Source organism: Microcebus murinus, chromosome 15 (assembly GCF_040939455.1).
Source record: "Microcebus murinus isolate Inina chromosome 15, M.murinus_Inina_mat1.0, whole genome shotgun sequence".
Lineage (NCBI taxonomy): Eukaryota > Metazoa > Chordata > Mammalia > Primates > Cheirogaleidae > Microcebus > Microcebus murinus.
The window spans coordinates 32,216,831-32,288,919 of NC_134118.1; the positions used below are offsets into that span (position 1 = coordinate 32,216,831).

Sequence of the window (72,089 nt, forward strand, 5' to 3'; positions counted from 1 at the left end):
GTGGACGTTGTATTGTGGTGACAAATTTTTAAGCCATCACTCATTCAAGGAATTTAGCTTTATTTTTCTGAAACTAAATTAAACTTCTCTTGATTTCCATGCTACCTGATAGCAGAAAACATCTTTCTGTTCAACAGAGGTTTCAACAGAGACTGTGAGCAATAGATGGCAGTGGCTTCCACGTCCCAAAACGAGGGAAGTGGCCTGCAGCACTGGGGAGCCTGTGGTGGTTGGGACAAAGGATGGTGGCTGTGTCCATTGGACCAGCGTGAGACAATACACTAGGCCCAAGTGAGAAAGCCAGCCTGCTGGTCATCTTAAATGCTGTCCAGGGAATGGCTTGAGGTGCCAAGGAACAGCTGCTAGGTTCCAAGGGACTGAGGGAGCATCAACAGCAGCCAGAGAGATGCTTCGGTAGTAGGATCTTTGAAGTGACAGCAAAAATGCTCATCAGGGGGTCAGCTTCACATACCCACCAAGCCCAAGGAACTGATAAGGCAATTCACAACACTATCAATCGAGAAGCAAGAATGTTTCTGTTGCTACCACTTCTCTTTCTCCACTGCACTGTACCCCTGGAATAGCCAAGCCAGACTCAAAGTGGGGTGAATGGGTGGGTGGGAAGCTCTAGAAAGAAAAAAAAATACTGGGTGGATCTCCTCCCTTCCCTTTTGGTAGATTTTGGCTCTGCTTTCTGAGAGGTGGCAGCTAGCTTCTAGAGAAATTCAGGAAAAATTTTTTAAAGGAATGTAAAGCATTTTGACTATAATATAGAATCAAACATTTTAATTAGTTTATGTGTGTGTATGTGTGTGTGTGTATCTATGGCTGACAATGACAAGAGAACTTTTAAAAAGATCTAAGTATGACTAGAAAAGTCATGGGGCCTGCCTGAAATTTTATCCAACCGAGTTGAAAAGAGCTACCAGGCTGAAGAACAGCTTTGAACAGGCAGGGGAGGGGGATGATTAAAATCATTTTCTGATTACATCCGATGAGCCCTGTTTATCTACTATGATGGTTACACCAATACATTAGCTACATAATGTTCTGGTCCTTAATTCTCCCATGGTAGCTTTGCTGGGGCGCAATGGTGACTCTCTGGGCCTGGAGCCTCTCAGAGGTTCTGTAAGTTATTTAGGGGGATGAAAACAAGCACATTGCCAGATATTTGGAATTGTCATTCCATCGCAAGAAACCGATGGGGTAAGTGCTAGTATTATTCCTCTCTTATAGGTGGGGGAAACTGAAGTGTAGCCAAGATTACCTGCCACAGTGGACCACACCTAAGAGGTGAATGAGGAGAACTCAAAGCCAAGCTTTCTCTCTCTGCAGCCCATTCTCTGACCATCATACTCTGCAGCCTCCACTAATCCCTACTGTGGCTATAAGAGGAGACAATGTATTGATCGGTCTTTTTTCTAATAAAGAGATGTTTCCGAATGGAGGTGGGGGCAATTAAATTTACTAACTCACACAACTCTTACGGACTTCCTAGGTATTTCTCTACTAACAAAGTTGTCTTAAAAACAGCTAGAGGAGGCTTCTGCTAATTATAACCTTGCCTCTGCCAAAGACTTAATTTTAATTTTTAAAGAGCCAAGTCAGTTATTCTTTTGACTATGTGAAAATAGTAGGATGGTTATAAAAAGGAGCTCTGCCATGGTTTCCTTTCGAGAGGCTCAGGTTTACGATCTAGAAAGTGATTGTGCTTATGGAAGTAAGTGCCTTGAGTTTTGGCGCACAAAGAAAATTACTTTGATGTCTGAATTCTCATGAAGTTTAGCCAAAACCTCCAGGTATTTCTAGGGTACTGTCAATCCTGGGATTTCTCCTTCTCTTTCTTTCATGTTGCAGGACTTTTAAAGAGGAAGAAAGGATTGAGCACTGAAATAACAGTCCTATTATACTTTTCGGCATTTTACCACTTGGAAGTTTATTCTGTCCTATATATATTGTAATTCCTTGCTCTTTTTTGGATTGTAAAATGTAGTATTTTTAGGATTATAAATCATACACTAATCTCTTGCTCACTCCTCAGTATCACAACCTTCTTTCCCAGTGGGGAAAAAAAAATCCCTGCCCTTTTCCTGCCTTCTTGCCTTTTGGTTCTATTTGCCACAGAAGCAAATAGAATAAGCCTAAGTGAGACCCCAAGGTCACCAGATCCTGCCTTTGTGCTAGGACATGCAAACTACCTAGGCCAATCACTAACCTGTTTTTAAAAAAACCTCCAATCAGAGAGAATCCACGTCTTCTTTTGGAGAACTGTTGCACAGTGCCAGTGCACACTATAAATGCCTTTCCCTATCTGTGTGCACTCTTATCTCACTGTTCTATTTTTTTCCTCATTTGTATTAACCCGTTCTTACCTTTTTTCCTGAACTTTCAGGCCTTCTCAGAACTGGTGGGAGACAAATGTTACTCTGTAAACTGCCAAGGTGGTAAGGTGAGTAATTCCTGGGAACGTTGGTGCTCTAACCTCAAGCTAGGTGTGACAGACACTCCAGGGGTGATGGCATTCCTGATTTTGCAAAGTTATTTATTCGGCTGCTGCTGCTGCTCCTGCTCCTCCAAGCTAAGCAAACACTCTCAATCCTTTTTAACTTCATGTGACTGACATTTCTAAGTCTGTTTGCAAAGGGGACACTAGAGGGCTCCCAGGGGTTAAAAATAAGTGCAAAGTTATTTGAATGAAAACTGACTCTGCACGGCATTTTTTTTTCAGAATTTAAAATTAAAGTTTATTTTTTTAACTAATTTTTTTTAAAAAAACCTTATATATCTTAAAACTGTGCAGTAGCCAGTTTACAAGTAACCATTTTGCTTTGCAATCAGTAGTTTTCAAGGGAGCTTTTAAAGCTGAACTGAAATGTTTGAAATGTGGAACACTCTAGACCATGAAATATGTTCTACTTACATGCCTCAGCCTTTAAAAGTTCTTTGCATTAGAGTCAGGGATTACATTCTTCCTGGAGCCAAGCATGAGGCCAGCTGTGTAAGTAAGGTTGCTTATGAGTTTCTTCTTTTCTTTTTAATAGTGAAAAAATAGAGCTAGAGAGGCTTTTATTTTCTTTCAGCTGACTTTGGTGGGGGAAAAAAAAGGAATAAAAAGCAGTCGGATTTGTGTTGTTTGTGTGTGTGTGTAACTGAATAAATGTAACTGCTTCTAAGATATATGGACATTTATGGCTTTATATTATACTAACACTTAATGTTAGATAATGGAATATATAAAGAAAAATTTGTACCATTTAATTAAGAGGATATGTTTCTGAATTCAAATGTTAATACTTGGTGCTTCTGCCCAATTAGTTAATGCAGGACTTTTAGAGATAAATATGAGATATTAAAGATTTTTTAAAACCCATCTATTACTCATCTTATTTCTGAATTTTAAAAGGGAAAAGCTCAGTTTTGTCACATTTTAGTGCTTTTGCTTCAGAATCAACTTAAATGACTCTAGTTACAACCTATAAAAATATTCTTGGATTTTTGTGGCTTGTTTTCACTACTTTAAACAGAATATCAATTCTATACATCTATCTTATTTCCATTTTTTAAGTTTGGTTTTATTTCTTAACATTTAGTAGTGGTATTTATGAAAGGAAAGGGTTACTTTTTTCTTTACTCTTGTAGAGGAACTGAAATGGTCTGAGACTGTGACTCAGTTAACTCTGTTTCCATTCATTCCCAGAAACAAGCCACATTTCTCCTTGGGGAGGCTGATAGTTTAAAAGGTTTTATTGTGACGAGCGTCAACATTCCCAACTTCATCACCAACCTTTTCTTTCCACCTCTCCCCACGGAAGACCACTTAGATACCCAAGCAGACGCGGCGGCTGAAGTCAGGAAACCATGCATCATGTCAGCAGGAGCCAACTGCAAACTTTAAACTCTGTTCAACATGTGGATGCGGCAGAGCAATGACCTGTCCAGACAAGCCAGGGCAACTCATAAACTGGTTCATCTGCTCCCTGTGCATCCCGCGGGTGCGGAAACTCTGGAGCAGCCGGCGTCCGAGGACCCGGAGAAACCTCCTGCTGGGCACGGCCTGCGCCATCTACCTGGGCTTCCTGGTGAGCCAGGTGGGGAGGTCCTCTATCCAGCACGGACAGGCAGCTGAAAAGGGGCCACACGGCAGCCGTGACACGGCCGAGGTCCCCTTCCCTGAGATACCTCTGGATGGAACCCTGGCCCCTCCCGAGTCCCAGGGCAATGGGACCACCCTGCAGCCCAATGTGGTGTACATTACCTTACGCTCCAAGCGCAGCAAGCCTGCCAATATCCGTGGCACCGTGAAACCGAAGCGCAGGAAAAAGCATGCAGTGGCCTCTGTCGCCCCAGGACAGGCGGCGTTGGCTGGACCATCCCTTCAGGCGCAGGAAGCTGCAAGGGCGGCTGATGCTGCAGTGCCTGGGTTCGCCCAGGGAGGAAACCTGGGCAAGGTGGGAGAGCGACCCTGGAGGTTGGTGTGGGGTCCAGGAGTGCGCGCTGGGGGCTCAGACTTCCTGCAGCCCCAGGCCAAGGAGAGCAACATTAGGATCTACAGCGAGAGCGCCCCCTCCTGGCTGAGCAAAGATGACATCCGAAAAATGAGGCTCTTGGCGGACAGCGAAGTGGCAGGCCTCGGGCAGGTGTCCTCTAAGAGCGGTGCCCGCCTGCTGGTGCTGGAGGGGGGCGCACCTGGCTCCGCGCCCCGCTGCGGCCCCAGCCCCTGTGGGCTGCTCAAGCAGCCTTTGGACATGAGTGAGGTGTTTGCCTTCCACCTAGACAGGATCCTGGGGCTCAACAGGACCCTGCCGTCTGTGAGCAGAAAATCAGAGTTCATCCAAGGTAACAGATTCACAGGCTTTGTTATTTGCAGCTGTTGGGAATTCGGGTTCATTTTCTCTTTTCCCTTACTCTCTTTTTCTAAATCATTTTCCTCCACCCACGTTTCACATTTGGACAGCAGCAGCAATAGAGTGTCTTTCCATACGCTTGGCATTCTTTATTTTCCCAGCCTGGGAGGATATAAGAGTTCCAGGGAAACGCTGTCCTGGACGTGCAAGAGTAAGCCCATCCTGTGTAATCTTTGCTCTCCGTTTCCCTCGCACTTCCCAGTGGCTTATTAAATCTAATTAAAGCCAACGGCAATTTACATGATGAGGAGAGGAAGTTGGGTGGAGGCGAAGAACTTGCTGACAGGCATACTATTAACTAGTCACTGGGAGAGGAAATAGAATTTCATTCTTTGGAAGTTTTTAAAGTAAGGGGGAAGCAGGCTATCTTTCCTGAGCAGATGGAATCTTTTTGAGAGGCTCAGAGCTAGACTATGTTAGATTCAACCTCTTGTGTTTTGTTTGTTTGTTTGTTTGTTTGTTTTTGATTTTATTGAATTTATTAAAAGCATCAATAAGACATTCAAGCATGTATAATCAAGTTATAGGATAGAGATATTTTTTTTAATTATTTTTTTTATTTTGGCATATTATGGGGGTACAGATTTTAAGGTTTCAATAAATGCCCATTTCCCCCTGTTTGTTTGTTTTTAACAATGCATTTAACCACTTCATTTAGGAAATAAAGGGAATGAGGCAAAGAGAGGTGATTTGTTCAGTATGTATGCTAACTAGCCATAACTATTGCTCACTGAGCCTTATTTCCAAGATTCTCTTCTTGGGTGACAAACCTTTTGACAGATTGTAGGCTATGTGGCCGGTTACTGCAGTTGCAAGAGAAGGGGCTGGTTTGTATTCATGTTCTTGCCATAGAAAAGATAGTCCCTGAATATTAAGGCTGCTCCAGAGTTTCAGCACAAATTACATTGAATCAGTGGCTTGCGTTTGAATGCAGAAAGATCTCAGAAATGACAACTATGAATACAGGCTGGCCCAAGAGGCTAAAACGTACCCCAAAGAGATTATAAACTCAAAAGATACTCCCTTTCTCCCTGTTAACATAAAATTTAGCTTTTCAGTGGGGTTCCCAGGGAGGCTGGAACGGAATGGAGTAAAACCCTTGGTAGTGGCTGAGAACCAAATTGCATTTCCAATGTGCTTAGCATTGTATTAATATTACAATTTAATCTTAGAATGGATACTTCTTGAAGTACCAGTGATTTACTTAGAAAAATTGGACATTCTTTACTTATACTGGTTCATGTCTAGTGCTTCAGATTCATGGGTGTGTTTTGATGTCCCAGGTTCACAAAGTAGTCTACCACTGTTATGCCAATGTGAGGAAGCCTCTCAAACATTCAACCTAATGTTGGTAAAAACTAATTTTTATTGAGTGCTCATTATTTGCTAAGCATCATGTTAATACTAATTATTTCATATAGTTCATATATACATTTGACTCCTAGAATTCTCACAACAATTCTATGAGGTGGATACTATTATTATTTCCATTTATTAAATGAGAAAACTGAGGTTTATTTAGGTCAAGTAATTGGCCTCAACTCCTACAGCTGATAAATGGCCAAGCTGGGTTTTGAACATAGGCACAACGAACTTCAGAACATAACCTCTTGACCACTGGATTCAGGTGAATATCTACTTTATTATCTAAATCGGAACATTCTGGAGTGAAGGAAATCCTGGCAGGCATTGGGACAACAGGCATACCACAAAGCTGTGCTGGGCAGAGCAGGGCATCAGCTCACCCTCTTTATGCTATATTGCCATTCATTTTCTTGTCATAAAGGCCCTGGAGACGAAAAGATGAACTCTTGAATATATCCTGAGGAAGGTTCTCTCATGCGTCCTTTGAGCCCTCCCTGGATGGTCTTGGATGGAAGTTGGGAGAATAAAGTTGTGATGAGGAGCCTAGGCCCTGGAGCTGAACTGCCTGGGTTTGAACTTACCAGCCATATGACCTAGAAATGTTGCAATATCTCTTTATACCTCAGTTTCCTCAGCTGTAAAATGACAAAGCTGCTTACCTCATGAGGTTGTTTTTAGTTAATACATGAGACACACTTAGAACCAATTCTTGGCACAAGGGAAACTTTCAATAAACATCGGCTATTATTATTACTATACCAAGTTCATTGAGTTACTCACATAGACTCCAAGTCTCATATGTTATTTCCTTATGTGACAGGGCTACAACTAAAACCCAAGTCTCTTCACTGTTCAATTTAACCTTTTGTTACCAGGCTTCCTCTTAGATACTTAATTCTGTGCTCTGAATTTCCATCATCTTTGAGAATATAGATTTAATTTGAAGGAGGGGATTATACTCCCAATATGGCCTAGGTATTCCTCTCTCTATTCATATATGAGTGGAGATGGAACAAAACCAAGAAGGTCATACTGGTCTGACTCAATGGGATGAGTTAAATTCCTAAGATTATATCTCAAACAATACCAGGTATTTCTTTGTTCTCTCTTTGATACCTTCTTCAATTTAGTCATTTAGAGTCATGAAGTTGGGCTAGTATCCTTACGGGCCTATGAAATGATTTACATATAGGTATGAACACTGTGCACAATATAATTCTATCCAAACAGATTGTTATAGTGATGCAAAGAGTAGACAAGTTCAGGTAGACCATTCTCTATTTCTCTCTACATCCACCTACTTTTAGTCTTTTCCTCACCTGTGTCTTTCTTCCCCTGATTTCCACAGAAGTGTGTATTTTTCTTCTAGGGTCCTTCTATACTTCTATTGGTCAAGCCTTGGCTTTATTCAAATGTCTGTGTCCACCCAAGGAGGTACAAGGTCTTAAATAGTTACCAAGTACCTTTTTCTGGCTCACTTCATATCATCATATTGTATAATATATATTTGTATTATAATTGTTTGATCATCTGTTCATTTCCACTGGTCTCTAGGTCTGTGAAGGCAGAGATATTTCCCGTCTTCTTTAGTGTTGCATTTCTAGAGCTCATTGGAGAGTCTGGCACGTAGTAGGCGTTCAATATATATTTTGAGTGAATGCATTCTTGCTTTTCTTCCACTAACTCTAAACAATAAATCTATATTGGAAACTTCCAGCTTCTAATACTCAGGACAAGTACTACCATTTTTAGTTCTCAACCCAGGCTGAGCTTTCTCCTGGAGGATCTCATAAAGAGTTCATTGTGGGGCCGGGCGCTGTGGCTCACGCCTGTAATCCTAGCTCTTGGGAGGCCGAGGCGGGCGGATTGCTCAAGGTCAGGAGTTCAAAACCAGCCTGAGCAAGAGTGAGACCCCGTCTCTACTATAAATACAAAGAAATTAATTGGCCAACTGATATATATATAAAAAATTAGCCGGGCATGGTGGCGCATGCCTGTAGTCCCAGCTACCGGGGAGGCTGAGGCAGAAGGATCACTCGAGCCCAGGAGTTTGAGGTTGCTGTGAGCTAGGCTGACGCCACGGCACTCACTCTAGCCTGGGCAACAAAGTGAGACTCTGTCTCAAAAAAAAAAAAAAAAAAAAAAAAAAAAAAAAAATAAAGAGTTCATTGTGGAAGTAATGAAAAATTGTCCTTGGTAGCCTCCTTATAATGCAAATAATAAGATTTATAGGGCTTACTCTTGTGAGGACCATCAACATGGTCTGTTGGCAACATACTCTAGAGTAATTTGATTATGAGTTTTCTGCAGGAGGAACAATAGGATTTAGTATATTTAGGTATATATTTCTCTGATGATCTGGCTTGGTCTAGGAGTAGATCTCTTAATATGAGGGAGAGAAGATAGGCAGAAAATCCTGTAAGCAATCTGCTTTAAATTTTGTTTCTGTTCTCTGAATTTTGATTCATATTTATGAAAATAAATTTAAGTCTAATATCAAGAAGGTAGCTAGTCTGTATTGCAAGTTTAATGTAGATATTTAGATTATCTCAGTTAATTTTTCCAAGAATCCTATGTAGTAGATCTTTTTTTAACCTCCATTTAGAGATGAAAGAGAGGTAAGAAGACTGTTCATGATCATACAATGAGTTAGTTGTCCAGCAACTAACTTGTCTTTTAACTACCAAGTCTTTCTTCTTTTCATCAATTTACTTCCCTCAACAAGTCATTTAAGGGGCCCTAAGGTATACCTTCTTTCTCCATCACCACAGCCTGCTAGTATGTTTAGTTATTTAATATAGTGAAACAAATGACTTACATACTGATGAATACATACAGGCTATGGGAACCCCTTTATCTCAAGGAGACAAAACAACCTTAACTGTAGCTAAGAGTTATCGAATGTTCCTATATACCAGGCACCATTGTAAGTACTGTGCTTGAATTATTTCATTAAATTCTCATAAAAATTCTTTCTACTAGGTGCATCCAGGTGTTACAGAGCCTGGGGTCTCTACAGACATTTAGCAGATCTGGATATTGGGGCCCTGAGTAATTAAGTTCCTTGCTCAAGGCTATACAAATTACCTGAATGTAAAATGAATATATGAGATTCAAAGGGAGATGTAAAAGAGAATCGAATACTGTGATCTGAGTGATTTGCCTGCACCCAGCCTCTCAGATGAAGCTCTCTGTTGATTTGGTCCAAATATAAAGAGTCCCATCTCTAAACCTCATCTTCAGGGTTTTTAAAATTGATAAAGCTAGTGTGAGCGATCCAATCAGCACAGAGCTGCTAGCTCAGCTTAGTGTGGGACAAGTTTCTGGTTGTATAACTTGCTGAGTTCTAGATGATTCTTCTTGAATATAAAACGCTATGGCTGGGCATGGTGACTCATGCCTGCAATCCTAGCACTCTGGGAGGCCGAGGCGGGCAGATTGCTCGAGGTCAGGAGTTCGAAACCAGCCTGAGCAAGAGTGAGACCCCTTCTCTACTATAAATAGAAAGAAATTAATTGGCCAACTAATATATATAGAAAAAAATATTAGCCAGGCATGGTGGCACATGCCTGTAGTCCCAGCTACTTGGGAGGCTGAGGCAGTAGGATCGCTTGAGCCCAGGAATTTGAGGTTGCTGTGAGCTAGGCTAACGCCATGGCACTCACTCTAGCTTGGGCAACAAAGCGAGACTCTGTCTCAAAAAAACCATGAAAAACAAAAACGCTATATGTGAAATTAGTGGATTTAGTGATATTGTACTGTACAACAGACCGTTCCCTAACAGATATTACTCCAGAGATATCCTAGGAAATGAGAAGGGTGTACTTGGGGCGGGGCAGGGCAGGCAGTAGTTAGGTGGGGAGTGCCCGCAGTGTACCGGAATACCAAATCCAGTAGTTATCACTGGAGCAGATTCTCCTCCTATATGTCTTTGCAGGAAGTACAAAAATGAATTGAAATGTGACATCAAAGGGCCATTTCAAAAATCCTTTTTTCTAATGAAATCTTTTTCAGTTGTGAATCTATAAAAAGTCTAGTGTTATGCATCGCACAGTGCCTATACTGTATTTAGTGTCTTTTGTCTATAATACCACTTAATTCTACATAGCAGATGTTACTGTTATTTTAAATTGGGGAATCCTGAAGCTCAGTGAGATTACAGAATTTGCCCTAAGCCACCTAGCTAATGAGCATTGGAACTGGAGTTTGTAACCAATTCTGTCTGACACTAAAGCCTCCTCATGTTGCTTCTGTTAACCCACCCCTCCTTCTCAAATACGACTTGCAGCATTTATGGAATAGTGACAAAAATGTGCCCATTTTAGCACAATGGTTTCTGAATTTACCACTCTACCAATATTTCTATTTAATTTCTTTTTTCAACTTAATTATATAACACTGATAATATCTTTGCTGAAGGGAAGTATTGGTACACTACTCTGAACACTACTACAAAGTTTTTTATGCAAGTCAAAACTCCAGTGATTACTAGATTTTCTTATTTGCCAAGCAATCTTATGTATGTTTAGGTGATTGACCATGTTATTTGCTTTCTGCCAATCCATCCTTGAGAGAGTCTCAAATCATTATAAAAGTCACCAGATACTGTGAGGTGCTAATACATTTAGATAATTTTTTTAAACAAAATATTTTAAATATTTAAATAGGATAAGGCAAAGCAGACTATATCCATGTGAAAATCTAGAGCACAAGAAAAGAAAACCCAGCGCCCTCCATGATCTTTGATTTAGCAGCTTTGCCAAAGTTTCCCTCATCTGAACAGTAGCGTGAATAAATCTCAAGGGACACCATTTTGGTAGCATTTAACCATTGTACAGTTTTTTGTGCCCAGCATGGAAGATGCATTATGTATACTTTATTTTTAGGATGCTGCTTTATTGCCATGGAGCTGTCAGACTGAATTAAGGTAGCCTAGTTCCAGGAATTCTGTGTGTCAAGGCTGCTTAGATGACAAACTGCAGGCACCCCACAAACTTCCATTTAAATTCATTGTAGATCCCAAGTTGCTCACTGTTTTCCGACTTGTATTGCCTCTTCTTGTTATAAAGTAGGAGAAATATATTGCATATTTTTCACTCTCTTTTCAAGTCCATGCAAGCAGCATTGTGAGTTCTGGGTAATGGCGCAGTGGCCAAAGCAGAGGGATGGCAGCTTTGCATTTGTATTGTGTCAGGCTCTCAGGTAAGGACAGAGTTATTTTGCAGGGACTGCAGTAACCCTGAGAATAACCCAGACACCCTTACAACTTGGAAACATCCTGGCTTCCCAATCCTAGAAATCTTTGACGTATCTTCCAACTTTCTTAAAATATTTATTTGGGAGTGCATAATCATGTTTTATTTTATAAAAGTTGGATTGAAAGCATATTGTGCTTTTTATTAGAAAAACCCTAAGGATGTTTCTTTACCAATGAGATTCAGCTGGTCAGCTTAATACATTCATTCATCAACAAACAAAAGTTTACCAAGCCTGGCTCTAAGCAGTGCTCTGTTCCAGCATCCCCTTGTTTGCTCACCACATACCTTCCTAGACAGATGGGGAACCAGGCAACCTGCGCTGCTGTGCTTCTGGAACTTGTCCCTCAGTCCCACCACATGGCTGGGATAAAAGGAACAATGAATGGTTGTCACAGTACTCGCAGCATAAAAGATGCATGTGCCTTAACTCCATGGAATCTATTTCCTTCTATAGGATCACATTTGTCTTTTCTTCTTTTAACAAATATTTATTGGGCACCTGCTATGTGCCAGCCACTCTTCTAGTCACTGGGGCTGAATCAGTCGTTAGACGGTCAGGAATTCCTGCCCTTGTGGAGCTGACACTAGTGGGTCATGTGGGAATTCAGTGGGGGGGGGCAGAATCTGGTTGTCACTGATTTCAGGATTCAATCAGCACCTTCCTGAGCTCAAGGCCATGACCTCTTCACTGGCACTGAATCTGCTGCTGTCTTTGGGTTGGTCTAAGGACCACACACGTGCAGTCTGGCTAGACGGCCCTTTCTACCTCAGTTCATGGGAAAATATTACAGTTTCAGTACAATTCGATTGTAATTAGTGCAATTCCATGGCATTGACTTTTCTCTGCAAGGCACAACCCTAGGTACTAGGGCAAAACAGTGTAGCCTTTAACTCAAAGAGCTTTGTGGTTAAGGGCGTGGACTGGCAATGTAGATAGACTCCCTCAGTTTGAAGCCTGATTCTGCCACTTGCTAACTTCATGAGTTGGGATAAGTTGCTTTGTACCTTGTTTTTTCATTAGTATAATAGGGGTAATGATATTAAAAATAATGATGACAATAGTATTTACTTTAGAGTTATCAAGAAAATGGAGTTGATTTGTATAAAATATTTAGAACAGTGCCTAACACATGATAGCACCTTTAAATGTTACCTTTTATTTTCAATTTCTCACTTGATTTAGTTCTTTGTCTTATGTTCCCTTAGATTTTATTAGTGTGTTTATCTAGATTGATGTTTACTTGAACTAAATAAATGTGCACCTAAAGTGTACATTTAAAGAAAGTCCTTGGAGTCTATAGTGGATAAAAATGATCTCTCTTTGCCGAGCGTGGTGGCTCACGCCTGTAATCCTAGCATTCTGGGAGGCCGAGACGGGTGGATCACTTGAGATCAGGAGTTCGAAACCAGCCTGAGCGAGACCCTGTCTCTACCAAAAATAGAAAGAGATTAATTGACCAACTAAAATATATATATACAAAAAAAAAAAAAATTAGCCGGGCATGGTGGCGCATGCCTGTAGTCCCAGATACTCAAGAGGCTGAGGCAGTAGGATAGCTTGAGCCCAGGAGTTTGAGGTTGCTGTGAGCTAGGCTGATGCCATGGCACTCACTCTAGCCTGGGCAACAAAGTGAAACTCTGTCTCAAAAAAAAAAGAAAAATCTCTCTTATTTGTGCAGTGCTAAACACTTGACATTCATTATCTCATTAAATTTCACAACAGCCCCATACATCAAATATTCTTGTACAGATTTCCTGAGGGAAAAACTGAGGCTCAAAGAATAACATCTGGCCCCTGAAGGCCCACAGGTAGTGTGCAGCAGGGCTGGGGTACAGACCTGGGTGCAGAGGACATCAAAGCCCCCTTCTTCAGAGCTGTGCCAGTGGCCTCCTGCCATCCCTTCACATCATCGTTGGCCTCCAACGATTGCAGCCTGGGGCTTTCCCAGTTAAACATACAACCAGATTGCAACCTGCTTTTCCCATTGCCTCATTGTCTGATTCCTGATGTAGCCACGATGCCTTAACTGTTCTCCTTCTCACGACAGTGATCTGGGGTCAGAGGGAGAGAGCCAGCAGTGTGTTTTGCCATTCCTGTTTTCATCATCTCAGTGTCTCATAGAGTTACGGATACATGGGGATGGATAGTTGAGCAAAAGCTAGACAGAATGACAGCATGGAAAACCTCTTCACATCCCTGGCTCTATCTCTCAAGTTTTTTTTCGATTCCTCCTCAATTCATTTGGTATGAGGGCACTGAAATCACAGTTTACTAGGATGTCATACCAAGCACATTTTTATTCAGGGTCTATCGACCATTCCTTAGAACCTAAGGGCTATCCATGAACATTGGGGAATTCTGAAAAATTTGTTCATTTGTTCATCAAAATTTTTGAGTGCTTATTTTAGTCTAGACACTGCATGAATAGGTAGAGATCCAAAGAAGACTAAGAAATAGTCCCAGTTCGCCAGAGTTCTCTGCTTGGGAGGCAGGAGACAGCTAAGCAAACCTACCTTACAAAAAGGGTATGATAAAAACCTCAATGAAGATATTTTTAGGAGGCCCTGCAGGTGCAGGGAGGGAAAATTAAGCCTAGAATATGTATGTAGGGAGGGTAGGTGGTGAAATTATAAAGATTTTTGGAAGAAGTAATGCCAGAACTGGTTTTTAAAAGTCACTGTGGGTGGACTGAGAGATGGGGTGGGTGTAGAAAGGGTAGAGAGAATAGATGTCTGGAAAATGCGTGAAAGCAGAGTGTGCCCAAGCAAGTACAAATAGTTCTGAGAAACAAGAGATTAGAGTTTGAGGGGCTGCAGTGAGTTTAGCTGTGGTGAGTGGAATATGCTTTATGTCATGTAAGGAGCATGGACTTTATCTTGCAGATAATGCAGAATCACTGAAGGGTTTGAAGAAGGGGAGTGATGTAATGGACTTTGCATTGTCAGAAGGTCACTCTGGTCAGGAATTCATGGCTCCTTTAACTGCTTTAATAAACACTGAAGCACCCAGGACTGGGTCACCCTGATGTGACCAAGACTTTGTCTGCAAAATGTGATTCTTTGTGGAGCCTGGCACAGTGACTACAGCATCACCACCCTTTGAAGTCAAATTTGATTCCTATTTTTGTAAGTGGAACATTGAAACAGGAAGAGTCTGGGAGTTTCCATTTATATAGTGGAAGTCCAAGGCGGACCTAGAAAGCAGAAGTTCCTGCTGATTAGTCAAAGGTTCAGAACAAAGAAGGAAACTTTGTTTTTAAATGAGAACTGCTGATTTAGATTGTTTAAGTAGTTTATGATAGAGAAAGTCGAAAGGCATTCTCCTTTCCTGCTGCCTCCTACCCTCACACTTGGCTAACTCTTGAGGAAATATTTTCCAGGCATTATTTTAACTTAATTCAATTTAAAGAAAACAAGCTATGAAATGAAAAAGAGTTATATAAATAAATGAATTATATTTTTGTTTGAAAGAATGTATTCTAAATCACCCAGAAATCTATTTCCTTTTTTATTATTTCGTCTTATTTTTAATTGATAAGTAATAATAGTATATATTTATGGGGTACAATGTGATGTTTTGATATACCTTTACAATGTGGAATGATTAGATCAGGCAAATGAACAAATCCGTCATATCACATACTTATTATTTTGCGGTGAAAATATTATAAATATACTCTTTTAGCAATTTTGAAATATATAAAATAGATATGATTATTTAGTCACCATTCTGTGTAATAAATAGATCACTAAATCTTATTCCTTTTAACTGAAGCTTTGTGCCCTTTGATCAACCCTTCCCCATCCAACCTCTTCCCCCAGCCTATCGTAGCCATCATTCTACTCTCTACTTCTGAGTTCAACTTTTTTAGATTACACATATAAGTGAGATCGTGTGATATTTGTCTTTTTGTGTCTGGCTTATTTCACTTAGCATAATGTCCAGGTTCATCCATGTTGCTACAAATGACAGGATTTCCCCACTTTTAAAGACTGAATAGTATTCCATTGCGTATATGGACCACATTTTCTTTATCTATTCATCTGATGATGGACACCTAGGTTAATTCCATATCTTAGCTATTGTGAATGGTGCTGCAATGAACACAGGATTGTAGCTATCACTTTGGCATGCTAATTACAATTCTTTTGTAGATATATCCAGAAGTGGGATTACCAGATAGTATGGTAATTCTATTTTTAGTTTTCTGAGGAAACTTTACATTGTTTTCTGTAATGGTTATATTGATTTAGATTCCCACCAGCTGTGCTATGGGTTTCCTTTTCTCCACACCTTTGCCAACACTTGTTATCTTTTGTCTTTTTGATAATAAACTTTCTAACAGGTGTGAGGGGTATCTCATTGTGGTTTTGATTTGCAAATAAATCTATTTCTAAGACAAGTCCCTCTATCCTGCTTCTTCAGCCCCACCCCCTTAAAATCATAAAAACCTTACACAGATTTATTTCTTTTTGCATTAAGGTTTTCTTTGAATGCATTGTTGACAGTTGCAGTGAAGCCCAACAGAATTGCTTTTCTATAACAAAGATGTGCCTCCAGTTTAGACTAGTCTTTGTTTTCTTTAATGGGTTTTGTAGAGTTGTTTTTAATGAAGGGCTCTGAGTTGGACTGTCACTTCCTTTTTGTCTTGTTCACAAGGAGTCTTGGAATGTGGCCCATGCAATAGAAAGAACTTTATTTCAGAGCTCAGGATGTTTTTTCTTATTTTTTCTCAGTGACAAATGCATACAGACATTCACAACTCCACCCTACATGCTTAGCATTCACCTATAGTTCAACAAAACCAGTCAGCCAGTGTTCAAAGTGAAGGGCATTTCATAAATCTAGACAAAGGAGATTGTGTATAGCATTCATTCTTCGTGAATTTTCATGTTCATCTTCTCAGAAGAATGTCTTCTTGTGCTTTTGAATAAAAAATGACTTGGGAGAACATAAAAATTCAGGAGAAATATTCAGATTACAGAAAAAAGCATTACTGGCAAGTCTCATTTTTTTAGGACAGCTATATAACCTTTAATTCACACGAACACCCACGTATCCTTTTAAACCTGTTTTCTCGCCACTCTGACAGAATTTTATCTCTTCACTGTTAAGATTTCTCTAGAGAGTATAGTACTGCATCATTTTTGACAAACCTGAAATGCGATGAGATGAATGCCCCTCATCTCTAAAACACTTCAGGGTAAGTTGCTCTAACCAGTTTCCTGTTTTCAGAGGCTATTTTTCTGTCATCCCTTCAGTTCTATCAAAGTTCATTTAATTCTTTTAAAAGCCATATTTTATAAAAAGTGGAGTTCTCCTCACTGTAGTACTTATTGCTCTGAGATCTGGAATCATACTGACTGTTATTATTATCTGCAAGGGCCACAGGCTCACACGTAGCAAGAAGACCTGGACTTGGAAATGAACCACAGCCATCCAAGACCCAGGCTGGGTATTATTGCTCACCTGCTTTCTTCTTGTTCTCTGGAAATCCCCTTTCTTGAGGTAACCTGATTTCTGCCAGAGCAGGAAAAAAATGTCTTTATGTGATAGTCAGCATTCAAAATATTTAGCTGAGGGGAAATGGATAGACATGGAGAAAAACACAGGATATTCATTGAAAACCATTTTTTTTTAAATCAGCTAAATACTCCCTTAGGCAGTTTAAGAATACCTTGTTCATTACTAGTATAGAAAATATATCATTCTCCCAAAATTTGATGATCTAAAGTAGAAAAATGGTAAATTAAATCCAATATACTCATAAACTAGATTAGAGGCTAACATACAGCTTGCAGGCTAAAAAATGGCCCACAGTGTGTTTTTATTTTGTGACCTAAAAATGGTTTCTACAATTTTAAATGGTTGAAAAAAACAAAAGATTAATGATATTACTATGACACTTGAAAATCATAAGAAATTCAAATGTCAGTGTTCATGGTAAAATGTTATTGAAATAGTTATAACCCATTGTTTATATATTGTCTATGACTACTTTCATGCCACAACAGATTTGAGCAGTTGCATAGTTGAATAGTTGCGATGGAGATCATCTGGCCCTCAAAGCCTGAAATATTTACTCTTTTCCCTTTATAAAGTTTGCTGCACTGGACAAGATTATTGCATCACAATTAAAGTGGAATTATTTAAAATATTTAATTGTAAGAGAAATACTTATAATATTTAGTGGAACATTTATGACAAACTTGATATACAAGAAGATTCCAAATAGCTTCTTTGCATAATTTTTGCCTCTTTCCCCTGCCAGAAACGTAAGCTCCACAAAAGCAAAAACATTGACATTTTTTATGTATTTAGCTTTAGGTTCTGGAACAGTGCTTAGCATATAGTAGATGCTCAAAAAATAATAAAAGTCAGTTAAGACTGATGAAGTATATGATTGTATAATGTATATATATATGATAATAGTCATATCGAACCCTTTCTGGGGCATGTGTATATGTTAAGCAATAAATTGAGAATTTTAAATGCATGATCTCATTTAATCCTAACAAAGATTAGGAAGCTACCTTATTGTCTTCATATTACAGAAGAGGAAAGGAAGGTTTAGAGAGGTTACATAACTTGTCTAGCATTACGAAGCTAAGAAGTAACATGGCCAGAATTCAAGGTCTGCTGGGTTCCAGAGTCTGAGGTCTAACCATAAGCTATATATATATATATATATATTCTTTTTTTTTTTAATTTCTAAAATCAATTTACATATTCAGGTGAGAAACAACAGAATAAGAAAATACTGGAGGTGAATATACAAATAACAGAACCAATTACTGGGATATGAGATTATAAATGATTTTTGTTTTCTTGGCTATATATTTTTATGTTTTTCCACATTTCATAAAATGAGTAGATTTACTTTTAATTACTTTTCCAATAAGAAACAAATGTTTCTAAAAGGGTGGGGAAGGGAACAGCCCAGCAGGTTTCAATTGTTTTTGTAGATCATTTCCTTGTTCCTCTGCAGGCCTTGCATTGCTGGGGTAGCTGCCATCCCTCTGTCCATCTGTGTATTGATTTGTGTTGTTGAAGTTCAGTATTAAATGTCAAGTCTCTTTAAATACTTCCAAGCCCTGAGCATGCAAATGCTATTTGTGTACGAAAAACTTTGGTCCAAAGGCACTGATAGATGGAGCTTCTTGGTGTTTATCTTTAGATGCCTGAAATACACATGTCTTTGAGAGCTGTGTAGTGTTTTCTATTCGTCTTCAATTACACTGATCCAGCCCTGTCTTCCATGCATGATGGATTGCTTTTACCTGAATTTTATTTGTTTTTTTAAATTGATACAGGATTTGGCATATACACGTTTAAAATGATCTTATATCTAAGAAGATAATTAGGTCCCAGCAGCCCGAAGTCATTTAGTAAAGTAAAAAGAAAGAGAGAGATAATGTTACAAATGAAGTTCTTTAGTTATGGCTCATGTTTCTTTTTCTGTTTCTTTTCTCTTCTTAATTGCGTGGCATATTTTCACAATCCAAAGGACTTTTTATATGCCCTGGCCTACATCGCAAGGCTAAAGGGAGAAGGAGTTTTCTTTTGCACAAAACTGGAATGCAAGTGATTAGAATGATTACGTGATTGTTATTAAAATTACTGAGGTTAGTATAACACCAGATTCAAGAGCATTAGAGAAGAGGATGGTTTCCTACCTATATGAAAGGTTGAAGATAAGAATTCTACAAGGCAAGCAAACAAGGTGGCAAAATAAAAAGTGTCCCGTGAACAATGAATAAAGTTACATATTGAGAACATCTGAGGCTATTTAAAAGGGGTTTTAAAAATTCCTATGACATGTCTAAACATTCCAGTCATAATTTCAGAGGCCTCTTGTTGTTCAGGCCTGTTAAGAATGAGTTAAGTGGGCTTTTTCAGATCTTTGTAAGTTAGTCATTTTTTTTTTCAATAGCATCATTCTGATTTTTGAGTTATAAGCAAAGTTTCTCAACACCATCTCTTTGTGACTTTATTTGGCAGAAATGGGGGTTGGGGAGTGACACTATTGGTTTTAAACTTGAAGTGTTGTTTAATGTGACCCTGGTCATGGTCTTCCTTGTTTATGATGACTTCACTGGGGCTCGTCGTTCTCAACACAGTTTAGCAATGAAAGAAATTGCCTTTCTAAACTATCCAGAGTGACACTAAAACAATTCGAATGACAGCTTTTTAAAAAAACCATCTATGCACATGTAGTTGAAGAACTGACATTTGCTTAAGTACACTTTGTAAGGTTATGTGTGAATAAATGATCCGTTATCAAGAGCACTGTTGTGCTTGTACGGTTTCTATTAGAAAAGGGAAAAAAAAACTCTCTTGCTTCTTTTTTCCTTCTTTGGAGATTATAGTGATTGGTGTGAACCATACAATTTCACTTTCAAATTTGTGACTTCTAAAAATTCTTTTTCTTCCTGACATCATAATGTGGCCTCAGAAAATCAGACAGTTGTTATTACAAATAGAGAGCAGCTCCACTCAGACATTGAATAGACAATTATAAATGTCTGGATTCTTTCCCTTTTTGTGGTGGCTGCTTTTAGATGTGGAATAAAACCACATTAACCAGAGGACGTTGTTATTGGTGGTTAGTAGCCTATTTTCGCCACATCTATAAAGTATCTTGTTTAAAAAAACTTTTTTCATTGTCTAACAATAACTTTCTGCTTTAGAAGACTTTTAACAGGAATCATTGAGGTATGAAAGTATTAAAACTTCAGAAGACAAAGGGACCATAAAATATCATCCAATCAAACTCTCACATTTGACAGGTGAGAGTCTCAGGCTGTGAAAGAGTGAATGACCTGTCCAAGGCACACACCTGGTCAACAGCGTGCTGAAAGAGTGTTTGTTTTTCTGATTCCATAGATGGCCGCCCATGTCCCATCATCCTCTGGGATGCATCTTTATCTTCAGCAAGTAATGACACCCATTCTTCTGTTAAGCTCACCTGGGGAACTTACCAGCAGTTGCTAAAACAGAAGTGCTGGCAGAATGGCCGAGTACCCAAACCTGAGTGGGGTTGTACTGAAATACATCACCATGAGTGGTCCAAGATGGCACTCTTTGATTTTTTGTTACAGGTAAGTTTATCACACCAAGTAAGTGGTTATCTAAGACTGACACTGAGTTGTATTAGCCTGACACCAAGGAATTTTCATCATTTGGAGTTTTTATGAAGCCCTAGTTTAAGTTCTATAATGCTATATTTGGTTAAGTACAGTATCCACATTAAAACATTTTATCTTGAACTCCTGGCCTAAAGGAATCCTCCTGTCTCACCCTCCCAAAGTTCTGAGATTACAGGCATGAGCCACTGTGCCCTTCTAACATTTTTATATTCTTTTGGGAAATAATCATAAATGTCTTCCAGCATTTTTATTAGTTTCTAAAGAAGTAATTTGCCAGTCATCCTATAATAGTCATACTGATCATAGTTAGATTTGTTGAGCTATAGGGGATTGTCTTAACCCATTTGGGAGGAGAGAAACTGAGGCTTAGTGAAGTTAAGTATCTACGGCTAAAACCTAGACCTGGGACTCCCTGGGATCTGTTGATGACAAAAGTTTGTCTTTTTTATCATTCCATACTACGTTTTGCCTTGGCCATATAGCTTATAGCCACCATTTCCCTTATTTTCTTTCCAATAATTTATTGCAAACTTTTTTCATTAAGATACAACATTGGATAAAATAAATATTGACAATTTACATAATTGATCTCTGATTTTATATTTTTTATAATTCTTTTCTCCTTTTAATAAAGATCTCATGACTCTTTCTGCTCCCTCATTCTAATTACTGCCTTTCCTTTCCCCTACTTTAGAAAAAGTAGTTTTCTATTGTTGTATTGTTAATTAGTATCTTGGGGAAATTTAGGACTGCCTTAGCACATTTGCAAAACATTCTCTTTTGGTTAATTCCTTTTTGTGTGTGTGTGTGTGTGACTACGAGGAAGAAACTGGAGAGGGCCAAAATATAGGAAGAAAGCCAGTCTGGTACAGAGTGACAGTCTAAGGCACAGGAACTTTGATGAAGGAGGAAGGATCCCTGTGTCAGTGGTGCAGAACCACCAGGGAGGACTGGGCTGGAGAACAGGCTATTTATGAATAGTTTGACCAGGAAGCAGTCCACAGTCACCAAATACTGCCTTCTTTACGAGTGTTGAAGAATCCGGCTATGAGGCTCAAATTGGTTTTAATCATTGTATATGCATTATCTCATTATTCCATTCAACCAACATACTATCTCGGTGAGATAGGTGCCTTTTCTTCATTTTACAGGTAGGAAAACTGAGGCATAGGGAGGTTTTTTTATCAAGAACTATGGTGAGTCTGAGATTTTACTTTACTTGGAAGCTAACAAGTTCGTCTGCCACAGATTGGTAGATGCTAGCAGAAGACGCAAGACTCCCAGGTCAGAGACAAATGACTTTGTTACCCATGATTAGCAGGCAGCACGAGCTTTATGGACCCTTGGCCCTTCAAGTTCCAGTGGGGTGATACAGAGTGGCCCTGGCGAATGCTTCAGATGGTGTGTTTGTGTCACTGCAGAGGAACCCTAGGCTTAGGATACCCCCAATCTTATAAGTGGCTACTAGAAAACCTGCCTGCCATTTGCCTTGGAAGAATACATTATTATCTTTGTCAGGAAATAAATCTATACACCATCTCAGAGGGAGACACTCTGTATTGTCCAAAGCTGTTTTCTAAACTAACATCCTTAAAAATAAGTGCAGAACAAAACCTAATACAAGATGTGCAGAAATGTTATGAAGAATCGTCTCTTGACAATTATCTAACTTGTGCAGTGTTTACACAGTAACACTAGTAAGTTCCTAAATAGAAATACTCACAAGTCTGGCAAACTGTGGATTCCATATTTTTAGTCATTATTGTATAACAACTACCAAATTATCCTTGGGTTAATGAAACAAGTGGGTATGATAAAATTTAATAGTCATAAAGTGGAGAATGAATGAAGGTACCTTGGGTTAAGTAGGTGAAGGTACTCACTATGAGGTCAGGCGTTTGTGAAATGGTTAGCATAGATGCTGAAGTCCCTGAGAATGATGACTAGAGGGATGATGGAAAGGGAATCTATGAACCTTGTAGTGAAATCTATGGGAAAGGAATGATCTGAGGCTTGAAGCTGATGGACATAAGAGCTAGCCTATAATGAATAGGGGCAAACTCTTAAGCTCTCTAATGACATACACATGTTTTAATTCTGGAACTCTCAGCTAAATCCCTTCCTACCCTGCTGTCTTTATTATTCTGCTTTCTATTGAGGAAAGTTCCAAATGTCATTCAATAAAGATATATTTATGCAACAACTGCTGTGTGTTATACTGCTGAAAACAACAACAAGGGTTAGCAAAGTAGTGTAAGATGATTATCCCTACTGTCCTACTTCTAGTTGCTTTTTTTTTTTTTAACTACTTAGGAAAGCACAGTGTATGAAACAGAAGATAGATCCATGTAAAAATGGGTGGCTGAAATACTATAAACACAAGTTCGAATTGTTATGAAGTCAAGAGAGGCAGAGCACCTTGCTATAAAGTGTTCATATGTAAACATATGCCCTAAAGGTTGTATGTTCATATGACTTGAGGACATCCTAAATATACCATCTGAAGCAGAGTTCATTTTGGGAGTAGTGATGCTTCCTGACTCTTGAGAGATATCATGGAACACAGAGGAGGAGAGCAGTTTCCATGAGGATATGTTTTTTACTTTGTAACTTTCTACTGTTCAGTACCCTGACATAGCAAGAAAGAAACTCCAGCTGAGTCACAGTCTCCTTCTGAGCAGCTTTTATCATTATTGTGCACATTGTCTGTAGTCTCGAGGACACATCTGGGCATGTGAAAACACTATTAGGAGTTTTGTTTTTACAAAGATAAGTATTTCAAATCTTTAAAATAATAATATTAATAATTTAACATTCATAGAACACTTGCTTGTGCCAGGCACTATTCTACGCACTTTGATATTAAGCACTAAGATTGAGCTTATTTAATATTTCTAGCAACTCTTAGAAGTAAGCACTATTATTATTCCTGTTTTAGAGATGAGGAAACCAGGGCCTAGAGATATTAAGTACTGGGTCAGGGTCACACAGCTAATTTGCAATAAAGACTGGAGTCAAACTCAGGAGTTCTAGCTTATAAAAGAGCTGAACTTCTAAGCAATGTTGCCTCCTATCCATTATATGGGGGAATGGTAATCCAATTTTCTAAGTCAAACTTTGGAAGTAATCTAGGTATTTCTGTGATATTTACCCCACATCCATATTGAGACCAAATCCTTGATAATTCTTACTTCCATCTTCTTTTAGATATAGCTTGTTGCTCCTGTGTTCATTCAGGCTTTGTCATCTCTCACTTGGGTGACTCCCTCCAGTCTACTCATCAAACTATATGAGCCGAGATCACTTTTGGCTTGGGATAGTGAGCAGCAGACTGCCAATACTTCTGCAGGGACTGGTTCTATTGGTAGGTCAGTTTTTATGGTCTACTCCACTGCTTCCTCTGCCTGGAGTGGGAGGGGTTTCTTCCTTCTTGATAGTTCATAAGGCTGAGGTGTTGCAAGATTTTACAAGGACTTGCTTGGAGCTCCTGATTTTGGCTCTGACAAAGACATAAATCTAAAGGTGAAAAGTTAATCTGATTGTTAGAAGTCAATTTGCTTAGTATTTACAAAAATATATTGAATTACATATACAAGGATATTTTTTTAAGTCAGAAAAATAAATGGTGTTAAGGAATGTATTGGATGAATTTTGTGAACAATCTTAGAAAAGTTATGCCTGAAGCAACCTAAAACCACTTGCTCTAAGATGCCAGAGCAAGGGCGAAGGAATACAGAACCCAGTTGTTAATTTTCTGTACACAGCATTCTTTTTGTTTCAACCAGTTAACAAATCTACATTCACAAAGGCTATGCCATTTTACAGGGTCTGTAAAATGTGATAGAGATACAAGTAATCTTTTATTCTTGAAGTGTGGGGGTTATAAACCACATAGACAAAAATTCACTTCCATTAGGATGACAAAGAAAAGTATTCTACAGAGTGCTTGAGTTTCCAAGATTTGGTCAAATTTCTCTCAAAAGATTATACAAAATAAATATAAAATAATAGGAGTAAATTTAGGATGTAGAAAACTTGCTTTTTGACCCAAGAGACATTATAGTGTAATGAATGGTAGGAGCTGAGACTCTGGAGACAACCTGGTAAATCTGAATCCCACCTCTGCTGCTAGTGATTTTTCAACCTTGAGAAGTTGCTTAAACCTGTCTCTGCTTTGGTTTTGTCATCTGTAAAATAGGAATAATAATAGTGTATAGATAGAGAGCGATTGAGAAAATTAAATATTTTTATATAAAAAAAGCATTTAGAATAATGCCTAGTATATAGTAGGCGCTCAATAAGTATTATTAATTAAACAATTGATCATCCAGAAATAAGAATAGAGGTAAATAAGAATTAAACTATTTTATAATTATTTTATTTATTAAATAATAGGTACTTATGAAATAATTTCTTTTTTTATACTCTTATGGACTTTCATACTTATAGGTCTTAGCCTATTAAGTTTTAATTATTTTTGACTAATCTGTCCTCTTCAATAAACTATAAGTTTCACAAGGTCAAGTCCCTGTCTCATTCAACTTTGTAACCTTTCTATTAGCAGTAGAGTGTCTGGAAATGTCCAGTTATTCAGGGCATTTTGTTTTGATCAAAGAAAACTACGTGGTTACATTAAAACATTGAATCCAAATTGTCAAATTAAAAATGTTAAAAGTGAAGGAAATAAAAGTATAATTGCAATACAGATATACTTAGTTTTGTTAAAGGAAGAGAATTAGAAGTTTAGAAAATCAAAGAATCAAATGAATAGAAAATATTTAATATTTTACTATTTGATCAAATCCTTCATGCACTCTCACATTTTCTAAAAATAACTGTTTATTCAATGAGAAATTAAAGGGTGTTTACATAGAGAGGGGCCAACAAAGGTATGTCTTGGGAGATATCTTCTACCACTGTCAACAAAAAAAGTTACACATATTTCTTTCCACTTGAGTTTAACAGACTTTTTTGAGTTTTTATCTGTTCTGGACACTGAGCAGGTTTAGTGCTGGTGATAAAAGGATGAATGAGACTGTCTCCCTGACCTCAAGAGTTATATTGTCTGGTAGAAGAGACAGGTAAACATTGCAGAATATATCAGGTCAAAACTGAATTAAGTTTAAAATCCTAAAGGAAGAAATAAAGTGCTGTTAATTCTTATTGGAGGTTAGAGAATGTGGACAGAGAATGTAACATATAATCTGGAATGGAGGAGCCTGCAGAAATTAGATGAGTACAAGAGACAGGAAGACAGTTTAAGAGAGAGGGATCTTAGCAGAGGGCTGAAAGAGTGAAAAAGTTCATTGAGTGGGAGAAATGATGGTTACAGAAACTTCCTGTTCCCTGAAGGTGGTTTTCTCTCAGATGGCTGTGAGTAATAAACTTATGGTCACAAATTCAACAAGCGACAGCAATATGAATTGGTGCGCCTTGCCCCTGAGAATTGTCTCTTTTCAAAGCACTCTCCCCTCCTAACGCTTACCTGGTTTCTAAAGAATTGCTTCCTAAATCTAATGAATTAGAGTAAGAGGTGATCATCTTTGCCTTACTCTTGCTTTCGATCCTGTGCAATCCCCCCCACCACCAAATGGTGTGATAAAAGTAAAAGTAAAAATTACGATCAACTAGCATTTAAACAAGAGGGAACTTATTATTATTCACAAAAATATATTTGTTTCTGCAGGAACATTCTATGTGCTTGGCAAAGAAAGATTTCAAGTTTGGCCCCCTTGATACATTACAAGGGTCACCCTAGTGTCCCCTCCTTGTTCCCCTACTGCTCGATGCTATAGGGTCTTGCCTTCAGCTTTCAGAGGCCAGTGAGGGAAAAAAAACTCACAGGCAGGTGCTCTGACAGGAAAAGGCAGAGTGCTGCAGGGTCCCAGACATTGGGATTTCAAATAGTTGGGGTTGGTTTTATTATTTTGCAGAATAAGAATACTGCCAATCTAAATTCCCTCTAGCCATGGTAAGTCCAAGCAGGCAAATGAAATCGTTTCTTATTTATTTGCTAGTGAACAATGAGGGATGTTGTAGTTGGATACTGTCTTGGCTTCAAGTAGCAAAGAAAATCTGGGATTACTTTTGGAAATATTGGTTAGCATGCCGAATTGGCTGGGATTTAGGGAGGAGATTGCCAAGGTCCGGAGGCTTTAGAGAACAATATATTTCTGCTTTTTACTGTTTGTGGAGGCATCTTCCCAATTTCTTTTTATGGAGAGAAACAGAGTGGTTTACTTGGTTACAAGGAATCACTTACTAAGGTAACGGATATAAGGAGTGTGTCATTTTAGGCGTTAAAAATGTCAAACTCCAAACATTGCAGGTATGGACACCTTAGGCACTGAAGTGTATTGTGGTTTTAATAGAACCTTAATTGTACAAAACTAAGTTTGCCCTTTGTCATAAATGAAATTCCAGAATCTAACTCTGAACTAGATTCTACTATGCATATTTTCATAGTTTATCATTAGAAGAAATTATTTTAGTATTGATCATGCTACTTAAGGTAATTAATGATGCTACTTAATAACATAATGATATTATCTTACTTAAAGAAGCTTCAGAAGATTTTCCAAATTTTCTTGCAGCACTACAATTTTATTCCTCTGAATAGTGCTTGCAATAAGTGAGCAAATTAGCCAGAAAACTTGATATTTATTTGGCACCTACTATGTGTTTATTGCATTATATGTTTAGGTGTGTAGAGCCAGAAGAAGTGACGTAAAAGAAGTACATATACAGATCTACTTATGATATAAGGAACACAGAGATTTTTGCACAGAAATGGATGTATATGAATGACTAAGCCATGCCAAGAAAGAATTTTTATCAAAGAAATATTTGAGTTATTTTAACATTAGTCCCAAGGAGATTTGACTTATATTTTATTTTATTCAGTTATTTCATTATGCTAGGTTTAATTTATGACACTTTAGTTTTAAATAAGTGGTCACATTTGATGAGAGAGCACAAAGGATATCATTTCTATGTGTGTGTAGCTAAATAATAATTTACTTTAAATAGCAAGTGTTACTTCATCATCTCAAACTTGATGTCTAGAAGCAAATTTGTTACCTCATCCCCTAATGATTTGCTCTCTTGACTTACTATTTTTATTCATGACATTACTATTTTTAAAATCTGCCAGGTTTGAAATTTTTGTGACATCTTTTAATCTTCCTTTGCTTAGTGCCTCATATCCAAGTAGCAGCAAACTTTGACAGTTCCTCAGAATTACTCCCTTCACTTTCTCCTTTTCGTTCCTATTACTGTTACCTTAATCAGACTTTTGTCAATATAGGTCAAGATGCCATAAGAGACTCCTAATTGATCTCTGGGTCTTTAGTCTTCCCAAACTGCCAATTAATGTGACAATCATTGCTGAATTTATCTTTCCTATTTCCCTTTTAATCATTTGCCTCCTGAAAAAAAAAATCTCTGAAGATATCCACTTGATTGGAAAATAAATTTTAAATGCTTTAGTGCATTAAAAATTATTATGAAAATATTAAACATGTACAAAAGTAGACAGGCTATTATAATGAACCCCCATGTATTTTTTCACTCAATTTCTATAATTATCAGCTCAAACAAGACCAGTCTTGTTTCATATCCATTCCTACCTACTTCCCATGCCCACATTAATTTGAGGCAAACCAGTGCCATCATATTATTTCATCTGTAAATATTTCAGGGGTTGGGTGTGGTGGCTCACGCCTGTAATCCTAGCACTAAGGCCAAAGAGGGAGGATCGCTCAAGATCAGGTGTTCCAGACCAGCCTTAGCAAGAGCGAGACCTTGTCTCTACAAAACATAGAAAGAAATTAGCTAGGCAACTAAAAATATATAGAAAAAATTAGCCGGGCATGGTGGCACATGCCTGTAGTCCCAGCTACTCAGGAGGCTGAGGCAGCAGGATTGCTTGAGCCCAGGAGTTTGAGGTGGCTGTGAGCTAGGCTGATGCCACAGCACTCTAGAGCAACAGAGCGAGATTCTGTCTCAAGAAAAAAAAGAGAAAATATTTCAGTGTGTGTCACTAGAAAATAAAACACATAAGCACATGACTATTATACCCAAATGAAAATTTAGTGATAATCCCAGTCAAATATACAGTCATGGTCAAATTTTTAACTGTTTCATAAATGCTATTTGTATATTCCAGTTTATTTATTTGACTCAGGATTCAAATAACACCTACACCTTGCGATTGATTAATGTGTCTTTCAATCTATAAACTCTCTATGGGTTTCCTATGGGTTTTCTTTCTCTTTCAATTTACTTGTTGAAGAAACCAGATCATTTATAGAGTTTACACTCTGGATTTTGCTAGTTGCACTTCTGTTGTGCCATTTTTTTCTTTTGTTGTCTATATTCCATATACATTGGTGTTGAATTTAGAAACTTGGTCATATTTAGATTTTATTTATTTTGTGAAGACTTCTTTATAGATAGTGGTATCTTCTTTTATCAGGAGACATGTAATATCTGGTTTAGCCCTACTTTTTGTGATATTAGCATCTATTGATGGTCACATTGGTCCATCTACTCACTAGGCATTGAAAAATGATGATATTTGAATTCTATCATTATTTCTTCATTTATCAGTTGGAATATTTCTTTAAAGAGAAATTTCTCCTAATCTCCTCTTTGCTTATCCAGTGGTACAGTTTATCCAGAAAAAAATCAGCATTACTTTTAGGAAACACCATAATCTGAACTTCTTTTCCATTTTTATCTGTTATAATTTCCTCATACTGTGTGTGTGGTGTGTGTGTGTGTGTGTGTGTTGTAGTTGGGTCTATCTGCTGTCAATTGAACATGACTCATGCTCTCATTCATGGTCTAATCATCACTGCAACACTGCTCCCACTCTTCCCCATCTACTAGGTAGCCTGCCCATCCTCAAAGTTTAGCTCAAATACCCTCTCTGCAAAACCTTCTGGGATTAACTTAACCAGACTAAGCTTCCTCTATTTCTGAACATCTAATATAATTTTTTTAAAAGCTCTTAGTGTGTTAAATTCATAGAGAAACAACATAGAATAGTTTTTCTGTAAAACAGATTTGGGGTCAAAATCCCAGCTTGTTTAATACTGGAGAATTCAGAATCTCTCTAAGCTTTCATTTCTTTATTCTTTTAATGGGCGAATGATTTTACTTTGCTTGCATATTTGCTGTGAGAAAAACATGAAATAATGCACGTGCAGTATTTATCATAGGACCTGGGAGATATCAAGTACTCAATAGATCAGCACAATCATCATCTAGAACCACCCTATTTATAAGAATTTAAATTTATTATAAGTATTTATAGGTATACATAGCTATAATTTCCTGAATCCCTAAATACTGCAAGCCGTTAGAGGTAGGGACCATGTAGGACTTTCTTTGAATTTTCTACAATATGGAGCTGCTCATAATAGCAGTTGTTGCTATAAGAAACCACAAGATCATGTAAGGCCAGTTTCCATGGACCTGCCATTCAGTCAGATTGGGACAGGGTTTGTCATTTGTAATTAAGTAAGAGGAACTGCAGAGATACCTTCTGATGTGTTTGTTCACTGTAAGATTCTAAGCCCACAGAATTTGGGAAGCTAGTTAAAATTTCATTCTCAGATTCAGTTTCTCAAGGTCTCTAATACTTTCACTGAGTCATTAAAAAAATCCCAAAGCTCAAAGACTAACATAACAAATATCACATTTCTGTCTTCTAGACTTATCCTGTCAATATTTTTTTGGGCATATTTGCTTTTGGTCTTTAGAGATATAAAAATAATTTGATGGTCTCTTTGACCATTCCTCATGTCCCCTTCTTGCACTTTCTAGCCAGAGGTAATCACTATTATGAAATTAATATGCATCCTTCCAGACTTTTAAAAAATAATTTTGCATATATATATATATATATGCCTATTCATCATAAGTGGATATCTGTGTTTTTTAAAACTTTCCAATGTAAGTGAAATTGACCATCTGCATTTTTTTCTGCAAATTACTACCCCTGTATTTTAATAATTAGAGAGGAGCAAGATCTAGCTAAGCTGTAGTTTTGTGATGCCAGAAATAGAAACAGGGTGTGGTGGGAGGTGAATATTAGGGAGAATCTATTCCCAAGAACATATAGCTATAAGGCAGAAGCCAAGAAATTTTCCCTATTTGGAACAAGAATCTTAATGTGACAGATGCCATGGAGCCTTTATTTATTGCTTGTGGACATTTCAACATCATATAAAAAGCATAGGCATTTTATTTAAATAGATTGCTTTATAAACCATTTGTTCTATTTTTTTTTTTTCATGTTAGCATAGCTTGAACCACATATTCAATTCCTCTTTCGCTATTCAAGGGACACATCCCTTTTGCACTTGGCAACTCTGTTAGATTTCACCCTTCCAAAGAGAGTCTGATCCAGGAAGTCTGTAAAATCTTCCTCTGCAGAAGCTGACCTGCCAGATTCTGCCTTCCCCCTGAGAAGCTAGGCCTTCCCAAAACCTCAGGGAGGTTAGGAAACCAACAGAATTACATGGGCCTATACTTCAAAAAGCAAATAGTTTCCCTTTTTATGGTCCTTAAATGAAACATATTTCTGGTGCTAAAAATTCTCTACAAGAATATGACAGGATGAGAAAGTACATATAAGAGCAATGGCCTATGAATCAAAAGGGTTTTGGGCTTTGACATCATTTCTCTAGTGGAGACTTGACTTTTAGAGACCACGTCCTCTCACTTCACAGAATTTGAGCTGTTTATTTGATTTTTCATGAAAGCAACTTTAAAGAAAAAGAGTGGTCTAGCCACACTGACCCATTTTCATTATAGAGGCATAGCTTACCAGCTGCCTGGCCTCTACCACTAGAATGTACTTCTCTGGATACTGGCCACTTCTTTTTCAGAGAAGAAAAGGAAAGTGCCTATCTCTCAAAGTCTATCTCTCCTGTTAAAGAGCACACAGATTCCTCAGACGTCTGCCTCCAACTTGAAAGCCTTTACAACTTTGTATATTCTTTCCATCTGGTATCTAGCATCCATTCTCAGAGATTACCAGCATGAATTGCTCTAAAGCCTCATCTGTATAAAATGTAGAGTAGGAAATTTGTTGACATAGGTCTTTGATTTTGTGTCAGTCTGGAACAAAGGGGGAAATGTCTGATTAAATATATTATATTCATAACTTCATATTGCTAAGTGACAACCAATGGAGAATTTCTGGGTGAATTCTAATTTTATTATTAATCAAAAGGGTAGTATATATTATTTAATTATATGTCTCTTTTGCTTATTTCCACACTTGCTGGGAATTTTTTAGGCTGTGTTGAAATTAATCAGTGTATAGTTAGTATGCTTCAATCATAAGGTTAGTTATACTCATAGTTGGGCTGGAGAGATCAGGGACTTAAGGAAACCCACTTAATTGCATTGGAGAGTGAAAGATTGTTTAACACATTGCTTGAACTAGCTTGTGGCATTGGTTTCCTCACTACCCTGTGCCATTGAACCATAGACAATCTGAAACCAACCTGGACTGGTATATTCTAGGAAAATAGGAGGTCTAAAATTTTTGTGTAACTATGCCAAGATGAAAATATAAAAATTTTAGAAATAAAATGAACATGATAGTGTTTCCATAGAAATACCTGAGTGGGCAGGCATATATACATCAGGTTTTCTCTCTCTTTCTCCCTCCCTCTCTCTCTCTCTCTCTATATATATATATATATATATATATATATATGTATTTTTATGTAATTATTTTAAAAATTTGTGGTTCATTGTTATTGGCTAATGAACAGGTAGAGTCATAGAGGATACAGGGTTAAGTGAGAGCTGATTGAACCAGTGCAAAAATGGGGTAAGGATTCTGTTGGTCTCATGCTCTTCCAAACCATAACCATGTTGTTGTTTATGGACACATGTAACTAAGAGATATATGGAGCTTTGAAGAATTATTACTGTGGTATGGTCTAACTGAATGGGATGGCTTGGGGTGCTGGTTTTTGTAATGGGTTTGTCCCTGTGCTTTCAGGGAATCCATGAGGTCAAAACTATTTTCATAATATTATTAAATTATTGCTTTTGTCACTGTTTTACATGCAGTAGTGGGTGAATATGTTGCTACCATAGCATGAATCAAGGCAGATACCAAACTGCACCGGTAGTTGTTATAGTCTTCACTGCCCCTGTAGTCATATGGAATAAATGCCAGATTCACTTTAAAAGGTCCTTGATGGAACAATAAAAACTATTAGTTTTCTTTAATCTCAACCTGTAAGTACACATCTTTTTAATATCCTGTGTGGCAAATGAGAACGTATAAAACAACATCTACTGCATCCCATGGTGCAATGCTTGTCTTGAGGAAAACCACTTACGCAGTTGTTTGAATTGTGAGCTGCTATTTTTATTGAACACCATTTTAACTTGAAAGAACAATTCTACTTCTTTCATTTTCTTTGGAAAATATAACAATCTCCTTCAAACTATGTTATTTATGTTAACATAGGTTATTTTTAAATGAATATAATGTGTATCTTTTAAAAAGTTCTCAGCTTTAAATTTGATATAGAGAATAACTTTCATACATGAATACTCCCTGGGTGTCCTCACTAATTTTTAAGAGTGTCAGAGGGTCTTGAAATCAGAAGTTTGAATGCTACTGTTTTGCGTTCACTTTTCTGAAATAAACCTTTCCTTTGTATACTAGTAGTAACTTCAAAGCTATTACATTTGTGTGATTCTAAGATTCTGTGATTTTAAGATTTTGAGATTTTTTACAAGACAGTTGGTAGAGAAAAACAGGCCTTTTAATAGTTAGCTACCTGCATTATGTTTCAGTGGGTGTGCTGAGTGGAACCAGTATTCATTCTTTCATTTTTTTCTCAACACACGTTTATTAAGTACTGGTACTAGACAAAGTATGATGCTGGTTGCTATAGAAGATACACAGTGAGTCATACTTAGAGGCATTGGGTTGTAACCGCTATGAAAGCAAGAACCTTGTCTTTTCTATCATGGGCAGCATTGTAGTAAGTCAGGGTGAAGTCTTTTCAAATCCACATCAGTCACTCGTTTTATCTCCTGAGGCAGGTTACTATACTCTCTGAATTTTTTTTTTTTCCATTAGTAATATGGGGGGAAAATGGATACCTACCATTTTGAATTGTTTTGATGATTAGAAACTTTATAATACAAAGTGCTTTAACAGTATTCTGGAATTTTTTAGCTAGGTTATACAAAGGACTTTATTTTATAGCTATTTACTAACCCAAGGAGCATAGAAACAAATACATCTTAGAATAGGAAATTCTGTATGTACAAGTAAAAAGAATTTTTGGAAAAAAATGTAATTCATGAAAGAAAATTTTTTTTTAATGACCAGAAAATAATCAGTCCATCAAAATTAATTTCTTTTTTTAAAAGAGAACTGATTTCTATAAAAATAGTGTGTTTAAATAGCTATTTGGATTTGTTACATTAGGTTCTGTTAACCATGCCAGAATTTTGTTTTAATACAGTCATTTAATTTATCTTTACTTATTTTTGCCAATTTTCTTTTAACAATATCTGTATTATAGGTATAAATAAAATTGATAGAAAATCTATATAAATAATAAAAATTAACATGCCATTTAAATAAAGGACAGTTTTCAGTGACAATATTCCTTTAGATATAATGAACACAGTTTTTAGCTTATTTGTAATTCTATTAAATGATTTTAGTTCTAATAGTGTTTCGCTTCACTGAAGAAAAGCCCTTTAAAATTTTTATTATAATAAGATTATTTTATTCCAATTTTAAATTTGTTGCTTACTATGAATTCATTCTATTATACTAATTAGAAGTTCATAAAATGCAAAAATTATTGTTTTTCTTAGTCTGGCTACTCTTTTTTAAATCTTTACAGGAAGGTGGGTGTGCCTTTGGCAGATACTATTTTCATGCATCTCTGCTTGTGCAAATTATAGAACATAAATTGTCTTTCTCTAAAAATAGATCATCACTTGCTTAGTGACTCTCTCCAGAGTCTTTCGTGCCATAGTGATGTTTGGCTTTGGATACTTATTCAGAGGTGCAGTATATGAATTTTAAACACTGCATCTATAGCATCTATAGAAGTAGATTCAAATATATTATACCATTAAAATATTTTTATTTATACCAAAGAAATAGTACTAAGTAATTTTACTTCTGATTTAGTAATAGGGAAAAAACTAGAGGTTCTTCCCTGAATTGGTATATATTGATAGTTATTTTTTTTTAACATGTGGAATTCTAAAGTAGAGGTGGAATACAGCGATGATTGCTGTTTATGCAGGCAGAGCCTAGGGCCATTGTTCGATGTACATATTGCAGACTATTTTGAACATTTCTCATTGTTCATAAGCTGTTCCGCTAGTCATGTTTGCCTGCTCACTAATTTAACAAGCACCTGTTATCATGACTGCACAGAGCAAAAACAAAATCTATTATTTTATGAGGTGAGAGTTCCCAAGTGATACAGGTGCAGGTGGGGAGAACATTGTGGGATTTTGCTTTGCATAGCTCCCAAACTAAGAGTCTGCGTTAACAAGTACCGTGGGAACTATGGGATTTGTGCTGCTCTTCTCCACGATCTTGTGACCTTTACACACCATTAGACCACTCGCATCCAACTCCAGTTCCATTTACAACGTGCACCCATACACTGGTTTACATCAAGACACATTCATGGGGAAGGATTTTTCAGTGTAGAGTATTATCTGATAAATACGCAAGCCTGCATGTTTTTGTAGCTCGCCATGTCTGGGGTGGTGCTGATAATGCTAGTAATTCTTACTGTCTTCTGCCTTTTTGAAATAATTAAGATAATTGTTGAAAACGGGACTTTTTTTCTGCATGCATTTTCTAAAAACAAATGAGACATCCAATGAAGTAACTTGGGTTGAAAGGAATCTTCCTGGAAACTGCTAATTGTGGAAAAGAATTTCCCTTTGTTATTTTTGTCACATTTGTTTATGGTATATTTGTCCAATGCCTATTACATGCATGGCAGTGTGGTGGACTCTGTACAAGATAGGAGGATTCATGATCCTGGCTTAATGAAATTAGACACACACAAAGAAGCTAAGTAAAAGCAAATGATAAACACAGGCAGTTCCATTGTTTGCCTCATCCCATTTATTTTTTTGGTTTTTGCACTTTATTCATCGTATGATACTTAAAAAAATACATGTCTTGATATGCTACCATCATTTTGTTTATTGGACTCTTCCCAATACAAGGCAGTGCTTTGGAGGAGCTTTGTAAATAGCCAAATATTAATACAAAGTGAATACTGATTTTCAGCAGAGTTCATTAAAAAATAAACATTTATTGAGTGCCAATTATGTGCTAGGCATTGGGTGAATTACATTTTATTGCATATTTAAACTTTCTAAAAGTGTAGTTTTTTTCTAAAGGTGCAGTTTTTAAGTGGTAAAAGAATAGTTTGAAAAGAGATGGTTAGAATCTTAAGACACTGACTCACCAAACTGGAAATAGATACACCTACATACACACCTGTGCATAAACAGTCACACAGACCCCTAAAGAGGTTTAGGAAGATAGAAGTGGAAAAATATAGAGGCTTATCTAATTTAACTAATAGAATTGAATGAGAACAACATTTGGATAATGGGAATTTTCTATCTATGTTAGGAAGAACGTCCTCATTTTATTAGACAATCTCTTCACCTTCCAAGTACATTGCCTTGTTTTCCTTCAGTTTTTGTTCTTTTAATGTTTCCACCTGATGCCCTACTCCTTTGTCTTCTACCTTTCTTCCAGCTCTACATGAGATCATGATGTATATCAGATAACATATCAGAGTTTTTAGCTTTTCCTATAGGCACAATACTCTTACTCACTGTTTTCTCTGACTACCTGCCTTCACGGTCCCCTTACTCTAGGCAAAGTGACTCATAGTGTGCTACTCAAAGTGTGACTTGAGGGCTCATGCCACTTCCTATCATTCCATGATGAGACAAATACAACATTACAAATAATCATTTAGAAGATTCGATAGCAATTTGGTAGAGTAATCTTGTCTGCTGAATCTAACAAAATATTTGTCTGGAATTGCTTATTTTTAAAATTTCATTTCTTTAATAATAATCATTTATTTATTTTTTAGAAAACAATAACCCACATGGAGAAGCACTGGTCAAATATACTCTATGTTTCTCTAAAGATGTCTTTGGATTTCTTACCTTCATGCCTTTGCCTGTTTTCCAGCTAATCCTGCCTCGCTCTTAAAACCCAGCTGTAATACCCTCTCCTTCATGAGTTTTTCCCTGAACTCCTACACTGAATTTCTTTCTATTTCTGATGCAACCCTTAAAATTAATATTCATTGAATGCACTGTCATTTAACATTCTATGCAAACACACTTGCTGTTTTGCAGTATGGCCTTGGAGATGAAACCTGAGAAAGATAATCAGGGTGGAGAAGAGCATGGATCTTAAAGTAATAGATACGTGAGTTAGAATCCCGAGTTCTGTCATTGATGACCTGAAGGACCCTGGAGAAGCGAATTAGTCCCATTGTGCCTCAGTTTCCTCATTTGTCAAATGGGACTGTTGGGAGCACCTATCTCTTAAGATTACTGTGAAGATTATTAATTGAAATAATATTTCAATAAACATTTCATATTAAATGAAATAATACACATGAAGTATGAAGCATACAGTTCCTAACACATACTAACTCAACATATGACTGCTGTTAGTGTTTTTCAGTATTAGTATTACAACATTGTATTATTTATATATATTTATATATAACTTATATATCGATATATCATATATATAAATAAAACATGTTTTTATTGCCTTTGTTCAGGCATTGCCTGAAATTAGTTGTTTAATCACATAATTTGATGAAAAAGGACATATGAAGAAACTAACACAATTGCTTGTTAGACCCATTTTGAAGACATAGCTGGAGCGGGTGGTGTGCATGCGGTGGACAATTATTGGGATTCTGCATAATTCTAATGGGTCTTGGAGAGCTAGGACATTAGAGCAGAGTCACCCTTGTTTGGGCACAGTGTAGCCCAAGTCACTCAAAAGATATTTTTTTCCTATGGGCAAAACTAACAGTACCAAAGGAAAATGGAATTAAAAAAAACCCAAAACTTCAGAATAGTACTCCATGGTAATTCATGAGTGGATTAATAAAATGTGGTATATGTATACCATGCAGTACTATTCAGCTTTAAGAAATAATGGTGATATAGCACCTCTTGTATTTTCCTGGCTACAGCTGGAACCCATTCTACTAAGTGAAGTATTTCAAGAATGGAAAAACAAGCACCAATGTACTCACCAGCAAATTGGTATTAATGGATCAATGCCATTTATCGGGTGTTGGGCAGGCGGGAGGGGGGAGGAGGGGATGGGCATATACAAACACAATGAGTGAGATGTGCAACGTTTGGGAGATGGTCACACTTGAAGCTCTGACTTGAGGGAGGAGGGGGGCATGGGCAATATACATAACCTTAACACTTATACCCCCATAATATGCTGAAATAAAAAAAATAATAAAAATTGTTATCATGGAGGAAGGCAGTCTTTGAGATGCTAGTCTCACTACCCTCTTCATTTGCCAGCAAATTAATAAATATCTTTCCTTTTCCTCAAAAAAAATATATATCATGAAAGTTTTTCAGGACAAAAAAAAAAAAAACTTCAGAAGAAGGAAATATATCTAAAAATACCTCACTGACCAAAAAAAAATTGGCTGCTACACCTGGGTTTTTCTGAAGTATAATTTTAGTTAGGTAAACATAGAAAAGATGTATTTTCCTAAAGGAGGAAAGAGTGATTTTATGGAAAATGGGGGTTGGCAGTAATCTTAAGATGCAGAAGACCAGTTTTCCAAAAGATTTTCCTTGTTTTAAAGAATGACAAGATGTGAACTTGAACAAGCTGCAATAATGATGAGCATTCACAATTGCTTCACTGACAAAATTTATCCCCAATATAGCCTTCTTTGTAGGATGATTACCTAAACATATAGACGTGTAGATGTGAACTGCAGTGCTTAATCACGCAATAGTTAAATGAAGTGATTGTTTTAATGTGTGCACTAAACAAGCGTATTAAACTATATTATGGATTCATAGCTATGAAGGATATACTTTATTAGGCTTTAAAAATAGATAAGCTGTCTTAAAAGTAAGCAGAAATATGTTCAATACACAACTAAATTAACTGCCAAACAAAATGGCACTGAACTTAAGGGCGTGGGTTATGGTTTTGTGGTCAAATTATTTTTGGTATATTGAATGTGAATTCAAAAGGAGGGCTATAAACAAAACTCTAAGAAGAGCTAGAGAGCATGAATTAAGAGGTACACAAGCCCTTGCTAGACAAGGGCAATAATATAAAGACATAATTTACTATAGTTGGAAGATAAGGAAAATAAGATAAAACCCAGGTTATTTAGGTTACTTGAGACCTTACAAGCTGATTTTTCATCGGTAGGTACACACACACACACACACACACACACACACACACACACATATACCCAACATGTGTTAATATGCCAACCAAATACATGCAGAGATCTGAATAAAATGAATAGTAAAATTTTCTAAAGAGAGGTTGAGCTGAACACACGCACCCATTTTCAATAATAATGTTTGGTAGACTTGAATGGCACAACAGTCTGTCAGGGAAGTGGTAAAATAATCAGACTACTGAGTGACTCAAAATTAGATCACATGAAGTGTTTTAAAAATACACCGTAGGAAATAATTTAATGTTGGTAAGGCAATAAAAAGATGACCTAAATCGATCTTTTCCACCTCTAACTTTTAATGCTTTCATGTAGTTTAAAAATAGAAAAATATAATATTTACAGAAGCACTGAAAGGACCTAAACTCTAATGAACTTGTTATTTAAAATTCATATATTTTATATTCATGGCTTTGCTGTAGAAACAATACAAATGTAGCTATATGCCTTAATCCTGTCCCTACTACTATGAATCAACAATGAAGGAAGAACTTAGAGGGTCAGGAGCAGTATTTAAGAAATGGTTGGTAGATTTGTCCTTAAGGATTAAATTCTAAACACATATGTCCAATATAATAGATCTCGATGTTGTAGTCAAAATTAAACAAGATTTAGTTTTTCCCATATGTAAATGTTCATATATCTGGATATAAAGATATGATGATGGTGGAAAAATGGTGGTATAGAGATTATTTGACGATTATTAGCTAATGTATATAAAAAGGGAGATTAGATGAGAAGGAACTTTTAGAAAAGTTATTTTTCATATTTTTTCTGACCTTAAATAATTGGCAATCAGAAGCAGTCTCTTTTATATCACTTGATTTTTCTTATATTCAAAGGCAGAGAAGGTACTGTATAAAATGAATGACATTGTTTGAGGAGAAAGGGCTCAATACATTTTTCTAATAGTTTCTAATTTATGTTTTTTTCATTTCATATGCTCTTCCAATTTATGGAGGTTTGCTTGGGTTACCCTTGCTCACCTTTGGGAAAACTTCCATGCTTACATCAAACACATGCACATTGACAAGCAGTGGTAACCCACTGGTCCTTGGAGTCAGCTTATGTGGCCTTTAGGATAAACCATGGGTTTGAATTATGGCTGCAGGCACCAAGTGCCTGGAAGTAGTCCTGACAGAGCCCTCCTTAGCTGCTGATTGTTTCTAGACCAACAGCGTGATCTCTGAGCTGTGCAAATACTTGGATGTGTATTCACCATGCCTGCCCCAAGTGACCGGCTTTACAAAAACGTCATAGAAAACTGGCTTATGCTAACTTCTCTTAAAGTCCTTGATCTCAAAGTGTGCAATTGGAGACAGAGTTCACTGACATGCAGCAAACGGGGAGGAAGGCCATTTGCCCAGTTCTTGAAGTTTGCTGTGGTTTAGTAAGGCAAAATTAAACGGCCACTTCATTTTCCTTTGGAAGTTGTGATGATAGGAAGGTGCTGGCTGTGGGTAACATTTGCCTTGGTGCCCAGCTCGCTGATAGGATGTAGAAGATGTTCAATAAACACTTGTTGGATGAATGAATGATTGTTTCAAAGTAGGTGAAATTTTGGCACTGCTTTTCTGCGTCTCTTGCTGAGCAACTGGCCTCCTAACGTAGAAGCTCCATGGGAACAGAAAAAACACAGGAGAAGAAGAAAAAGAATAAAATTCTGTCTGGCCATCTTTTGAAATGTGTGCGTATATACATCTTTGACTAGCCTTAAAACAGTCAACATGATGTATTGGGGGAAAAATCATGAAATTTTGGAGACAAACAGATCTATGTCTAAATCCTAACTTGCTATTTACTAATATTCTGCCAACGGTAGGTTACTTAAGCTCTCTGAGGCTCACTTTTTCTTCATTTAAAATGGATAAATTACCCTTTGCCTTGGAAGCTTGTTTTGAGATAAATCACCTCATATACTGTGTATGTGTGGCTCAACATGAGTAATAACAGTTTCCCTTTTTTTAGTATCTCATAGTTGCTTGGGTCAGGGATGGAAAGTGTACAAATATTTTCATTAATCTTTCTACCAACTGTGCAAGGTAAAGAGTATCATTCCCATTACCCAGGTAATTAAACTGCCAGTCAATGATGTAAAGGAATCTACACAAGGTCACAGAGCTAACAAGTGTGAAAGCAAAGATTTGACTTAAATTTATCTAATTCCTGAGCCCAGGCTTTATTTTACACTGATTAATAAATACTATTTCTTTCCTTGCCCAAAAGAAATAAAATTCTATAATTCTCTTTTTTTCTAATTAATCTTGTTACCATCTTTTATGGGGTTATATGCCTAATCCCCATAATAAACCCCAATAGGCTCATTTTGTTCATTTTACTCTCTTATTCAGAATCTAGTTGTGGCCTTCATATAGGTAGTGTTTTTAGTTTTCATTACTGAATCTCACATCTTTTCAATAGATTTATTCTATGCTATTTCAGTTTAGATTACAGTAACACTTAAATCCAGATAGGTTAGGGGATGCAATAAACTTTTAGTGCCAATGAAGTAACTCAGATTTTCCATAACCAACCCGAGGGGGAAAACAAGATATAGCCTCTGGCTATGTGAAAGTACAACGGTGTCTCTTCTGTCATGAATGGAGCCAGAGGTTCTGTTGGCCATGTGTCTATGTGTGATGTCAGTGGGAACTTTGAATATTAAGGGTGGAGATGCCTAACTTGGATGATCTGACTTTGGAGCTATTAGCAGAAGCTGGAAATGCTTATAACCATGGCTGAGTCAGAAGGATGTGAACCTTGGACTTATTCTGACAGTTGCCTTTAATTAAATGAGCCTGGCCCTCTTAGATTCTGGCAATTCAGCTATTCAGAAAGCACTCGTCTTTGGAAATCTTCTAACTTTTCAAAGTTTTGTTTTTACTCAGCATCTTGAGCTTTTTTTTTCTTTGCAATTTTCAGATTTATAATCGTTTAGATACAAATTGCTGTGGATTCAGACCTCGAAAGGAAGATGCCTGTGTACAGAATGGATTGAGGCCAAAATGCAATGACCAAGATTCTGCAGCTCTGGCACACATTGTCCAGCGAAAGCATGACCCAAGGCATTTGGTCTTTATAGACAATAAAGGTTTCTTTGACAGAAGTGAAGATAATTTAAACTTCAAGTTGTTAGAAGGCATCAAAGAGTAAGTTTTATGATGTAATAACATCTGCAGGACATCAAATTTATATTAGATAAGTAGTAAGATTCTGAGGAAACTCACACTCTACATCTGATTGCTTTAACCCTTGAAAGTAATTGGGAATGTGGAATCTGGGCATGGAGACCCAGAGAAGGGAAACAAACCCAAGTGGAACCAAGCCAGAGTGCAGCCATGGCATCTCCATTACCAGCCCATACCACCTACAAAGCACATTCATTATGCCTCAAATTCATTATGAAAATTCATGTGGGTTAGGTTGGAAGAACTCAGGGATCTCTGGAATGGGAACTGGCAGAGCAGGGATATGCAGGTGGCAGAGGTTCCATTATTAGGCACAGGATAGGACATGGGGGGTCTAATAGATGTGCAAATATTGACATGTCAGGATGTCCAAATTCATAATGAACTGGATTGACTTTTATGAATGCAGTAGAAAATGAGAGCCAATCTGGTGAGCAGGGCACGGGATCAAAGGACAGCAGGCTGTTTAATTCAGGAAGGAGAATTTTCAAGCATTGGAAATACTTGCAGTAGACATAGATTATGGGGAAAAGTATCTAACACCTGAAAGGGAGGCTAGTTAGGGAGGAAGAAGTATTTCTATATTTAGGGTTGACCAACAGTTCAAGGTAGATCTTAAAAATTTAGGGACATCTGGCAGAGCTCAGAAAGGATGCGGAGTAGACAGAGGACCAGTGTGGAACTAAAGAAGGAGTTTGGCACTGCAGAAGTTAGACCACAATGGTTGCTCATGGCACTACTGATCTTACATCTATTTGGAAATAAAGGAAATTAAGATGTTTAGTAATGGCAGAGACCCAGCTATAAAGCGTGCGCTATTCAACCCTAGCTATGGGACTTGTGGCTAGATTTCAAACTTTGCCTCATAGTGAGTGGAGCCATACTCCATATACTTTCTACTTTAGTCAGAAACCAGACTGATGAAGAAACTGGTGTAGATTGAAGACTTAGGGTGCATTAGTAAAATAGTTAACCAGCTGTGCAAAGCTAAGTGACTGCTAGGAAGCACATGAGCAAGTCTAAAACTGAAGTTAGAACCCAGATCTTCCAAATCCAAGTCCAATATATTTTTTCTATAATAACTTGTGGTGTTCATGCTCTGTTACTATTACTCTTGTTAATAATATTCTGGAGCATATTTCATTCTTTTGAAACACCATGACTTAGGTAATGAGGATTTTATTTACTTTAACATTAAAAGCAATATTGTTCCTATGGGAGTTTCGTAAGTCCATTTTCATGAGTTTTTGCCATGTTCTCCCTGTTGATACCTATTCCTCATGTATCTTTTTGGATTTAAGGCAGAATATGTAGCAGATTCTCTCTTTTAAATGTCTAAGGAAATTTTATGTATAGGAACATTTACATTCCTGAGACATCACTTACTGAGTTGATATTATGGGATCTCTTTAAATCCCTAAATTCCTACTTAGAGTAAAGAATGCCTGGAGAATATAGTCCATCCATTTCATACATTCATATAAATATGAACATTCATTTAATCTTTCAAAGAAGGTTTAACTTCAAATGCATTATAAGGAGTAATAGGTTTGAAGTTAAATCTTCTTTGAATGTATAATTCACACATTGAAAAGCAAAAATGAAGACTTTGCTAATCCAAGATTTATGCATTGAATATTCCTATTAATCATCATAATGCACAGACAGGTAATACTTTTGCTTTCCTTTATGTAAAGGATTAGTCACTCAAGAGATCTATGGTTTTCAGTTTCATCTCATATATTCTGCCACAGCTAAATTAGTTGAAGGGCTGTTGAATTTACAAATCATGGATTGTTAATACTCCATAGAGCAAAAATGCTACTTAATACGATAGCCATTAAATTATATAGTAATGTCTTCAGGGAACTTAGAGCATCTTATAATCATTCTTTAATTCCACACTTACTCAGAGTCGTTATGCACGTCCAGTTCTGTGGCCACTGGTCTTTCCACAGCATCAGAGCTGCTGGAGCACCTGGCCCCTCACATTCTCCTGCACCCTGTCTGTGTGTCATCCTTGCTGTGCTCCATTGACATTTGGGAAAGGTGCTTAGAAGGCTTAACATTTCTGGCAAAGTGTATCCTTCAAACCAGCATATGTGTTCTTGCCATAGTTTTAAAGGTACAACTGAGTTTATTTGAAAATCACTATTAAACCCCAATATTTTTACTGTGCTTTCATTAATATTTAAATGAAAGCTGGAAGAGGCCAAATCGGGCATTGAGCAAAATATTACTTATGCTTTTGATCCAGAAATGTTGCTAAGTTCTTCAGATAATGTATATGCTAGAGTCTTGGCTTTATAATTTCCCAATGAAGAGGAGCAAGCATGATGTACTTTCTTAAGGTAATTCAGCAAGGACTGTTCTACAATAGCTCCAGGTTTTCCAGAGACATGTCCACTATGGAATGCCATGGCTCTAAAACTTGGGTTTTGCTAAATTTATTTGAAAACAGTTTAATAGCCAGTTAAATAAAATTCTCCCAAATCCTCAGAATTCCTGAAGTATGATCTGAATCAAAGAAAATTCTTTACTTGGGCATTTTTTCATGATTCCTTTCTCATTTTAGTACACACATTCTGGATTATTTCATTGAAGTCAGTTGTGTAACTTCTACTGAAGAATAACATTTTACTGAAATCCTCATCATTTTGCCTGTCAGATTTTCTTGCATAAAACCTCACCTTAATACTTAGGAAGATGCTATTTTACTTGACAGATTAAAAGGGGTTTCCATGAGCAAAATGAGTTTAAGATTGAGGAGAGTATTTCTGCTGGTCTAATAGAATCCTTTCTAATTCTGTGCCTCTCTTATTGCATATAATGACCTTACGTAAGATGTTAGTATGTCAAGGTCTGAATGGTATGGAAAATTCAGTTCACTTGAAACGCATTCTTCCAGGGTATTATTATTAAGAGAAGTGTCAGTTTGGCAGTGACAAAAAGGTTTTTGTTCTCAAAGATACCATTTGATAGCATAATTTATGCCAGATTAATGAAGGGCAATTGGGTAAGGAATAATATTCCCAAGCAATTACCAAGAATGAAATATCATTTTATCTTTTCAGGTTTCCCGAATCTGCAGTTTCTGTTTTGAAGAGCCAGCACTTACGGCAGAAACTCCTTCAATCTCTGTTTCTTGATAAAGTTTATTGGGAAAGTCAAGGAGGTAGACAAGGAATTGAAAAGCTTATTGATGTAATTGAGCAGAGAGCCAAAATTCTCATCACCTACATCAATGCCCATGGGGCCAAAGTATTACCCATGAATGAATGACAAAAGGATCTCCTAGCTAGAGTGCCCCATATATTTATGCATTTGTGTTTTTGTTTTTAAATCAAGCCCATCAACATCAAGTCCTTTTAGGAATGAGGCAGTGTAGATGAATACATAAAATAAATGAATTTAACCAAGTAGCTATTATGGACCTGAACACCGTATGCAGACTTAAAAAGATTTTAGAAAGCATACCGCTCAAGAAATATTTGTTTATAATTTTCTCTAACATCATGTTATGTGAGTCTCAACATCTGATTACAGAATAGTTCCAATTATTATTCTAGGCTAACTTTTAAAAACATTTATCATGTCATTTAATAGAACAGTGTAAACCAGAGGTACTGACTCCATTAATAAATCATATATTATGCCATTTTGCCTGTTTTGACAGTCAAAACTGCCAAAACTTCTGTTGCTGATTATTAAAACAGACCAGTCCCCACACTACCCAGGGGCAATTCTACATTGGAAGACTGAGGCACATGGTCTGTGAGAGCATCAGAGCCTACAATACATTGAAATAGAAATGCTGATGCTTTTGCAAAATCATCAGTACATTTTTTATTATTTCCATATATAATTGGCCATTTAAGCAGCAAGAATAATATTTTCCATCACTTTTTAGAAATGTATTTTGTCGTCAGAATGAAAATCATCCACATCTGACAATTTATATATTGAATAGTTTTGCTCTTTCAGTCTCGATCCAATTTAGTTCTAGTGCTTAGAAACTAAACAATTCTAAGGTATAAGGTTACCCATTTGAAAATGTACTTATAGAGTATCTTTTTAAAATGGATGTTCTTCTGTTAAAAATGTTGTCATTTTTACAAAGAACACACTATTATTTCTGTATATTTTATTTATAATAGATTTCTTAACATTTGTTCTATGTAATTATATTTAATCTGATTTAATTCATATTGCCCAGATATTGAGAATAGGTCCAGATATCGAGTGGTTTAAATATATTGTCTGGCTTATTCCAATATGAGAAATATGAACAAAATAAATTAAAACCTGACTCCTATCAATTCTCCTCAATTAAAACACATGATTGGAGCTAAAACAGTGAACTTGGACAATATTAAGCTTCAGATAATTCTCCCCAAACTCCCTCTGCCACTTTTTAGATTAGGTTGGAAGGACAATACCCAAGATCATCATGTATGGTAGATATTCATCTGCAGGTTTCAAATTTAGATCAAATTATCATTACACTGCTACCATTACACACCTGACTCCTTAAAAGCTCACTTAGTGACTTTTTCATTTCCTGAAAGTTTAAAAATACAATTAAAGAATGTTTATAATACATTCTATACTGTCTTTTGTCAGTTCTGTCTGTTATTGCTAAAGTACACCACATTTTCTGTTTTCTGATCAAGGGTAACTTGGTATCCATGTGAACGAGAACTATTAACGACATTACAATTGAGGCTAAATTTTAACAAAGAGAACATATTTATAGATTCTAATTTATACAAGTGTGTATAGAGCAAAATGTCAAAAGAATATGTTACATACAAGAGAAGACGGAGTCCTAGGCTCACATTCAACTACGACTTTTAGTATCCCTATTCCCTGCTCTTGCCCTTGGATGGCTGATCTTTGGACCATCCTTCTCTTCACTTTCCCTTTGTAGGCCTGAGTGCCTCCCTCTGTTCTCAAAAATTTATGGTATTCATTGGCTCCCTTGAGTTTCCACTTTTACTCGCTCTCTCTGGGCTTTTTAACATATTTTTTTCTCTCATAAATCATCCTCTTAATGAAAATTGGCCTAATAAAAGTTTGGAGACTGAAGTTCTATTTGAGCCACTGACTAGAAATAACTCTTTTGGCAAGTTGCCTTACACCTTGTCTTATCAAGGTGGCATATTGACATTTTAACTTGCTTTTTGTAAAATTTACCATCTCAATCCAAATTTGTGACATTGATGGTGGGTTTCACAGGCTTTCAGAAGGTAGCTTTAGTTTTGTGTCTCAAGCTACACTGCTTTTGGGCAGCCCAGTCGTCCCATGTTGCGGGTCTTTGATTATTTGCCTCGAGTTATTCCAGAATGCTTAATAATAAATGAAAGGTCTAGAAATACATGTTTGTTTTAGTCACCTTTGCTTTTTAACAATGTATTTTGTTTTGTAATCAATGAATAATTCATGATTGATTATTTTTGACTAATGGATAGCTGAAGGCCAGGCTTTTAATTCTAATAAGTAATGTTCTTTTCTCTTACGGAAACACCGAGAATACTCTGTGCACTTCAAATGCACTCACATTATGCTATGGTTTGGTTCATATAAGCGCAGTATGTGGTTTATTTATAAATTGATAACAAATTTAAAATATAATAATTTACCTTAGCAGACATGCAAAAGCTTAGTCTTGTGTGACTTATTTCCTTTAAGCCAATGATACGAAAATAAATCTGTGTCTTTAAAATCTATAATAAAGCATTAGAAATTAAATATGTGTGCCTTTTCTTTTGTAGATGTGTTACTTTTCAAAGCTAAATACAGAGGAATGCTTGATAAAAGAAACAATCGAATAGTCGTATATTTTGTTGGATTGTGTTTGTGTGTAAATATGTTTGATATCCTCATGTGTGATCATTATGCTTCTCTTGATGTACATATAGTACTATTTTAGGTAATTAGCAAACTAGTTAGCAGATATTATAAAATATAAAAGATTTGATATTTGGTTTCTATTTCTTTGCTTGGAGTGGGTCTTATAATTGTGTTTAAAGTTTTCTTTATAACAGTCATAGTCAATAAGTTTATTAGGCATACAGGAAGCTTATCAAAATATAAGATATGTTAGACTTATTTTCAAAGTATTTAATATCTTAGACTTATTTTCAAAATATTTAATATCTTAGACTTATTTTCAAAATATTTAATATCTTAGACTTATTTTCAAAATATTTATGCTCTCTGGAGTTGTAGAATAGTTTATTCTATTGTGGCTTTAAATATACTTTCCTTCATATATAACAAATAAAATACTTAGATGTAGACTCATTTATACACTGTCTTATGGAATAGTTATGTTTATCTCAGCACAGAACTAGGTAAGGCACATTTAGAGCACTAATTTGAAAATGATATGGAAATTAAACATGGGTCAAATAAAAATGATAAAGATCTTTCTCTAAAAATTAAGTAGCATAATCAACAATCGAGAACTTTCATTCATGAAAAGTAATTTAACTTGACTTGTCAGGAAAATTATCTGAAACTTGGAAACAGGCAGAATTGGTTTTTGGGTGTTCTTTTAGTGCTAAGCTTGGCTTGATTTTCTATTGAATGGACTATTTAACGATGTAATGGGGAAGAGGTTAATTTGTAGATTTTGTTTTCAAAGAGATGCATACAATATCTTTCTGGTGGAAAAAAATAACCCTAATTTATTACTCTGTTGGACATTAACCAGTTTTAAATCTAGTCCAGTAATCTTATCCTAATATCCCCTATAAATATTTAGCTTTTGAAATACTCTTAAGTGGTCTTACCACCTTAGTTTCCCTCATTAATTAATCATAAATCTTTAACATATATTCATTCATTTTATATTTGCATAGAAATCAGAGTTTTACTTTTTTGAAAATTTTGCTTTAATAAATTTCTGACCACATTCACATAATTTTATTTGCTTGAGATTTATGATTTTAAATTTTCAAAAATTTTACTTTAACAAACTTTCAAAACATGAAAGTTATATAGTTTTGTAACCGAATGGTACCATGAAGTCAGCATCTTGTCCAATAACCTCATCCTCTGGATGAAGAAACTGAAGCTTAGTGAGGCAAAGTGATTTGCTCCAATTTCCACAAATCGTTGACATAGAATTTTCAGTGTTGGAACTGACTTAGAAAATTAGAAAGCCAAACCTTTCTCAGAGATTCATTATCTATTAAGATAAATTTAGAAACCCCAACTTTATAAACTCTGAAGATCTTACATAGGCATATTCATTTGTAGTAATAATTTTAGGACACTACTTTGGGAATTTTAAGAGAGAAGAATAAGCAAAAAAAGCTACTTCTGCGAAACTTTTGATAATCAGATTGCACAGTTGAGATTCTACTATGTGCTATGCTCTGCAGTAGACAATGCAGATACACAAATTAATAAGCAAACTTCAGTTGAGACCTATAATTGGCCTTTAAGTTATATCTTCAGTAGCAAAAATTAAGGGAAATCAATTTTTTTTGAGAACTGTCCAGAAATAAAAGGTCTGAGACTAGAGAGGGGGTTTTTGTTCTCACAGTAGGAGTTTGTCTCTATCTGTAAACTCTATTGTTGACTAATACTGCTCAAAATGACAATTTGGAGTAATTTTGTGGCTAGACAAATAGATCTAATCACCTCAATATGTCCTGCAGACACCACTGTGTTCCAGTGTGTGGAACATTCCAGATGCTCATAATGAATACATTAATTAATAAAAAATGCATTAACTTATGTTTTGTGTTGTACCAGTGGTATTTAAACTTTTATGAGATTGGGATCACTTTGAAAAGCTGATTAAAAATCCAGTCTGTTTATATGATTCTGTGTATAATTTCAATGGCCTCTCAGACCTGTGGACACCCATTATAAAACGTTTCTTTCCTGGGTCTGTGGTCTCCCAGAGTAAGAATGTTAGCTTTCCAGTGCATTTAAGAAGATGAGAAATTTTATTACGTACAATTGATAGATATTCACCTAATATATTTTTAAAGTTTTGTTTTTATGAAAACTTAGGTTTTGGGAAAAAATATTTAATGGGATACTTTATTTGCCAATGAAAGTTGAGGAACAATTTAGCAATTTTTCTTAAACATTTTCAGCCCCTATCATCAATCCTCACTTCACTACCATTTACTTAATGAACTATAAAATGAAATCCTTTGAGTTTATTTTCACTTAATCCTTACTTTATTAAAATTATCAGTTACCTGATTTATTCTTCCCTGATATGCAGAAGATCCCAGAGAGTCACTTTTAAAATAGTATTTAAGAATATGAGAGAAGCCAAGGAAATGTATGCTATTGAATGAACTTATTTAATTTATTGCCAGTTGTTTTCTGGGCATTACCATAATGCTCCTGCTTTTTATAAAACAATTTTCTAAAACAAATGAACTTTTCCCAACAGAATTATTTCTTGACATTTATGCAAAGAACTGTAACCCTTTTATAGCTCCTTTAGTTTGTCAAGAGGAGTTCAGAGTGTCTATGCTCATTTCACATTTCACCCCTTTTCCCATTCACACACAGCTGTCTTATGTCAAAATATGGCATCTTCTCTCATTTTTAAGCTCTTTAGTCCTTTGGGACAGGGCTCCGCTATAAGAAAGGTCTGACTCAGAAGGGTTGCTGGCAGTCTATTTCACAACCTAAAAATGCACATGGTAAGCGAGTGAAGTCACAGAAATCTTTTCTTAAAACAGCATTGCATGCGGTTAAATGAGTTCAACTTTTTTTTAAATCGTAGAATGGTACCTTCTTACTCTCATGATTCCAAACTGTATTTAGTTTGTTGATAAAAATATGCACAATTCCTTGCACATTAATTTCTAGAAAAAGTTATCTGTATTTCTTAGCAGTACTTGTCAAGATTTCTAAAGCTGTGACAAAGAGCTAGAAAATAAAGAAAACCTCCCTTGTCAAGTGGCTTTACTCACATGCCACGGAAGAGCTAGCTGTGCTATATTTCAAAAGGCGAATGGGGCTGCTCAGAGTGGGACCAGTCACTAAATGAGACTGAAACAGCTGTGATTTTGCAAGATGTGCCAGCAGTTTCTTTAGCTCCAGGACACCAGAAATTATCTGGTTTATAAAGTACCCTATGTTATTGGCTCAACTTCTGTTTAGGAGAACAAGATTATCATGTTCTGTATCCTCATTTCAGGCCCTCAGGAGTATTAAAAATTGAGGCCAACATTTTCAAAAAATTAAATCACGATCCAGATATCATCTCTAACTTCCTGAGAATACATTATAATTAAGCTTGCAAGATTCAGGTCTTTTTAAAGAGAATGATGAAATAATTTATCGTTTCTCTTAGGAGGAAGTCAACCTTCCTCCCTTTTCAATCAAGTAACAAATAACAGTTAAAATATAGGACTTCCCCCCAAGAGTTTTGGTGGCTATTGCGGTAATGCTATTTGCTGTTAATATTGGGCCATTTCCTTTTTTGTGACTCTCTGTTATTGTGTCATTTCCTGTGTTGGTTGCAACACCAAAAGTATTATCTCATGTGGAAAGAGTATGTTGTGTTTAGAGAGGAGCGATGTAGCAGCATCCAGAGTAACAAATTCTTAAAGATAGAAATATCAAATTAATCCCTGACTTTAGCCCAGGCTTTCTTGGCCTCAGAACTAGGGATATTTGGGGCCAGATAGTTCTCTGTTGTGAGCAGTCGTCCCGAGCATTGCAGGCTGTGTTTATCAGCATTCATGGCCTCTACCCACTAGATGCCAGCAGCAACAATTACTCCAGTTGTGACACCAAAGAAGTCACCAGACATTGAAAAATATATATTCCCTGGGGAAATATCAATCATTAGCCAGTTGAGAACCACTGCTTTACCCACTGATAATAAGGCCTTTATGAAAAGTAAACCTTTAACTTATTTTATCCTTTCACATTTAGTTTATAAAGATTTTCTCTGTCAAATTCCTTTCATTAGAATGTATCACCACATGATATGACATCAGCAATAGCCCTGGGAGGTCAGATGGTTTGGGAAAATAGAAAGATGCCACATGAGAGTCAGGAGGAAGAGACATCTTGGGCTCTGAAATAAAATTTTTAGGTGTAAAATAAACCTGGGAGCATATGACAAATTAAGTGTTGGGCTAAACTCTTGGACTGGGTTGTGGCTGCAGGGAAGACGTGCTTGCAGATCTGTGCTTCACCACCCGCTGTTCCAGGGCCCGGGGTCTGCTTTCTTTGAGAAGATGCCTGAAATATAAAGAAGTTGACTGTCATCAAGGGCCCGGCAGCCTTCGTGGGAATCTCCTCTGAAAGAGTGTCAGAGAGGTAGACAGTGTTTCCCTACCAGCAGGAGAGGAAGAGGAGCAGCAGAACGCACCGGAGTAGAATTGTTCAGCCACGGAGCAGTCGGCGACCACAGTGGTAAAGGGAGGGGAAGGATGGAACAGTCAGTGATACTGAGGTAACGAAATGCCATCGAATCTCAGTGGCTTAAAAGAACAAAGGTAAGCTCCTCATTGCACATGTACTGTCACAGGTTGGCAGAAGGGGTTTGCTGTTTGTAAACATCCAGGGACCCAGGCTGATGGAGCAGCCTGAATGTTTCTATCTCTGTGCCTGAGCAAAAAAAAAACAAAAAAAAACAAAAAACAAAAAAGCAAAAAATGTTCTGAAGGGCCTTTCACTGCCAAGCACAACTTCCTGAAGAAAAGAGACACTAGACACAGCTAGTGAATAACGTTAACTACAGCATGTGGTGAAAGCCACAAGTGGTGTCTCTGATTATATTGGAGACAAATATGACCTAAACTTATTATTGTTTTTCAATAATCTTTCTCTTCTGTGAACCCTCCACCCCACTCTACCCTCACATCACCTCTGCCGTGGCTTCCCTGCCCGTAGTTGATAGGTTCAGTGGTGTGCTCGTGAGGCAAGCTGGGCAAACCACATCCCTTCATTCAACTCTGTTTCCTGTCATAATCTATTGGTTCAAAGTTGAACACTTGGCCTAAGTGGGCCAATGAAAATACTTCCCTCAGAATTTTATTTTAAGCTATTTTTTAAATTATGATGTTGGAATTTTATTTTTTTATTGACACATAATAAAATGTATCAATACATGTGATACATGGGGCACATGTGATATTTTGATATATACATGCAAGGTGTAATAATCAAATCAGGATAATAAGGATAACTATTACCTCATACACTTATCATTTCCTTCCTTCCTTCCTTCCTTCCTTCCTTCCTTCCTTCCTTCCTTCCTTCCTTCCTTCCTTCCTTCCTTCCTTCCTTCCTTCCTTCCTTCCTTCCTTCCTTCCCTTTTTTTTCAGATGAGGTCTCTCTCTGTTGCCCAGGCTGGAGTGCAGCAGCATGATCATAGCTCATATCTTACTGTAGCCTTGAACTCCTAGGCTCAAGCTATCCTCCTGCCTCAGCCTCTCAAGTATCCGGGACTACAGGAATATGCCACTATACCTGGTTTATCATTTCTTTGTTTGGGGAACATTTCAAATCTTTTCTTCTCGCTATTTTAGAATATACAGTTCATTATTGTTAACAACAGTTGCCCTACTCTGTTTTTGAACATTAGAAATTATTCCTTTCTAACTGTATATTTGTACCCATTAACCAACCTCTCTTCATCCTCTCCCGCCATGAGATCAACTTTTTTATCTCCCACATGTGAGTGAGAATATGTGAGATTTGTTTTTCTGTGCCTGGCTAATTTCACTTAACATAATGATTTCTAATTCCCTCAGAATATTAGAACTGAAAATGAGAAAAAGAAACCAGGACTGAAGACTAAAGTAATAACATGTAATAAATTCCAGAGATTGTACCCATACTTTCTTCTATGTGAGCCAGAGGAAGTTAATTGGAGAGAGAGAGAGAGAGAGAGAGAGAGAGAGAGAGAGAGAGAGAGAGAGAGAGAGAGAAAAGAGAAGAGAAGAGAAGAGGAGAGAGAGAGAAAAAGAGAGAGAGAGAGAGAGAGAGAGAGAGAAGAAATATGGAAACACAATCTGATGCGAAAGATAAATCTCTCGTGTTTTTTTTATTTCTTTGTGTTAGTTGCTCTGGTGGTCCTTTCTAATTCTTGGTTCCCACGAAATGGCTTTTCTAATTCACCTTTTTGCATCAACTTAACCTAAGTTGATTGATTTTTCTATACTTGCAGGTAACAGAAAATCTATCATTGCTTTCTAATTTATCAATTTTAGAAATTATATTGTGATTTCTTCCTATGATAGATAAAAGAGTCTGTGTTCTTAAATTTCCTTCCCTCACTTCCCTTTACCAATCAAGTTCCTGAATATTTATCTTTATTCTTATGTTGATATTCGTAATAGTTACTTTCTGTGTCCTACCTTGTCACAGGTGCATTTGTTCTATATTTGAATGGATTTCCTGCCCATTATCAATCACAGCTTCTTCAATTCTGAGATATTTGTTTGTTTTTCTTCACTCATCTCATTGTTGACTTGCTTCATTACCAAGCAATTTTTACAGATCTACTTTTGAATTCCATATTCACTGAGCTTTGATCCTTTGTGAATAGCATTCTATTATGTTTATGTCTATAAATAAGATGTAAAATTTGTAGTCCATATTTATTTTCCTCCTGGAAGTCTGTAGACATTCTAGCACTGTGATCTGGCACTGAAAACAGTGCAGATAAGGTTTCTGAGGCCATCGTATGTTTTTTTTCCCCTCTAATTTTTAGGTGATTTGCCTTTTCAATTTGATGCTCAATGAATTTTTTCTTTATTCTTGAAATTTAATAAATTCTCAGGACATGTCTTAACATTGGTCATTCTGCATTCAATTTTCCTGAAACATAATTATGACATCAACATATTTATATTTTCCTTCATTTCAGGAAGATTTTACAATATATATTTAAATATATTTTTGGTTTTATTTGTTGGCTGTGTTTTCTGGTCAAGAGAAATTTATCATGTGTGCATGGAATCTGCCTCCAAATCAATTGCATTTTTCTTATTTACTTACCTTTCTGTATTTTTTCTTCACCATCTGTGTTATTTTCTCAAGTGTTTTATTTATATATCTGACACTCTTTCAGCAGCATCTAGTCTACTTCTTAGTGCTTCTAATTAGTTTTAATTCTTCTAATTATTTTATTATCTTCAAATTTCCTCTTTGCTTTTCCAGCTGAGCTGTCATCTTTCCATGCTTTATTAACTCTTTATTGATTTTTTTATATCTTTTTGTAAACTAGTTTTTCAGAGGGATTTTAAAAAATTTCCTTGAAACCATAAAGAATAGCTTCTGAAACTATTAAAATTGAATTTAAATTAATTAATGATGGATACTGGATTACCATATCAGGCAGCACAGATGTGGATCATTTCCATCAGTGTAGAAAAGTCTATGGGTCAGTGTTGCTCTAGAGCAGAGGCATCTCTTGGCATTTTTGTGTGGGGTAGGGTGAGTCTTTTCTGTGCTCAGCAGCAGTTGCTATTTCACTTTTTCCTTCATCTTTCTTGCCTACTTACCTACCAGGCAGTATATCTAGGTTGTTCTCAGAAAAATGACACTTAGTATCTAGAGATACTGAGTCAGTTTTCTCAGTTTTTCCTTCTATGCTGCAGAAATAGACCTCCACAAAATTGTACCCCCTCCGTCCATTGCTAGTCTTTGAAGGACCAAGTAAAGGACACTTTTTAGGTCTTGTAGAATCCTATCCCTTATTTTCAAAGAAATCTACACCTTAATTTTTATCTGGGGAATATGCAAGTGCTATTTTTGCCTCTTTGAATTGGCAGAAATTTTACTATATCTTTCTCCTAGTCTCAGTTCTGAGTGGTAACCATTTTATTTGTTTTATACTTGATGTATCATTTTTTTAGCATATTTTCTTGTTCATTTTAATGATTTCTACCAAATAATGTTATATACTTTTTTTCCCCCGCCATGTCTTATTGAGCGGCTATTATCAATTCTTTAGAAAGGCAGCCATGTGACAAAGGTATTTGTTAGAGTGGATTGGAGTCGGTATGGTGGGAAGGGAGAGGAAAGACATGAGGAAGGAAGATCTAGAAGTTACTTAAGCATAGGATAGTGAAGGAATGAGGTAGGGTGTGTCTAATTTTGAAGTGTTTTTCATACATAATTGTGGCCCATTACATATTTTAAGATTCAAAGGTAATTTACTAACTATTCTAAGAAACGTATCATTGCTAGAGGAGACAGCTTTATAATGATTCAATTATAGAAACACTATGCAAAACAGACTATTTCAGACTTTAGATATATTTTCTTCAGCTGTGGTGATACCAGTCCTCCTCTCTAAAGAGGTTTATCTAAACCAGTGATGGTCACCTGAGGATGTATCATTGAGAAAAATTCAGAAGAACAAACACAAACACACACACACACACACTCACACACACAAACACACACGCACGGAACAGCAGATCCACATAAGGAGTTAGATTGCTTTCTTTTTCTCTTTTCATAATGAACAGGCTGATTTCTTTTCACAGTTGATTATAAACCAAGTTACTTATGTTTATCAGTATCAATTCTCTGAACTCAGGCTGAGGTGCCCCAAACCATGAGATTCAATTCATACCTCTGGATTTCTTGACCCAAATAGCATTCAGCTAGTGATAATTAAGGAATTCACCTGCTAGTTTAATTTCTCTAGGGTTTTATTTATTCATTCATGTAACAAGTATTTATTGAGGAGTTCCAACTATGTGCCAAGAATTGCTTTAGGTCCTAGGATAAGCAGGGAAAAAGAAGTGACCACATTCATCTTTAGCAACTTCCTTTCTTTAAACCTTTTATCATTAAACTGTAAAAGTTAATGTCTGTGTGTATGTGGTGTAACAGAAATCAAGGACATTAGCCAAAAATTATTCATACATAAGAAAAATTAATTTTATATAGCATTCCCTTAACCTTCCCTTTCCATTCTTCAAATGTTCCTATTAAAGAAAGAAACATTAATTTTCAGACATCTTTGTCTGAAGAGGTAATCAGAATCCCTTGAATAAAATCACATATTCTTTAGAATATCTCTAGTCAATGCATTTTATTATGAGGAATCGTGTGTTTTGTGCAGTTTTACATTCTGGTCTTCTTCCATTTTATCTTTGGTAGAAAAAACTACCCTATAAATCATGACAAAGGCTACAGAAAGAAATAGTTTGGATTTTTGCCAATCTTGGTACTTTCAAATCAAGGAAATGTTCTAAAATCAATATTTAAATAGCCTATTTGGCAAACTGTCCTGCCCTGAATGAAATGGATGACATTTTTTGAAGAGGAGACTAATGGGAACCAGACAACAAAGTTCAGGAAGGCACCCTTTGTCAGCCGGCTTCCCTTTGTCACAACATAATCCCCTTCAGGAGCTTTCAACATCCCAGATTTCTTTCTCCATTACTAGTGATCCTCTTTTCTTCCCTTTACCCTTTGTCTCTGAGTGCATTGCAAAATTGCTACCTCCATTTATTTTTTCTAGAAGCCTCTGCAATGCAGTTTCTGACTAGTATTGCAGTAACTTTTTTGCAATGTCCGGCCATTTTATTTTTGTAAAATCTCTGCTGTGTCTTTCCTTTTCTCAATTATGTTAGTTTCTCCCCTCTTGGCTGGGACACAGAGACAAGTCCTTGCATGTGCTGACAATTCTCATGCTTTGCTTAATTCCCTCACTGCTCCCTCCACTTTCTTTGTCCTATGTTGTTGTCCTCAAGCAGATCCCTAGCATTGTTTCTACTACCCAGGCAAGTGACAGCCTTGTCCCTGATGAATACCTGCACAAATCTCTTGCCTGTTTCATCTTTCAACTCTTTAAATGTTTCTTGTATAAGTGTTAGATGCCATTAAGTCAAATAAAAGAGCAAGGGGAAAATAATGGATAGAATGACACAATTGGAAACCTAGTCAGGTTATTTGGGCTTATCTGGTATGATTTTTTTTTTATGTACATTTGAAAAATGATTACATGTGAGCTCTAGAGAGTTGTGACATGAAAAAATGTGGCAGGTGTCCCACCTTAATAACAACAGCTACTCGTATCAGGTGCTCACTTTGAGGGAGGCATGGTACAGTGCACTTCAGAAACACTACCTACTTTATTCTTCACAACAGCTCTAGCTGACAAATGAAAAACTTTCATTAACAGGAAAGTTAATAATTTACCCAAGATCAAAAAGCCAGGAAGTGACCAGACCGACTTAGATTTCAGACCCAAATCTGCTTGACTTCGCTTATGCTTGTGACAAGTAGGCCACAAAAACTTCCCAAGCATGTCCAGTGCTCTCTCTACTCTGTCACAGTTGCTTCCCTGAAAGAATTTGTATTTCTTATACACCGCGAGATAAACTGCAGAAAGCACAGCCAGGTGTATAAGTGGAAAAATTGACTAATAGATATCTGATAGAGCTAATAGCATGTCTGCAATATCTCTCCCATGTTTGGCTCTACTCATGTATATGAGATGATAATCTGCAATGTCCCCCAGTATCAGTATCTAATGTTTTAAAGGGTTATCATGTTAGGTCATGTGTTTGGACTTCATAATTCATAGGAGCCGAAGAGAACTTCAACTCTCGATTGCAATCTCAATCCATTTTTCATGATGCTGAGTTACACAGAACTAGGGCACACGTAAAATAAATACCTCTTTCTGTTCCAAGCCTCGATGAGCATTTTTCTTGATGCATTTGGATTCCTCGGCTAAGAAAATGACAATGTAAAGCCATTCTTTACATTCGACGTTGTGAGTTTGAACAAAGGGCTGTGAGACTGCTATGGTGTGAAAGCTGGCAAAGTTCACAGAACAAAGGAGGGCAAAGCCCCCTTAAAATCACAGCATTCCACTTCATTTTACTTTGTGTTGTTATGTCAGAAATCGAATCTGCTAGTTTGCAAGTAGATATAATGGCCAGTAGAGCTTTGGTCGACTGATTAGTTAGTGTGTTTTAAAGCAAGAGATTGGGAAAAACAAAGAACAGATTTAAACTCACATAAAATCAGCTCTGCTGGAAAGAATTCTTGCTTTCACTTAGAGTCATATAAAAAAATTATTTTCACGACCAAAAAGTGATTCTTTTTAAAATTTGATACAATTGCTTGGATTGGAACATTTTGTTTTTGCACCGGTGACAACACCCTTAAAAATAGCACTAACTCCCAAATATATATTCAACACCCCAATATCTATTTGATTGGCTTATTTAAAGTTTTATAACTTTTATATTGAGGATTGGGAAAGGTTGAGAGTTAAAAATATAAATATCTCCCTCTGTAGACAAACACAGATTTTTAGTAATTCTGGGATTCTCCATGCCACCTTCTCATCATGAGCATGAAGCAGCAACAAAGCTTATAGCCAAGAGGACATCCGAGAATTTGGCACACAAAGTAATATGAAATTCATGACTTCAATCCAGTTTTCTTTGGAGGAATGAGGTGCTTTTTTAGAATCCTGTGTTCTTTCTTATAAAGCCAAGATAGTCTATTAAATCTATTCCACTGCTGTAACATAGAAGTGAGAGGGAGAAGCCATTCCCAAAGAACTGGTTAGGACAAAAGCCATTTTATAAGAGATTGTTATTAAAAAACAAAGCTCCAAAAATTCTATTTATCAAGACATGCACTTGTAGACAAATTGATTTATTTTTATTAATGTATTTCCCAATCTCATTCCAAAAAATAATTGAAGCACCTAGCTTTCAATTAAAAGTAGCAAAATTATTAAGCTATAAAAATACTTAATGATGAACACTTAAAACTTGAATTTTGGACAATGGAAAAAAGAAGCTAAGAAATAAAGTGTGACTATTATGAAGGAGTTTGGTATTGGATATAGAATCTAATGAAGCAGAAAAATAATCAGCAAATCACTCAGGATCAGGACAAACAATGGGATGAACATCTGGGAGAAAGATGTCACCAATGTCACAGCTACATAAAAGTTTCACTAATTCCAATATTATTTTTGAATATTAGAACCAAATTATACTATATATATTTATATTATATAAGATGTATGGATTTACTACCTTATATAAGATATATTATTATACATATGTACATTATTAAACATATATATAAATGGGTATATATTTGATATAAATAGGTATATATCAAATAGGTATATATCAAATAGGTATATATAAATCAAATACCTATTTATATCAAATATATATTAGAATATATATTAACAGAATCACTTATATATATACTTACATATACCAAATATATACATATGACCATGTGTATATACATAAATATCTAATATATACATAGGTGTTATATGTATGTATATTATATGTATATGTCTCTATATTATATATGAATTAACTACTTAGTAATTGTATATAGCTGATTCCATAGTATATGTTCAGTCATATACACCTAAAATTTGAAGCCTTTATAAATTCAAGATTAATGGAACCTCTTCATCTGGTGTTAGCCTAGTGATGATCACTTACGTTAAACTTCTGGTAGGCGTTAACTAATTGCTTCAACAAATACTTACTGAATGCTTGACATATCCAGACCCAATAAGAAGTAGTGAATAAAATGGACATTGTTCTTGATTTTTTGATGCTTACATTTAGGGGAGAAGATGTATTATCCAATTGAACATTGCAATAAATACTGTAAGAGATGTGTCTCAGATTGGGAGGTCAATGAGGCTTTCCAGAGGAGGGCATTTTTAGGCTGACATCTGAAGCTTGGAAAGCAATTACCCTGAGAAAGAAGAACAGTGGTCCAGGTAGAGGAAACAGCATGCAAAGAGTCCCGGAGGTGGAAAAAAGTTCAATGGCATCCAGCAAATACAAAAGGGCTAAGTTTTCTAATGCACAGTAAGTGAGAGAGTGGCACAAACATGGTGGTTAAAGAGATTGTCAGGGCCCATGTCAGAGACGCCTCCCTTGAAGACCTAAGGAATTTGAATTTTGTTAGATGTTTCATGAGATCACTCTGACACCTGATATCTATGTGGAAAATGAATTGGAGACAGGAAAGATTGGAAGGAGGAGGGACAGGTTAGAAAAAAAGATTATCCAGTACCCTGAGTGAGAGATGATAGACTATGATGGAGGTAGTGGAGATTAAAAAAAAAAAAGATGGGTTGATATTTAGTGGGTAAAATCCACCAGACTGGGCTATCAAGTTTCAAGAATGACCACCAGGTTTCTGACTTGAGCAATCGCCTTCCTTGTGGTGCCACTGAGATGGGAAAGATTGGGTGATAAATGGGTTTGATGAATAAAGACAGTTGAACACATGTTAACATGCATTCAAATGAAGGTGTCAGAAACAGATGAGAGGTATGCGTTAGGCAGAGTCTGTTAACCTCAGCACCATTGACATTTTGAGCCAAGATAAGACTTGTGAGTGCTATATAGGGTATTGTAGCAGGTTTGGCAACATCCCTGGCCTTACCAAGTAGGAGCCAGTAGTATCCTCTCTTGTTATGGAAACCAAAAATGTCTCCAGATATTACCAAATGCTCTCTTGAGGGTTAAACCACCAAAAATTGAGAAGCACTGGCTTGGAAATATAATTTGGGAGTTGTAATATAGGTGAAACCTAAAATCCATTAAAGTAGAAAAAATCACCCAGGGAGTTTCATCAAGATGGTGTATCAAATCAATGCAGAAACCTTCCCACTATTTTTGAAATGTTTGATAAAATATGATAATATTAAAAACTTAATAGCAAGAACACAAGAAAGAAAGAAAGAAAATACCCAGGCATTAGAATAATCATTTTTTTAAAAGAATGGAATTTAAATGAATAAGCATGGAGGGGATGCTGCTTAGCCCCGAGACTGGAGGTGGAGAGATTACTATACCTGGAATAGTTGTGGGGCTTGAATTTTAATGCCTATGCAAGAGCTACCCAATGCAAAGGTTCAGAATTTTTATGAGAAACTCTTTGAATAAAGTCTGAACCATAGATATTTAAAGCTTCAGTGAAAAGTGGGCATTAAATATCAGTCCACTGACCACAGCATTTGACAAGGAAGCTCATATTTGTCTAGTGTCTGGGAAAAAGTCTCCAAGTGATCTAAAGCCTGAACCAATGTCCCCATTTTGGTTTGGAGTCCTGAGATGGTCAGAACCCTCCAGGTGAGAGAGTATATAAAAGTTGGTCCTTGGGATGTATAGGAGAAGTGTGCAAAATTTCTCTGCATGTCCATTCCTATTACCAGTCAGCATGGAAGACACCAGCAAAGAACAAGCCCCTCTGAGAGAAGTGCAAAATGAAAAATTAAAATATAAAGAATTCATTTGCCCAAGCTGACAGACACAACAAATAGAATTATTATTCTAATCATTAGAGCCAGTAAATAACCTGAAGCAGACTATAATGATAATGTGAAAAATGATTAAAAATATTAAAAGAAATTAATATGTAATAGAAGAACAAGAGATTGTGAAGAAAGAAAAAAATGGAATTCTTGAAATGATAATTGGAATAAGAAAAATTATAAAGCCAATGGAAATCAAATGGTAAGCTATTGCTAAGCAGAAACTTAAGAGAAATAGATGGTGATTAATAAAGGGGGTTTAAAAGATAATCTCTTTATGGAAGAAAGCAAAAGAAGGACTGACACATATCTATTAGGAGTTCCAGAGGATAGGATAGAAAGAAGAGAGAAATGGCAATAATTGAAGAGACAACGCCTATGAATTTCCAAAATTCATCAAAGACATACAATCTGAAATTGGAGAAAAAAACAAAACATAAATCTCAATCCAGATAAATAATAAATTCAGCACAGGTGCAGTGTAAGGAAACTGCAAAACACTAAAAATATTTTAGAAAGAGAGATTATCTAAGTAAAGGGAATAGAGACAGATGAGAGGAGAATCTAAGACTAATTCTTTAGGAACTTCAACAATTACAGAGGACAAATCAAGCATATGAGAATATTTTAGAGATCAATATCTACATTAGTTTGTCCCTGTAGGGTTTTGCTCCTGATTGCATATAAGTGGAAAGAAAAAAGAATCAGCCTACCCACGTTAATTTTTTTTACCTTCAGGGCACTTGCACTATATATTTAACATGAAGATTACAACTAATCTACTTATTGACGTATTAGTTTGACCTTGAGATCCCCTCTGTCTATTACAACACAAATTAAATCAAAGATCCTCAACCTCAGCCCCACAACTTTCACTCAGTGCTAAAAACATGCATTGTCTTAGTTTTTAAGTTCTTTTAATTTTATTAAAGTGATGAGGAACCAACTCTGTTAAATAAAAAATGTAACTTTTTAGCTTTATGGAACTATGATAAAATCAAATATGGCCTTTACTGTTATTTTTATTTGAAATTTTCTTTGCATGCTAATATATTTGGTAAATACTGCATAAGTAGTAAAAATAGATATATTATCTGAATCTTAGACAATTTTGTACATATCTGTTAATATCATCTTTAAAAATTATTTTTAAAATTCCCAATGACTTTAAAAATTTTGTTTTGCCTTCCACCATGGTGTTTAGTTAAAATTTTCCTCTTTAATAATATCACTATCAATTTTTCTTTAGTTCCCTGTAAACTTTATTTCATGTACTTTTTGTATGCTCTTGTATTTGTGGCATCTATATTTTTATTGTCATATTTTACCGTATTTTTATTTTTAATGTCTGTATTAGTTGACTGTAGATAGATCTCTGTAAGCAGCAAATCTCTAAATTTGGTTTTGTAGTGCAATTGAAGAGACTTTGTTTTTAAGTAAATCAATGTAAGTCATTTTATTTTGTTATAAAGGTAATTGCTCTTGGTATACTGTTAATTTTGTACTTTCTTTTTAAGGTTATGCTTTTCTACAGTGTCATCTGCCTGGTAAACTATGTTCTATTTACTCATATTATTAATAATACCAATTAATATGTGAAGTTGCCAGATATTTGTGTGTGATAAAAGTCATAGTTCAAATTTACTCAGAACTTTCTCTGTGCCAGATGCTTTTCAAGGATTTTCTCTTTTAAACTTCATAACAACCTGTGAGGAAGGTGCTACGTATGATTCATTATAGATGAGGAGAACGAGCCTGAGCGAAGCACGCAGTTCCCCTGAGGTCACAGGACAGTGAAAAGCAGAGTTGGATTTAAACTCCAAGAGTTGGACTCCAGAGCCAGTGCTCATAGCCACTGGGCTGTTTCCTCCCATATATTCACTCAATTAGTGTCCTAATGCTCTGGGAGATGTTATTACCACATTTGACAAATGAAGGAAATGGCGCCCAGAGAACTTCGGGGCATTGCTCAGTTTCACACAGGGGAGAGTAGGGGGCCTGGGACCCCAGTCCCTGAGGGGTGGCTGGGAAGCTCATAGGTTCTGTGCTTCCTTAGGAAATGACTGGGAAGGTGGAAGTTTTATATAATTGTTTAGTAATTTGCCAACAGACAGCAAAGTGTAATGGTGGCGAATCCAATATGGGCACCAGAGGAAGTCTGAGTTTGAAACCCAGTTAGGCCACTTCTTTTCCCGGTGTCTTTGGACAAGTTGCCAAACTCCACTGAACCCCAGGTCCTTCATCTGTAAAGTGTTAATAACAACAGTGGTACCCAACTGATTGCATTGCTGTGAGGCTTAAATGGGCTAATGCATTTGCATTGCCTACTGCACAGTGCCTGGCGTAGAGTGTGGGCTATAAGTGTTCACTTTGACAAACCAATAGAGGCAGCATTTGTACCATCAGGCAAGCATTTCCTGCAATCCCAGATCTTCCATACAACTTTTCTTCTATTGGTTGCTTCCCTCTGTTGAATCCCTTCTATTTCGGGAAAAACTTTGGCTCTTGCTCAAGCTAATTAAGATCTTGAGAGTGCACATACTCTCCGTAAGTACTTGATTTAAATATGTTTTGCTTATTTGTTCATTTCTTTACATCTAAACGTTTTGTCCCTGGATTCTACAGGTCTTTCTTCATTAGTATTTATTTGGCTGTAGATTTTTGTGTATGTAAAGGCAGTATCTTAATAACTTTTATAGTTTTTTTCCTGAATATGTGCATGGTTTTTGACCGAGGTAATATTAAAACCTGAACCTTAAAAAAGTAATTTAACTCATAAATTTGCTATTTATTTTCTTATTTGGATAAAACTGCACTTTTGTTCATGACTTTGGTTTGGATCTTGAGTCTCAGAAGAATTCTAATCAGTTGAGCTTTCTGCCTGTGGAAAGAATTTCAGCAATGCCTCAGAATGAGACGAGAGCATTGCTGCTTCCATGCCTGGATTACCTTGGCCTTCTCGGAGGATGGTTTAGGTATTTCTAGAAAAACAGCGGTCTTTATTATAATCCACTAGCTATACTGACAGTAATGAAATAACTTAGGTTAAAAAATCAAGTGAGAGAAAATATGATGTAGTGGAGAGAACACTGCTTGGAGTGGGTGTAGAGAGACTCACTTCCCCTGAAACTCCTTGCAAAATGACCATTTTGAGATGACTTTGGCCAAGTCAACCCCACTTCCGTAGGCTTTAGTTTCTTTCTGTTGCATGTTAGTACAACTCTCCTCTCTTCTAAGTGTATAATTTCATCTTCTTCAGAGATATAAATTACTCTAGGATAAATTTTATGTTCTAAAATTTTAAAGCACTAAAGTAGTATGAAGAATGGATGCTATTTTGCAAAAAGAAGGAAAGACTTTGAAAGCAAAAGGACAATATTCTATTCAAACACTTGAAGAGATTTCACATGGAAGAGGAAAAAGAATTATTCCAGGCTTCCCTCAAACACAAAAACAGAACTAATGATTGGAAGTTTTAGGGATCTTACTTTCATCCCAATTTGAGAAACTTTGTCACCATCAGAGCTGTACATAAACTCCCTGCTTCAGAGGGGGGTTAAGAAGAGTCTGGTGAGTCCCTGGCGGGTGGATGAAGTGGGTGTGACTCTAGGTTTCAGGTCAGCAGTTCCCAAGCCTTGCAGATGTACGCCCAACACACACTGGGAAGGAGAGGTTGAGGGAAGGGAAAGATTGGGGGAAATGAAAGAACAAATATATAGAAGGATCAGGGCCTATGTTAGGGTACTCTCTCTCAGACTTTTATAGAAAAATAGTGTGCTATCACTGCACATTAATCATTTATTAATTAAAAATATTTATTGAGCCCCTAATTTATAAATGAAATCTTACAAACACCCCTGCCCTCCTGGAGCTTACATTCTAGTGGAGGAAGGCAGACGATAAACAAAACAAACAACAACACAGAATATTAGAAGATCATAAGTGGAAAGGAAGAAAAAACAGAGGAAGTGGAAGGAGACCAGGAGTGCTAAGGTGGGAATTGTCATTTTAAGTCGGGTGATTCGGGAAGACTTCAGTGACAAGGTGAACGTTTAGGAAATGCCTGACAGCAGTCGGGGTGAGTCACACAGGTATTTGGAAGCAGAGCCTTCCAAACCCGTGGGAACAGCCATTGCAAAGGTCCTGATGTTCGCAGCTTTATTCTGGGACACACAGGGAGGGCAGCATGGCTGGAGCAAAGGCAGCCAGGGCAAGAGCAGCAAGGGGCTGTACGAGAGAAGTGATGAAGGGCTGGGCCACCTAGGGGCCTGTGTGCCACTGTGAGGACTTCAGCTTTTATTCTGCCTGATAGATTTTGAGCAAAGTGGTAACTGATTTAACTTCTTTTTTAATAGCATCATTTTAGTCCTTGTGTGGAGAACACAGCATAGAAGGGAAGAACAGAAGCAGGGAGGCCAAGGAGGAAGCCGTTTCTACAATCTGGGTGAGCGACACCATGGCTCAGACCGTGGTGACAGTGACGGCGCTAAACAGAAGTGGTCAGATGCTGGATACGTTTTGAAGACAGAACTAACAGACTACATTTTGGTCTCAGAGAAGCGCTGGTATGACCAAGATAGGGAATGGTGTAGGTTAGACAGGTGTTGGTGAGGGAGGGGGTGAAGGGAAGAAGTTCACTTTGGGACATTTTATGTTTGAGGTGTTTATTAGGCATGGAGGGGGTGTGAAAGGGAATGGCCAACAAGACAGATGGAAAACAAGATATTTTATTACCTTGGAAGCCAAGGAAAAGAAAAAAAAAACATAGCAAAAAGAGAAGGAATTGAGAAACTGTTTCTGAGGACTGAGAATTGACCCTGCTTCATTAGTGACCTTAAAAAATGTTGCATGGAAGTAGTGGGGGCGAAAGTCCAATTAGAGTGGTTTTAAAAAATGTGAGGAAATTGGCGACAGCAAATGCAGTGATGTGTCACTTAATGGCAGGGATACATTCTGAAAAATGCATGGTCAGGGTGATTTGGTCCTTGTGTGACCATCACTGGGTTTAGTTACACAAACCTAGTAGCTTCTGAAAAACCTACTATATACCTAGGCTACGTGGTGTAACCTATCGCTCCTGGGCTACACACCTGGACAGCATGTCACTATCCTGAATGCCATAGGCCACTGTAACACAGTGGTAAGGATTTATGCATCTAAACACAGCTAAACATAGAAAAGGCCCAGTAATAATATGGTTTTATAATCTCACGTGACTACCCTTGAACATGCTGTCTGTCGGTGATCCAAACATCATAAAATGCATGACTGCAGATACTGAAATTTGATCTAAGGTAACAAGAAATTAATTTTGAAATTCATATGACCTGGAAAATCTATATTTTTTACATTATTGTTTGGAATTTTCAATGCTGTATGACTTTTATCTTTCATCTCTTCCTACTCCAGCCCTAGGGGAAGACCTATACGTGATAAGGAAGCATAATTAACACACTAAAGACTTATTTGCATATTATATTGCCAAACCAATAGGAAAGTTAAGAGTGCCTTGAATTTATCACCCACCTTATTTTATGGAATGATCCACTGTATAAGTTATGCATTTTCAGATATAACACCTATCACCATGGTATGGACTTTTATTATCACAAGTAGCTATATTTAACAATATAAATGATATAGATTTATAATGTTCTTAATGAGCCTTCTTAACCTGGGGTTTGATTCTGAAGGATTCATGAATGTTTCAAAGAGCCTAACATGCCAATCTTCCATTTTATCCTAAGGAAGAATCTTCTTATTTGGTCAAGAGAAGAGGTAAACTTGAAAATAATTCTCTTTTTCATTTCTGGCCTTAAAAATAGAAACTCCTGGAACATTAACAAGAAAGCTTCTGCAGGGTCGGTGAGAATATTTTAGTGATGATCCCACCAGAAAGCCTCAGGCTGCTCTCTTCTCCCTGACTAGTGTCTGTAAATATCACAAATGATGGTAGGTCTCTGACTCATAGAACACAGAGACCAAATCGTATAGTAGATTTTAGATTGTTGTGCTGTATAAAGAGGATTTGTGTTCTCTGTTAGTGGATGATCAGACATCTCTGAAGATGGTGTATGGTACATATACTTTTTTCTTTCTGTCATACTATTCTTGACTTTTCTTGTTCTGCCTCTTCTGATGACTTTCAATCTATCCAATGACATGTACTTACTGATGATCTTTCATACTTGTGTCTTCTCTGTCACCTGCCTAATCATCAGGTGGCAGGATTGACAACAGAAGTAGGACTGGAGACAGTGGCTGAGAGTTGGGGCTGAATAAAAATAAGGAAATCCTGGGCATAGAAACTTTGGAATTGGATGTACCTACTCAATGCATATAGGATCTGATTTCCATATTGCAAGAGGTGTGGACTTATCAGTGACATATGGTGCTGAGATTTGAGAACAGCAAGCACTTGTTTGTGGCACTGTGCTGGACAGATGCTGCAGAAATTACATAGATGAATAAAATAAAGTCTCTGCCTTTAAGAAATCTAGCATCTTGTACTAGGGGGTATGTGAAACATAGACTTAAAGCATCAAATGGCTCCTTAATAAAAGTAATTAGGGATTAGGTATTACATGAGCTACATATAAGCCAAAATTAGTTGAATTCAGATCCAAAATTGTACTTTATGAAATGTCTCCTTGTTGAAGCTTTTATTGTCATTCATTTTTTAAGGAATGTCTCCAATCATTTCTCAGCCAAACTAGAGAAAACGAGCTTACTCTTCAGTGTGGATAAGAATGAAGATGTAAAACAATAACCACGCACCACCTCTGTTCCTGGGCCTGTGTGCTAGTGGCCACCAATCCTACCTCCTGGAGGAGAGATAAAGGAACAGGCCAGGGTCGGCTTCCAGAGCACTTGGGCCAGCTGTGAACAACCACAACCTCTCCTAGCCTTGGGGACCACCTCCTGGAACTCTTCAATTTATGTCAGCATGAACTGAACAGCAGGAGGTGAAAACTGTGCTTCCCTTGTTCACTTGGTGTCCACACATGCTTTTCTCTTCTCTGAGCACAGAGATTGAGTCTGAAACCCGGAAATTAACCTGGGTGTTCATAACCAAGCTGACGTAAGCTACGTCAGATAAGCATAAATACGCAGAGTAAGCACTGCAAACACTGTTCAATTACGTGCAGCGGTTGATCAGGAAGCACTTGTTTACCATTTCTTTTTAGCAGACCATTACATTTCCAAATGCTTCTGCAGAATTCGTTTTGATAGAGTAAATTAACACTTGGTAGATTTTAGCTTTGATCCTGGATAACCTTTACATTCTGTTCATTTTTTTCTTTTGCTGAGGATTAACTGATTCCATAAATCTAGGTACAAGGAAGAAATACTTAAACAAACTTGTTTAAGTGCAGTGTTTGTGTGGCATTTCCTTCAATATGTGTTTTGTGCAATGGAAACACACTTCACCACTTCTTTCTGAGAATTCCTTCATGACAGCAAATATATCCCACTGACTTCCAGCTCTTTGACATTGAATACATTTCTATTGTTGCTTGATCATCAGAGTCAATAGGTTGTTTTTCTGATTGAAGTTTGGATTTAATCATCTTTTTAAAATTTATTTTATCTCAAAAAATAGTAGAAAGAACTTCTGTAATATTCCACAAACTGGAATTGAGTGTGATGACTGTAACTTAATTACAAAGCTGCTTGATAAGATTTTACAGTTCAAGATGAGACACTCATATTAAAAGCTAATCATGATGAATGCTGTCAGGGGCTACCTCCTTTCTTCCTCTACTGAATGTACCCCATTGAATTCAATGCAATTCAGTGACACAATCGTTGGTTCCCACCATTCTTGTTCATGTCTCATTTTCTGTAATTTTCTTCATCTGTGGTTTACTGGATGTTTTCAGCTAGTCCTGACCTTGGAGTGTTTTTTATTTTTTCTGGATAACAATGTGGATAAGCATCTGCTTCTGCAGTCGCTAATGCCAAGGTTATTTGCCAAGAACGGAATACAGGTTTCTCAACACTTTGCAAATAAGTGATTCTGTAAAAAGAAAATGGATTTCATAAGAATGAGAATATTTTTCAGTTAAAAAATAATGGGAAACATGTTTAGTATTTGTGGAGATGAACGATGTTCATAAATTAAACATTGGATGGGCACGAAATCTCTGTCTCACCTCTCACTTTTCCTACTCTGAGGTGTCTACTTTTGATCTTGTCAAAGTTTCAGAGTGATAGCCAGAACAGTGCTATTTTTCATTTAGGGTAGTGTCAGAAATCTTTCTAGGAGATAAACAACAGTTTACTTTTTCAGTTCTTTATTTATTTTTATTTTTATTTTATTTTAGTGTATTATGGGGGTACAAATGTTAAGGTTATATAATAGTTCTTTATTTTAATGCATCTCCAGAGAGGGTTATGCAAACAATATGCTGATATTTTACACTTTTAAGTTCCAGGGAAACAAATGAGTTGCTTTGTTAGAAATACTCCTAGAAAAATAAAATAAAATTAGCCCAAATTAAATTTCAGTAGTTATGGGCAAATTCTCATCTCTTGTAACCTCAATAGGAAATTTCATGAAAAGCTTCTTACCTACCTATATGTAAAACTTATTTTTCCACAAAGTGTTGTATAGAATAGGAAATTTAAAAACTAGTTTTAACATGGTAATTATGAATGGATTTTGCATACTCTTAAAATGAGTTCCTCATAAATTCATTAACATATTGTAAGTAGTAAGTTGGCTTGTCGAAGAAGTTTCCTTCAGGTGGACATGGTTTATGTACTGAATATACTTATATAAGCTGCTTTAAATCATTTCTGAACTTATTATTGTTAATAAATAAAGTGAAATTTTCCCCATCTAAAAATTATGGTATCCTTTTTAGTTAGCCATGAGGATTTCATAATTAAAATTGACATGAATAATCTTGATGTTTAAAAAGCCATTGCATATTTTTTCTTGTTTTTTTTTTCTTTTCTTTCTTTCTTTTTTCTTTTTTTTTTTGAGACAGGATCTCCCTCTGTCACCTGGTGTAGAGTGCAGTGGTGTGATCATAGCTCACCGTAGCTCATCATAGCTCAAATTCCTACACTGAAATCATCCTCCTGCCTCAGCCTCCTGAGTAGCTGGGACTATAGGCACATACCACTACACCTGGATAATTTTTCTATTTTTGGTAGACAGGGTCTCACTGCTGCCTAGGCTGGTCTTGAACTCCAAGGCTCAAGTGATCCTCCTGCCTCAGCCTCTCAAAGTGCTGGGGTTACAGGTATGCGACACTGCACACATCTATTTTTCCTAATTCCTTAATGATATATTTAATCTATACCAGTTAACTTTAATAAAATTACATTAGGACAAAATATTACGAGAAGTTTTTAATGCAAATCCAGCATTT

At 36.6% G+C, this 72,089-nt stretch overlaps 1 protein-coding gene across 5 annotated transcripts; it reads left to right on the forward strand.

Moving 5' to 3' along the window:
• Positions 1–2,135: 2,135 nt before the first annotated feature.
• Positions 2,136–48,262, forward strand: GASK1B (golgi associated kinase 1B). Of its 5 annotated transcripts, XM_076010559.1 has the most exons (6): positions 2,756–2,998; positions 3,698–4,836; positions 4,955–5,055; positions 20,492–20,629; positions 42,148–42,374; positions 45,488–48,262. In XM_076010559.1, the coding sequence occupies exons 2-6, from the start codon at positions 3,927–3,929 to the stop codon at positions 45,693–45,695; spliced, it is 1,584 nt and encodes a 527-aa protein (XP_075866674.1). In that variant the 5' UTR covers positions 2,756–2,998; positions 3,698–3,926; the 3' UTR covers positions 45,696–48,262. The 5 variants fall into 5 exon arrangements, with proteins under 5 accessions (XP_012639051.1, XP_012639055.1, XP_075866674.1 ...); XM_012783597.3 differs by lacking the exons at positions 2,756–2,998; positions 4,955–5,055 and adding an exon at positions 2,136–2,449 and having other exon boundaries at positions 20,415–20,629; positions 45,488–48,261; XM_012783601.3 differs by lacking the exons at positions 2,756–2,998; positions 4,955–5,055 and adding an exon at positions 2,136–2,449 and having other exon boundaries at positions 3,813–4,836; positions 20,415–20,629; positions 45,488–48,261.
• Positions 48,263–72,089: the final 23,827 nt, after the last annotated feature.

Coding starts and splice junctions, on each gene's coding strand:
- GASK1B (XM_076010559.1), top strand. CDS start 3,927: ATGACCTGTCCAGACAAGCCAGGGCAACTCATAAACTGGTTCATCTGC. Junction 4,837..4,954: donor AAAATCAGAGTTCATCCAAG/GTAACAGATTCA, acceptor ACATTTGGACAG/CAGCAGCAATAGAGTGTCTT. Junction 20,630..42,147: donor TCTTTGATTTTTTGTTACAG/GTAAGTTTATCA, acceptor TGCAATTTTCAG/ATTTATAATCGTTTAGATAC.